The sequence below is a fragment of the Pantherophis guttatus genome, chromosome 1, assembly GCF_059756535.1.
Source record: "Pantherophis guttatus breed Tessera chromosome 1, ASM5975653v1, whole genome shotgun sequence".
Classification (NCBI taxonomy): domain Eukaryota; kingdom Metazoa; phylum Chordata; class Lepidosauria; order Squamata; family Colubridae; genus Pantherophis; species Pantherophis guttatus.
The window spans coordinates 206,630,238-206,702,326 of NC_142063.1; the positions used below are offsets into that span (position 1 = coordinate 206,630,238).

The window sequence follows — 72,089 nt, forward strand, 5'->3', positions numbered from 1 at the left end:
TGGTTAATAGAAAAAATAAAAAATATTTGTTATGCAGTTCCTCTGCTAATACGAACCCAATTCTCTTCTTCATCTGTCTTAGAGGTCAAGTGTATGTTTAGCACACATCCGAAGTTTCCAGGCTGTTTTCCCCCCAAATACCTCCTGTTCAAATAGTTCAGAAAACAGGGCAAGAAAAACCTCTGTATATAAGACTTACTGCTGGACAGAATTCATAGGTGGAACTGTATATGATTCAACAGAAGATAACTTCATATGATTCATTTCGGCATTTGTTAGTTGCAATGGTTTATTACTTGAAAATAAGTTGATAAGAAAACTCAAAGTACAGTTATTTTGTAGGTTAAGAATCTCATTAGGTCAAGTGAAAACATTCAGGATTTTTCCCAAGGAATTTCTTTGGACCAAACTCCCAAGGCAGTAAGAGTATTATATTGTATTATAATTTGAAGTGCAATCAAGTACAGATCTGTTCAGCCTCACTGACTTCAATGGAACTTATTTAAGGAATAAGGGGCTGCATCTTCACATATATTTATTTTATCTGTGAACATATGTAAAACTGAAATCAATTTTCTGCATCAAAATTACACATCTAAACATTTAAATAAAAATGGCTTTCCCATACAAAGTTATAGCAGCTAATACTATGTGGGAAATGAGCTATGACTTCATTGGGGGTTTCTGTATTTTGTGAATTTGGCACTGAAAATAATAATGGAAATATATATTGTGCTGAAAAGATAAAGTAATCTAGAGAGTGAATTGTGAAATGAATATGAACACTAAAGGAGATTGTGGATCGTCCTTGATTTACAATGAACACAATTGAGCCCAGAATTTTGGTTTTAAGTTGTTGCAGTTGTAAGTCAAATAACCATATGCCTGGACTCGATTTTATGATTGCTTTTACAATGAGGTTGTACAATGTTATGATTGCTTTTACAATGTTTAAGCAGGTTACTGTGGTCGTTAAGCAAAACACGTGATTGTTAAGCGAATCCAACACCAGCATGCAAACCTGATAATGTATCCACGGATGCTGCAACTAGTCATGAATGCAAGCCAGTTGCCCAGCCCCCAAAATGCAATCTCATGACCCCGAGTGTGTTGCGGCAGTCATAACTTTGAGGACGAGTCATAATTTTTTGAGTCTGTTGTAACTTCAGACTTTCATTAAGCAACCAGTCATAAGTCAAGGACTGTCTGTAAAGCATTAATCTAACTATATCCCTTTACAAAGGAAAATAATTGGTAGCAAAGGACAAAAAAAGAGTAGAATCTAAGACAAAAGTTTAAATTTTTGAATTTAAAAGCATGAGATTAGAAAAAAAAAAGAAAAAGCTAAAATCATTTAAACCAACACCATGGATTATGCCTCTTCATTTCTTTCTATCAATTATCTTTCTACAACATTCTTGAGAAACATCTATACCTTCATCACATCTACCTACCACTTCCCTCGTTGCCCTTAGTGCTCTGATTTGCACTTCACAGCAAGTATAAGAAGGGACATAACAGGAATGTGCACAGGAAGGCTAATTTTATACAGCCTTCAATCTTAAATTTCAAAAAGGGATTAGGTCAGATTTCTTCAGATTTCAGCCAGCAGAGAAGGAAGCAAAGAGAGGAAGAAAGAATAAACGGAACAGCAAGGGGATGGTAGAAAGCGGGAGGTTGAGGAGAAGACAGGAAAAATAAGGAGAGATAGAGAACAATTTTCTTCTTCACTCTTTATTCTGCCTTTATCTCCTGGGATTCAAGTTTACCCACCATTGCACTCTGATTCCAACACATTCTCCGAAAAGTGTGACTTTAGTAAGAGAGGAATTAGAAAATAATAATTCCCATCATTGCTTTAGATAATGATTGGAATTTGTTACCCACTAGACCAGGGCTATCAAACTCCCAGCCTGCAAATCGGATGTGTAACACGCTGTCCCTGCCCATGTCCGGTTCAGGGAAAGGGGGAAAAGTTCCAATACGTCATGTGACATCACCATAATGAGGTGAGTTTGACACACCCCTTCACTAGACCCTCAAGCCAGGAGAGGTTCACACAAAGCTCTTCTCTCAAATGTTTTCTCTTTTGGAATCAAGGGCAGAAATATGGCTGAAGGCCACTCTTCAAAAAGAGAAACCCCTTGCAGGCAATCTCCAAGAGATCCAAGCACTAGGCAACTGGAGACCTTCTGGATAAGAGGATCTAGGAGTGTTGCCTCCCTTTTATGTTTCAAATTAAGCACTTCTGCTGTCATGAAGAAACGGGGAACAGTGGCTTCTGTCTCCTTCCGAATAGAGAAATGAATGACTTCAGCAACAAGGCTTATGCCCTAAGGCAGGCTTGGCTTCCTAAATCCTCCTCATAATTACCCAGCATGATCAGATTGGGGGAGAGGGAACAGTGCCTCTTCTTTACCCAGGTCTGTGAAGGCCACAATAGCTAGTCGACTGCAATATTGACTCTAGGATTCACACTTTCCTGGTTGGGAATATTTGGTCCCATCAAATCATACATTGCCGAAAATAAAGGATTTTATACATCTAGTGATAACTAAATTATGTTCCTTTCCTTTCTCCTTATCCTAATAATGACTCTGCAATGAGAAAGAATAACTAGCCAAAGGGAATCTTTGTACAAGGAATCCTTCCTTAATGACTGGTTGCTTAGCAGCCATTCAAAGTTATGACAGACTTCCAGAAGTTACCTCCAACACGGTTCTGAAGTTCCAATGGCTATACACACACACAGACACATACCACAGTCACCTGATTGCATTTCATGCATTTGGCAACTAGCTCTCCCTTATGGCCAGTTACAGCATTCTGCCGTCATGGAATTGCAATTTGTGACGAGTTTTTTTTTCAGCCAGTTTCCAGGAAAAAAATGTTCATAGAAATAAATGGATTCACTTCACAACTACAGTGTACACTTAATAATTGCCACATTCACTTAATGACCACTAGATTCAGTTATGGACCTCAGCAAACACATGGGTGCCTCAATTTATGACCACTATGACTTATGAGGGAAATTAGAGGCTCCATTATAGTTGTAAGTCAAGAACTGGGGATGTGAATCTAGGTTCTCCATCCTTTGTTTGGCTCTCTAACCGCTATGCGATAATAGGCTATTAGTTTTCTAAACAATCCTGAACCACTTCATTGTTTCTGGAGATGCATACTGAATAACATTTTCGTCAAAGCGATTTCCTATGAACAGATGTGTAGACATTTTCCTTTCCTTCGCTAAGCTTTCTTTAAAATGAACAGAAAAAAAACCCATTAGCTGTAAAGAAGATGTCCTCCTGTTACTAAATAACACCTGTTCCCTTCACTTCCTAGACACCAGCTACTATCAGCAGATAATCTCTAACCTAAATTTACATTTTAGAGTTCTCTCAAAAGAGTGTTAACACAAACAGTGAAAAGAACTGCTACGGGTTTCTCTAAGCCTGAGGTAGCCTTGGAAACAGGAATTGAAGCTTAAGTCCTACTCAAAGATGCCCTGGTCAAAAGCCCCTTGGCTACTCTTTGTTCCCAGAAAGCTGGAGGTGGACTAGTAGGGATGAGATGAGATAATGAGAAGAAAGAAAGGGTAACTCCATCCCATCGCTTTTGCTCTCACACCAAATTATTCAGCCATGAGAACTTTTTTCCCTACAACAGTGATGGTGAATCTTTTCAACACCAAGTGCCAAAAAGGGAGCACTTTGTGCGCTCGTCTGGGCCATGACCAGGAAGAGGAGCTGCCCAGGGGGCATGTGCGCACACTGGAAAATGAACTTCCGGTTTCCGGCACGCACATACATGCCAGCCAGCAGTCTTCCGGTTACTGCCACGCATGCGCACATGCTGATCACTGGCTTATTCTTATTTATTTTTATCCTGCCTTTATTATTTTTATAAATAATTCAAGGCAGGGAACATATTGAAGAGAACATAATAATAGTAGAATAGGTAGAATTACTGGGACATAATAATAACTTGCTGGTGCTATTTCGCTTCCGTAAGAATTGCTTTGCTAAGAATTAGAATTGCATCTGCCATTTGTTTCTACCAATAATCTAACTCCTATTATCTTGTTTTTGTGTACAAGTCAGCGCCTGGTGTGAATTATGTCATGGTTTGGCAGGGTAACATCAGTCAAATACCTCTGTTGCTAATCACTCAGCCCCCCTGTTCCTTGCTGCAAAGCCAATGCAGGGCTACAAGGAAGGCATGGGCCAGAATTGGGTACTAAGCTGATGTCTCTGGAGGTATAAAAAGGCGCCAGACCTTCCCCAAGGTGTGGCCTTTCACTGCATGCTCTTTGTCTGTATGTTGTGGAATGTCTACCCAGTTCTTCTTTGTACAAATAAAAGCTGATATTTTTTTCCAAGCCTCTTCTTGGGTCTCTGTCTTTGGCATTCTGGTGACTCAAGTACATTTTGGGACTTTATATATAATATATAATACTCCTTCTTGCTCCTATTTTCCCCACAACCAAACCCTGTCAGGTGAGTTAGGCTGAGAGAGAAAGTAACAGGCCCAAAGCCACCCAGCCAGCTTTCATGCCTAAGGCGGGACTAGAACTCACGATCTCCTGGTTTCTAGTCCTAGGCTTTAACCACTAGACCAAATTGAGTCTTCTTTTAGATGTACTATAAGTTTAGATGTACTATAAATTCCCTGTCTAAAAACATAAAGATTGTATCCAACACAGAACCTCCATATTGCCAATGTACTTGTATGGAGAAGTACTGTATATCATATGATCTTCTTCCCTGCTAAGACCACAATCTTCAGCTCACTCAAAGACTAAATGTTATTCTCTTTGGTAGGATCTAAAACGTAGACTGACCAACAATTCTAATGTAGGGCAGAGAAGCTATCCAGCATTTTTCCCCCCTATCAGTTTGTGTTTGATTTGGAAAAAATAAATTTTATTTTCTACATTCTTTCAAAGGAAAAATGATTTTGGAATAAGCCTAAGATGGAATTTGTGTTTCTACATCCATTTAGCTATGGAGGCAATCAAGGAATATATGTGCTGTGTTATTGTTGCACTTTTCATTGTATAGTACCACCATTTCTCCATTTGTATGCACCCTCTCGAGTTTCTTTGCTTTAATTAAATCCCCAAAGAACACATTATAGGGGAACTCTCCCAATTTTCCTGCTTGCAACGTTTTAGAAAGACCTTGGTGCTTAGCAAGAAACCATTCCTTCCTTTTTGTGAATTCTGTGTGCTTAACTTCCAATTTTTGGTAGGAAGGTGGAATATAAATTCTTAGAATAGCGAACCTGTTATGACTGCCATTTATGTCCCTGGTCTGGACTATTGGTGCACATGAACTTTCTTGCCATGCAGTTAAAAGGGTCTTTTAAGAGTGCTCTCATGATCTAATACCCCTGCAGGTAAATCCAGTGCAAGGTTCCCATAGGAAATGGAGGGGAAAGGTGGAGCCAGAGGAGGGGCTAGTAAAGCTGGGACCAAAGCCTCTAAAAACCCAAATAAGATGATAAATAGCTAGACAGAATCTGCTTAACGGTTGGAAAGTCCCAGATGCTTTGGGGTAGTAAGCCAACTTGGCAGATCTTTGGCAAACTGAATTGGTTGGTGGTTATACTTATAGTTGTACTCTAGATCAAAGGATACCCTTTGGGTATTATTTTCTATTCAGTGCTTTTAGCTAGTGCACTGAATATATTTTCTCCCGAGGTGATAGGTTCCTTTGGCTTTATAGCTAGGCATGATTTTTGCAAGCCCTTGTTATGAAATCTCCCCCATCAGTGATAAGATGTGACTGTACAAGTGCTGCAATTTCAAAGGGTTATTCTGTTCCCTGTGCCTTCTAACACCCATTGGCACGGGCTGAACCAGCTCAGAGTAGCTTGCTGGGGCTTTTGCAAAGAGGATGCAGGACTATAACCTTTGGACCTTTTGCAATTTGCTCTGAGCACTCTCAAACCCTTTGGCTCAGCTGCTTTGACAGGGAGTATTTAAAGGCAGGTCCAAGTAGGGACAGTCAAACTGACTTTGTTGTTGGAGTACGAGAAGCAGAAGGGAGCAGAGCAGCCCCAAGGTTGCCTTTCAACATGGGGCACCCACAGCTGTGGCCCCTGTTGCTGCTGCTTCTGCTAAGCAATGAGGCTTTAACACGTAAGTAGAGACCTGTCAGGTGGTTGGGGGAGAGGGTCGGTTCTTTTAACTTGAGAAACAACCTTGATGTGAAAACATACAGTAGTCAGGTGGCTAATAGTAAGAGCGGTTTTGACAAATGATTAGAATTATGGCATGTTGTTGTAAGGAATTTATTAAATTAAGAATGGTTCTGGATCTGGCCCATTGGCATACAAATGATTTGTTTCACATACCTTCCATATTAGCATAAAGTCAAGTGTATGGTCTGGGCTCAGCATACATATGATTTCAACTTTATAGGAAATATCGGGAATCGAACAAATGATCTGATGTGTTGGAATAGTTTATAAGAATGTTCTAGAATTGCTGGTTCTGCTTATTTTTAGGATAGCATTTGCTTATGGGGATCCCTTCTGCCAAAGAGTTTCTTTCTTAGATTTATATCCTACTTTTTTTCTTGTGAATCTCCAGTGTGGTTTTGGCTGTTGTTTAAAAATATATAAACAACAACACAGTTTGCAGCTTGAAAATTAAATCTTTACCTAAGTTATTGCTTAGGAGACTCCCAATAACAGTCAATAGTGGTTGTATCACGAAGACATACCTTAGATCCCACCTTGGGAGTGCATCCATTTTGAGGCAGAGGATAGGATTGAACAATGATGCACTTGCAATCATAAATACAGCTTTCAGGGAGCAAATCTCCAAGGCTATCCTGTTTCCCCCAAAATAAGACATCCCCTGATAATAAGCCCAATCGGGCTTTTGAGCTCATGTCAATAAGGCCAAGCACTTATTTCAGGGTTCAAAAAAATATAAGACAGGGTCTTATTTTGGGGGAAACACAGTATCACTTGAGCCAAATGCAAATGTTAACTGAATTCAACATGGCAGCCTAATGCCCTCTTTATTTTATCATGTATTATTTATTAACACTATTTACAAATCAGCCAGATCTACAAAACTTTGCATTTCAAGTGTTTTTTCTCAGGTGCCCCTTCATGGATAGATCTGATTTTTTTCCAAGCCTGAAGTACTTAAGTTATTTGTCTGGTATTGCGTTCAAGGTTGTATTTGAGTACTTGTACTTATTTCCATAGAGGATTGCCTAATTGATACATTTAAGAAAGGATATGCTTGGATGGAATCGTATTGTTTGGAACAAAATAAGTTTACAGGAGTTTGTGTCTTGTTTCTTTTTGTATCTGAATGGTTGTCATATTCCAGACAATGAAGTTGCTTCTCTGTGCGTTCATTGCCTACTAAAAAAAAACAGCATTCAGCAAGATCATTTCCTCCACTAGATTCTAAATGTTAATGATGGGACTCACTGGCTTCTGATATAAAGCAAGTTGGATTTATCAAGACTTGGATAAACACGCAGGGATACTTATGGGTTACGTCCAATGGGCTCAGTATTATGTGAAGAGACTTAAGAGAATCTTGCTTGCAGAGAGGTTTATTGTTATTCATTATTCTTTTATAAATGATTCAAGGCAACAAACATATCCAACACACTTTCCTCCTCTAATTTTTCCCACAATGATTCTGGGCTGAGAGAGCTGTTGACTTTCATGCCAAAGGTGAGACTAGAACTCATGGTCTGTTAGTTTCTTGCCTGATGCTTTAACCACTAGACCAAACTGGCTCTTGGTTCCACAAAACTCTAGAACAGGTTTAGAATATGCATCAGTTTTGGGAGATACTTATTTAGTCCAAATTGAGTGTCTCTTTCTACTGGTCTTGACCAGAAGCACATAGACAGAAACATAGATAGTAATATAAAACATTTTTTTTAAAAAATAATTCAGTCAGAGCCATGTATGAATTACATGTTTTATCTCACTGAAACAGTCATGTCCAGGTTTTGTAGTAAATGGTGCTGATATTTGCTAGAATGATCTTCACTCGTACATTTGCCAATCAAACATGAACTGCTGTTTTCTGATCATCCAGGCATTTCTGTCTTAACTGTTAATACTACCCAACGCAAAAGATTGACCTCCTGTTAACAAAGATAAAAAATCAACCTAGTTGTACAGTTCAATCAACAAGCTTAAGCTAACGTAGCCTCTGAAATGGACCACCGCCTTAATACTTTAAAATCATATACTGTAAACAGTATAGTTTCATAGAAACTCTACTGCATTTTACTAATATAGTACACAATTGGAGCTGTGAGGTTTGATTTTTTAAAAAATTTTCATTGTTTTTATTATCAAGCCCATAAAAAGGCCTATTCATCTGATACTTGATTTAATACAATAGCAGTCTATAACATTAAAAAAATTAAACTATACCCATTTTGTAAAGAGAGAAATTCCTGGGCCTTTGTTTCCTATTCATAAAAGGTTTTATAGACTACAAAGATGCTTGCACAAGAATCTATCCCAAATGTAAGACCAGACAGTATCACATGATTCTTTATTAGGGTTGTATTTTGCTAGTTATATCGCCTTAATTGTTGCTGGACAAATGAGCTGGAAAGGGCACAATTAATTGCATTTTTTAATTTACTCTACAGAATAAAATTTATTATTCTACAGAAGACTTTCATTCTGCAGAAGATGAAAGGAGTTACTTGAATAAGTATTTTATTCATAATAAAAGCCCTGTTTGTTCAAGTAATTCCTTTTTAATATCTTCCTTTATGTGATTCCTTCTTTTTCCTGGCTGTTATAGAATAATCATTAAGTAAATTTTCAGGTTGGGCTGTCACAGAGTATATGCCAATATGTGCAACAAAATTATACACGGTTATGTGTATAATCTTTATTATGAACCGTTCAAACTTGGGAGAAGAGTGAGCAAGCCACAAAAGTTATTATGCCTGTATAATATTAATTGCCTGGGATCTATAGCTAATAAAGATTAATATGTTGCAGACAATTATTTTGTTTGTGATGCTCTATGGAAGCCAAATCTGGACTTTGAAAAGCAGGACAGAAAAAAAAATGCTGACACTTTACCACTTTGATGTAAGAGAAGGCTTTTGAGAATCCCATAGATAGTCAAGGAAATAAATGGATTATAGGGTAAATCAGACTTCTCATATTTTGGAGGCCTTTGCAAACACCCTGCTTCCTTGTCTATTACCATGGTGGTAGACAAGGAAGGAAAGAGAAGAGAAGAGGCTGATCAACAGTAAGGTGGCTGTATAGGAACACAGCCTGAAGAGTCCAACTGAAGAACAGATACTTTTAGAAAACTTAAATCTATGTGGTCACTAAGAATCAATACTAAATTGTTGGCCCATCATTAGTTAACCAATCACTTGGAAGCTAATACCCTGTTTCCCCCAAAACAGCCTGATAATAAGCCCAATCAGGCTTTTGAGCACATGGCAATAAGGCCAAGCGCTTATTTCAGGATTTAAAAAAAATATAAGACAGGGTCTTATTTTCAGGAAAACACGGTAGTAGAAGAAACTCTTTACACTCTTTGAAACAATATTTCAGTATTTAAAATCTGATTCAGATTTGGGACAGGGTGAGGGGAATAGGGAATGTGACAAAATACATGCAAGTAAGTAAATGTACACGCAATACTTTTTAAAAATTGGCTATGCAATTTTCTAGGAGCTATCCACTTGTGTTTAATGTGCTGGTGATTTTATTTGCCCAGTGGATTGCAAAATATATTTTTTTTCTCCACTACTAAACCCTCTTCCTCTAAAACAATTACAGTAATGATGTATAAATTCTACTCAGGCAATCCAAGTAAATTGCTTTCAGAAAACTGAAAGAATTTTAGCTTCATATACTGTATGGCTGGAAAACAAACTAGTATTGTTGTACTTTTGATATTCCAAGTAGCGTTTACTTTGCTTTTGGCATATTTTTTGATGGTTGTGGAAGAAGGGCAGAATAAAGGAAGAAGCACAATATTTTATTCCCCAGAATTATAATTGGGAACTGTTGACATCTGTTTTTAAGTTTTCACACATAACAGCAATACACACAACATATGAAATGGCAAGGAAAGGACAGAAGGAGAAAATTGACTTGAAAATGAAATATTAGTAGAATTTGCAGATTAAAATCACAAGAGTCAAAGATCAGAAAGTGCTTATGAGCAACTCTGGAAAACTTGTTTATTCTTAAATGCTTGGCTGATTACATGGTGTTCTTCTTGAGGGTCAAAGTATCCGGTGAGTTTGTTTGCTCTCTGTCCCCTGATAAGCTTTGTTTTTCCAAACGTAGCTCTTTGGCGCCATCTACAGACAACATGGCAATCTCACTCTTTCAATCAAACGCAGAAATTGTCCAGATTTTTTTTTCTTTTCATTGTTAAGCTTATTAGCTTTGTAACGGTGGCTTTGCAAAAGAAGGAAAGGAGGAAGAAGTGGGATTTTTGGAGGCTTAGAAGTCAACACTGACATTATATTTAGATGTAGGAAGAAGAATGCTTGGTCAACCTATTTGAGAAAATACTAATAAAGGTATCTAGCGCTTTTCTTTTCAAGACCACTACTATGGGGACTGAAATAGTAATGCTCATCAACTGATTGCTTTCATTTAGTCGTTCCTGTATATCATGAATACCATACATGCAAAAGATCATACTTCCAGATGAGTGGGGTTATACAACTCCCATAATCCTGACCCAACAGGGCAGGGGTGGGTTCTACTTACCTTTACTACCGGTTTGCAATGGGACCGCATGCGCAGATCACCCATGATTATGTCGTGGTGGGTGGGAGGAGCCTCCCGCTGGTTTTATTACCGGTTCTATAGAATCAGACCGAACCAGGAGCAACCCACCACTGCAACAGGAGCATGGTAGCTAGAAAAGCTTATTATATTATAAGGAATAATAATATTTTATATTATAAAATATACAAAAGAATGAAGGCTATTGCTTAACGCATTGTAAGCCGCCCTGAGTCTCCGGAGAAGGGCGGCATATAAATCAAATTAAAAAAAAAAAGATAATATTGTTTTGCAATGCATCTCACTATGCTGTCTACATTTAAATATATGAGGTGGCATAATCATAGAAAGTAACTGCTTTGTGAAACTTGTTTTAAGCTTTGTGCTTTCTCCAAAGAGCTCAAAACATTATATGTACTTCATTTTAACCTCAAGAGAACCTAACAGAAAGATTAAGGAGAAATATGTTTATATTTCCAAATTAATCCAATGACTTGTGTCACAGAATAAGATCTGGTCTTGAATGTATTCCGATGTATCCTGACAAAGTAACCATTTTTATGCAGAATTGTTTATAGTATCTCAAAGTGTCTTGAGAAAATAAATGACACAAAAAGAAAAAAAATACCGGTAAGTTCTATGTAAATAAGTTATTTACCAGAATGGATCGCAAGATGGAGATCTGTACTTATTTTGCAATCATTTAAATCCAAATAATTGTGAAGGGAAATTCATACAAACATACTTATGTCTTCTAGGAGATGCAAACAGATTTAAGCCCTTCAGAAAGTACATCTATGATTATGAAACAGAAATCACAAATGGTGTGGCTGGAACAGCAGATTCCCACAGTGGCTCAAAAATTAAGTGCAAGGTAAGGGAGGAGAAGGATCAAATATTTGCAGATTATCAGGCAATACATCTTTTTAAACATACCAGCACCTTAAAACTATGTTCAAACATTTCTCTAGTAGACGGTGAATTCACATATGGCAAAGAGATCGTAAACCTCAAAAAAAAGCAGCACAGAAAAAAAATCCTAATAGTTGTTATTGTAATTAAGTTTAAATGGCTGATTTTAGCTAATGACTTGAGATCAGGGGTCTCCCTCCTTTCCAGCTCGGTGGATGGGTAGAGGTGGCAGGGCAGTGGGGGAGAAGGGACAGTTTCACACATTCGCTGCTTTCAGAAATGCAGCTTCACGCACATTCTTACCCACCACTTTCGCAGCCCAGATCTGAACGGGCTGCAGCCTGGCACTAGGCCGCAGCCTGGGGGTTAGGGACCCCTCCTCTAGATCTCATATGTGCTAAATACAAAGTACAGATGTTTAAAGTTCATTCCTAGGAAGTCGTTCCTGGCTAAAGCTAGAGAAAAGGTACGGGTTTATTATTATTATTATTATTATTATTATTATTATTATTATTATTATTATTATTATTATTATTATAACAGGCATAAATAACTCCTCTATATAACAGATTTCTCTGACCACAATCCCACCTAATCTGCATAGCATTCTAGTCAAAACTGTGGAAATGAACTAATGTATATCAAACGATAGTAGCACAATGATGAACTGAAGCCCTGAATTCTAATTTTATTTCGTACAGCAATGGCATGGGTGCTCCCCTCCTTCCCTGGGGTTAATTCCACTGCTCTCTTTTAAACATCTTAATTACTGCAGCTAAGTAATTAAGTAGCAAGCTCCCCAGCCATCTGCGCACAGTCACACTGGAAAGTAGCTGTGCTGTTCTGAAAACACCCTGCATGATATGCCCAAGTGATTCTAGACTAATTGGCTTCATAACCAGGGTTTTACACCTTTAAACTTCTCTGTTTTCAGGTTGAGCTGGAAGTTCCACAACTCCATAATTTTGTCCTGAGGATAAACCAGTGTACCCTCGAAGAGGTATATGGTATTGATGTCCAGGGAAGGGCTCTGTTGAAGAAATCGAAGAACTCAGATGAATTTAACGCTGCCATGTCCCAGTAAGAAAAAGTCCTAGCTGATTTTCTATAGGATTCTAATGCTAGCTAAATGTTTTCTGATGTGAGTGACATTGAATACTGAGCAATCCAATCAGAATAGAGTTGGAAGGGGCCTTGGAGGTCTTCTAGTCCAACCCCCTGCTTGTGCAGGAGACCCTATACCATTTCAGACAGGTGGCTGTCCAGTCTCTTCTTAAAGACCTCTAGTGATGAAGCACCCACAACTTCTGAAGGCAAGCTGTTCCACTGGTTAATTGTCCTCACTGTTAGGAAGTTTCTCCTTAAATATTCCAGGTTGCTTCTCTACTTGATTAGTTTCCATCCATTGTTTCTTGTCTTGCCTTCTGGTCCTTTGGAAAATAAGTTGAACCCCTCTTCTTTGTGGCAGCCCCTCAAATAGTGGAATCTGCTATCATGTCAGTTGTGTCCCAAAGGAAGAACCAGAGAATAAACTGTACAGTTCTGTTGCAGACAGCTTTTATACTATGCTCAGACACAGTGTGTCGCTACAGCATTCCATAAGCTTTGAAGCAAGTAGCCTTATCTTATCCCGAAGCCTGTTTTTCTTCAGATCTTTAGTGATCAGCTTTCTAATGTTCTTTATGGAACCAGGGAAGAGTAATGGTGCAACAGTACTCAGACTCTGAGCAGAACATCAATAGTCTGGATTGTCTTTGATGATTGTCGTAAAGCATCCAGCTGGAAATCTCTTTTGCAGGCATGTAAGAAGGAAAGGTTTTAGATTTCCAAACACTCTTTCATTTTTTTCCAAAGCTGTGAAACACAAATTCAGTAAAAAAAAAAAAAACAGCCCATTTTTGCAAGTCACCTATAAAATAAATTTCTGAAAAACACTCCCATGATTTTTTTTTTTTTTTTTGGTCTGCAAACCAATTGTTGGAAGAACGGTAACATTTCAAACAGAAGGTGGTTTGAGAACAGAGCTTTGCTAAGCAGTTCTGGACATACAAAATTGTATATGGACAAGGAAGGATCGTGCTCTTCGCTATTACAACAGTTAAAACCATGTCACCAGCAATCGCCACAATGCATTTTAAACAGAAACACATAAAAAGAGAGAAAGAAGAATCCCAGGTACAAATGTGAAAAAATGTCCTGAGGCATTTCAGAAAAAAAAACCCCTCTTTTTTCAAAAATGTTCCATTGCAAATAAAAAAAGTTTTTCTTTTTTTTTTAAAAAAAAAAGGAACACATTTTCTGAAATGCATTAGGCCAAATAAAACCTTGGGATTTCTCCTTCTCTCTTTTGTTTTCCTTATGCATCGTGACATATATTGTAATATTTTCTTTTTTTAAAAAAAAAAGTAGATATGATCTGGTGGAGATCCTACAATCTGGAGAGGAGATATATCTATATTTTTCAACGATAACAGAGAAGCTTGCAGATGATTGTTTATATATATATGTAATGCAAATCTATATAAAGTTCTATCTTAGAGAATAGCTGGAGAGACAATATGCTAGGCATGGGGCTATTTTACAACATAAAAGAGTTTAGGAAAAATATGACCATCAGCTATTACACGTAAAGGTTTTCAAACCGATGTAGGTTCCTTTATAAGACTGCCTGGTGTCAACAAATTCAGTTCAGAGAATGATATACTGCCAAGCATCATGAGAAGATTGACAGTAACTGAGGTGATTCATGAGGATGGTGCAAGCAATTGGTGCATCGAGAAACATACTTAAAAAGCTCTTGAAGATAGAAACAAGCCATAGCAATCCAAAATGTTTTGGAACCTCCAAGTGGAAATAGATACCGGAGAATAGGTCCAAGAACTAGATGGTTAGAAAAACAAACAGAAGATGCTAGAAGACAGGATTGGCTGGAACATGAAGCAGACCATTCTACACTACAGCAGTTTTCTTAGAGGTCCCCTGTTTTATATTCTAATGTTAAACAATGCTTTTCTTTCTCTAAATATGTAACGGGGTGTGTTTTTTTGACAGATATGAGCTGAAAGTCAAGATTCAGGATGAGAGGAATGTTGAGCTATATCCTGTGGACAGTGAAGCTACCCATATACTCAACATCAAAAGAGGCATCATCTCTGCTCTTCTTGTGCCAACGGAGACAGAAGACAATATCCAAACATTGCCCATGGTAAAGAGCATATCTATCCTGTTTTCTTTCAATTAATATGATTAAATATGGCTCAGTGAGCCAGGCAAACTGTGGCCGCTGTGAGAAGTGGCCTTTGGGTCACCAAGACTTGCTTTGGTTGACTATAGAGAAATGTGGTATTTTTGCCTTTGTAGGATACCGTATATGGAGAATGTGACAGCAGCGTTGAAGTAAAAAAAGGAAAAGGCAACACTGCTAATTTAGCAGACATTGAAATAACAAGAAATCTGAAATCTTGTGAGAACTTCAACCCTGTCAGAGATTATGTCAGCCCAATTGCTTTCATTAAAGGCTTGGTAAGTACATGGAGCATGACAGAAAATAGGCACTATTTGTGTTATATGACTGAGACACACCACATTTTCCATAATCACTATCATTACAAAATTCAGCTATCATTTTATCAATATTTGATGAACTCTCTTTCCTCAGGCATCAAGTAAGAATTTTTTTTTAAAAAATGAGCAACCAAGAATTAAAATTTAAGAAGGGAAATGCAAGTTTCTAGCAGGAGTCATGATCTAAGGTCCTCACTTTGTTTTGTTCTTGGGATTGGCCTTTCTAAACCTATGACATGCATTCACAACATGCAGAAGATCTCAGATTAAATCGGGGCACTCTGCCTAAAAAATAAACCCACCATCTCCACCCACAATTCCAAATCACTTTTATCAACTCTGTGACGATATGTTATTTAAAATTGTTGCTAATATAAATGACTGCTTGCAGAAGATTGAATAGCGATAGGCATGGATTAAACTGGTGTTTTATATGATTTTACCAAAGAAGGAAGAACATCTAACTGTATATTTGTATCCAAATGGAAATGCAGCAAAAGCACCTGAACAAAGCAATTGCTGTCCTCACTGGCTCACCAAAATAGATGACAAGCTAAACAAATCATCACAGAAAGCATATTCTAAGGACAGCAGCCCTAACTGCTATTCTGATCACTGTAAATAAGCAAGGGCTGTTTGAAGATGACCCATCAGCTTAGGTAGAAGAAGGACTGGATGTTCCATTCTTCCTTTGCTCTGCCCACATTTGTACTAGAATGATTTAGCAAGGGAAATAGTCAGGAAGTCCAATACAGTATAAAAATGCACCAGGCTTCTAGAGAAATGGTGAAACTCTCTGTGGATCCCTCCTCTATGGCTCTCAGATCAAAAGTAACTCCTGTGGATTTTTTTTTAAAAAAAATAAGCTTAGAGTGGTTTCAGTTTTGAATCTAATTCACCCCCAATTTTGTTTGTAGAATGCACCTTTATCCACCCTGATAAGCAGCAACCAGCATTGCCACTACACTGTGGATACAAAGAAAAAGCATATATCTGAAGCCATTTGCACTGAGAAACACTTGTTCCTGCCCTCTTCATACAAGTAAGCTGCATCTTCTTTATCACAGTTTACGTCTATGGTTGTAAACAACACCATGTTACTTTATGAAAGCTTTTTTTTTTTATTGAAAAAGTTTTCAAATACAAATTTTTCCCCCTTTTTTCCTTCCCCCCCTCCTCCCTAACCCCCCCTCGCCACCCATCCCCCCGTGACTTCTTCACACCAAAAACCTAATTCATAACAGATTACATAATATTTTAACATCGCCTTACTCCCTCCTCTATTTACTGACCCTTACTTACTAAAAATATTATTAATATTGTTACTTTCCCCTTTTACCATACATTATAGAATACTTTATAGAAAGCTTTGTTGCTTTTTTTCCTTATTGCAATAGAAACCAATATGGCATGATGGCGAAAGTCATTCAAACTCTGAAATATGAAAACATCGCCAACATCAACAACAGGAACATGGATGGTAAGTCTTTAAGCACTGGTTTTCACTTTGATCTAGTTCCTATGAGTCATGTAAGGCAGGGGTCCAAACAGGGGTGAAATGCTACCGGTTCGCTCCGATTCGGGCAAACCGGTAGTAAAAAAAAAAACCTACCGGTTCCTCTGAACCGGTATTTCGGACGATCAGCTGTGCCGCATGGTTTAACTTCGCTAGAAAGCAGGAAATCTTGCCATGGCCTGCCAAAAACCAGGCCTCACAAACAAGCGAAGCCCCATCTGCAGGATGCAGATATATATATATATATATATATATCCCATAGAGGAAAAAAGGAATTGAAATTTTACCTGCCTGGTTTCCTAGAGGAGGCCTTAAAGGAAGCATTTAAGTTCATGAATTCATTGAAGAATTGTCTATTATAAGAAAAAAATGGAAGCAGCCACCGTTGTGGAATGCAGTATCTCATTGACTATTATGCTTCTTTGGAGCTTTAATGAAGATTTTAAAATAATCAGTGCATAGGCCAAACACAACATTTAAGACGACTGTAGAGAAAGAGAAATGGAAGAAAATAATGTTTATTGGATTTTAATAATTACCCCCATGCAATACAGAGAGGGACTGTCACAACCTGTTTTGATTTGTACTTCAAGACTCATGCACAGAAGGTAACAAGGTCTTTGGTTCATCTTCTAAAAAAAAAAAACCAATATTAAGTCCATCAGGATTAGTTAGCCACATCTATTTACCACTGGTGACATGAACAATGCCTTACAAATTGGATTTAACAATCACTTAACAATTGCGGCAAGAAAAGTTGCAAAATGGGACAAAACTCACTTAACAAATGTCTCATTTAGCAACAGAAATTTTGGGCTCAATTGTGGTCGTAAGTTGAGAACTACCTGTACTGCAATAAGTTAATAGCTGTTGTACCTTATGCTGGCTGAGCATTAGTAGAACAAAGTTAGGGATCTAGATTTTGCTTATTCCCTGTATGCACCAGAGGCATCCATATTTCACATCGTTCCAGAGGATCCTTCAACTTTTTGGAGTATCTTTAGGGGAGCATGAGTGGTTACAGTTGGAAGGACCTGCAATTCCATTCAGACAAAGCCAACTGTTGAAATAGCACAAAACAACTACTTATTATTCAACTATCCTTTGAGCTTGGCAGTGATGTAATGGTATCATTTTGAAAGATGCCTTTTTTTTTTATTTCCCCAGTTACTGGCCTGATAAAGAGAGAACTGTCTTTGGAGAATGTGGAGGCCAAAATTCTCAGGCATGGTGATGCCGTTCTGAAAAGTCTTCAAGAATTAAAAAAACTGTCAGTCTCTCAGCAGAACCATAAAAGAGCCAACTTGTTCTACAGATTTGTTACTGGGCTGAGAAGCTTGCATAATAGCACACTTGGCCCAATGGTGCCAAAGTTGATGGAAACTTCCAGGTATTTCATCATCATCTGTTGACATTTTGTAATAGAACCCTGCAGTGGAAATAAATAGGTCACAAAATGGATGTTGAGTCATATGCCTTGGCCGTATGCCTTGGCCATAATCAACTTACACTGAGCTGGCAAATATAAGTCAGGGCTTATATATAAGTCAGAGCTTACAATGCTGGTGAATATAAATCAGGGTAAGGGAGAATAGTGGACAAAGGCTTTACTAGTAGAGCATAGAAGACTCAATATTGCTAGGTGGGTAATCTACTTTTGCGAAAGGATTTTTTACTTCTCCCTATATATTCTCATCTCCAGTTTAGAGAAAGTCCAATATCAAAGGGTATGTGAAAGAGAAAAAAATCATCCACTCCCACTTACTTGGTTATTATTTATTTAAATTGATTGGCTGCCCAATTCCAGTGGTCTGGAATATTGTTGATGTACAAAGTATTTTTGGAACCAGCCCACATCTTGATTCTTTCGAAACATTTATGTTTCATCAAATAACTGGATTTATTCAATTGATTGAATGTTGATTGAATGATTGAATATTGATTGAATTCAATATTGATTGAATGATTGCTCATTCATTTATTGAATGTGTTGGCTAACAGACATAATCCTGTCAACATACATAAAAAATGAATCTTTTTGCATCAAAATTAATCTACATTAACCTACAAAAACCATTTTAAAATAACATTTGCCAAGATAATTTCAAAGCAATTTACATGTATTATCTATCATTAAATTTGGGACCAACCTTATGGATTTTCTTCTATAAGATGAGTTATGCCATTATATTATAGTTATTTATTTTTGTGGATTAGGGAATGGATGAAACATTTATGGACTTCTGAGTTCTCTCAACAATGCTATGCTTTGGCATCAATTTGTAGGGAAACTAGAACATGAAAAACTAAAAGGTTTAGTATAACTATTGGCCAATCATCACTCTAATTGGTTAATTTTTCAGAGATATTGGGAGCCAAGTGTTTTGGTAGCTCATCTATACAGAAAAACAGTTAAATTAACTCTATGGCAGAAGCAGTAAAATATATCACTGACAAATTGGACTGTACATTGGCCAATGCAGCAGTACTGTGAATGTGCCTTTAAATCAACTCTGTAATTCCTCTGCTACTTCTTCTTTTTTTTTTTAATAGAGCCATCACAATCCAGGCCCTGATTCAGTGTGGAACCCCAGAATGCTTCGGAGCTATCCTTCAAATATTGAGGACTAGCGACATTGACCCTCTGGTGGCAGATGCAGTCACATTCAGCTTGGGACTGCTACCTTCTCCGTGCACTAAAACAATACGGGAGATTCTAAATATGGCTGAGTTTCATCCAAGCCGAGCTTCTTTCTATGCCTTGAGCCATTCAGTGAATAGGTATGTGACAACTTAGTATATTTTTGATAGGAAGAGATGTTACTTAGGAATATAATTTAGCTAATGCAGCATTCACTAAAGTTGTCATTAGGAGTGCAACTGTTAAAATAATGAATTGCTTAAATTAAACCGCTATTAACATTTTAATTGACTGAAAATGAGCATCTTATAAAAAAGTCCCCTCCTATTTTCACAGAGAGGAATATTGATTGTGAGAGGGTGATTAATTAGGGTAAACATACTATATGTGATGTCTTTGGGTGTCAATCTTATTAGTTCGACATATACATTTTGTGCAACAAAGAAATTAGATCCAGGCAGTGAGAAAGAGTAACATTAGCAATAGATGAGTTTTATTTACTTGTTTGTTTGTTTATACTTTTTAATTATTCACAATAAGTTTATTTAAGTATATTTTAGAAATAAACAATGTGAAGTTGGGTAGGCTAGCGGTTCATTATTCCCTTTGAGGACACGAGAACTATTACATGAGCTTTCATTGTCATGACTTTCACATTATATATGTTACCAGCAATGTGTGTAAACCTGGCATTGTATAGATTGCCTAGGAAATCTATAGAACGTGTGATGTTTTTAGACAAAGCATGAAATGTCTCGGTTATTTTAATATGCGATTTACTTGCCATAGGCATTCTATATAATAACCCTAACCCTTTATTGAAAAGTTGTATATGGAAGTGAAAGAAGAAATGCAAAATACAGGACGTTCTTACTGAGAAAAAAACAGGAGAAAAAAGACCAATATTGGCCAACGAGGAAGGCTAGAATTGCATTTTACCTGGAGTATTTTATACTTCAACAGTTTGCCTTTTCGCAGTGCATACAATGCCTAGGAAATGTGTGAACCATTAAATGTTTTATACTTTGACACATCACTTTTGGCATTCTTTAGATTTCCTATCCATTCTATAAAATGCCTAATTTCACACATTGATAGTAACATATACATTCTGTCCACGTCCCCCAAAGCACATCCTTTAAAAGACGCTAACATTGAACATCTGCCTTTAATATACTGTTATGGTAAATATTCTAATTGTGACAAACTGACAAGTCAGTTTGTAGCAGCTCATGATTAAAATTTGACAGAGCTATAGTAATGGGACACATGAAGTGGCTTTGCAAAGAAGATGAACGCTCAATCTGCCAATTACCAATTTTACGTATTAAATTATCCTGCAATTTTGAAAGATATTTCAAAGTTTTCTTCCTATCTTCCAGATTCTACTTCCAGAAAAAAATAATTACACCAGAATTAACAGATGTTGCAAACTTTCTAACATCTTTGATCGGCAATGAATGTTCAGGGAACGAGGACCTCACCTACCTGACCTTGAGGGTAATTGTTTGTAAAAGTATCAACTTTTAACATTGCAGATTAATATTCCTTGGTGGGGAGAAAAAAACTCTAAACTTGTATTTTCTGTTGTGGTTCACAGACCATTGGCAATATGGGAAACGTTTTGGAAAACATCAATCCCAATGTGAAACAATCCCTAAAACTATGTATTCGAAGTAATGTTGCATCCCTTGACATCCAGAAAGCAGCTATTCAGGCACTGAGAAAAATGGAACTAAATGATGAGGTAAAGCAGACTATTTTGTAACTTAATATGCTTTTCCAAATATTCTGTTTTTTTATGGGTATCGAAGAAATCTTATATCTAAAGATAAAACAAATTTCACATACGTTGGTTCAATTAGTTTCAAGGTATTGTTTTGGTTAAAAGTGAAACCATATGATTCTATTAATCATATTAATATCAAAAATGGACTTAAACATTTTGATTTTCCATAAGAATGTAGTTTATGATTCCTTTATTTGTGTAATAGACATTTGGAGGATTAAATAATCAATAGCAATAGCACCTAGACTTATATACCGCTCCATAGTGCTGTATAACATTCTCTGAGTGGTTTACAGAATCAGCATATTGGCCCCAACAATCTGGGAAGGGTGAGTCAACCATGAGTTGGTCAGGATCGAACTCCTGGCTATGGGCAGAATTAGCCTGCAATACTGCATTCCAACCCATTGCACCACCACAGCTCTGGTGAGTCTAAATGTGAAGCAATAAATCCTAAATGTTTCCCACCATAGCAATTAAACCAGCATAGTATAGCAAATCTAGCATAATTAAACTAATCACAGCTGCTTAGGAAAATACTACAAATTTTTCTTTTATTTCAGGATCGCGGAATGCTAATTAGAGTCTTCCAGGAGGCCTCTTCCCCAGCTGATAAACGTTTAGCGGCTTATCTCCTGCTGATGAAATACTCTTCCAATGATTTTTCCAAAATCATTAAAATTGCTTTGAGGGACAAGAATGAACAAGTGAAAAATTTTGTAATTTCCCACATTGCCAATGTCTTAGATACTACTGATTTTTACAATGAACCGTAAGTCATTTTCAAATTTGCTGAAATTGTTTCATTGTTTATGTTTTAGTTGAAGTTATGCTTTTAACCTTAATGAATAACTACATAAACTTCATAAACTGTTTCAACTTCTCCACTCATTACATTTCAAAGCAACTAGACCCAAAAATAGTTTCTTCCCCCATACCATCACTCTGCTAAACACCTCCCACAGCACTGTCTTATGCCTAAAGATATCTACCCATGTAGTAGGCTGTATTGCTATTATCCTTGTCCTCTTTTCATTTTCTTATATTTCCCACCTCTCATATTCCCTATTACCTTCTCCTAATGGTATATTATGACTTATCAATTGTTGTTTGTATCTTATGATTTATGATCTATGACTTATCATTTTGTTGTTTGTGTGTACACTGAGAGCTTATGCACTGGAGACAATTCCTTGTGTGTCCAATCACACTTGGCCAATGAAGAATTTTGTTCTGTTCTGTTCTGTTTTGTTCTGTTCTGTTCTGTTCTGTAACTCAAAGCCTGATTCCATAAGTGGATGGAGGCTAAAGAGCACCTCTTACCAATTGAGGCATGTATCAAAGAGAGCTGAACAAATCAAAAGTGGACCTGCCCCTAAATGAAAAGATTTTCCAAAATTCTCTGTGCTGTTGGAACTTTTTCTTGAAAAATGATGAAGGCAGAAGGAAAGGCTTAAGCAAAGTTGCTCCCTTCAGGAAGTAGGCTATTAAGCTGAACTGTGAGGCAAAATTGCCTTCTCCTATATTCACTTATCTAAGGTCTTTTTTAAAAAAACAAAACCTGTCCTAGTTGAAGGTAACAAGGAATTTTAGGAAAAACTTAGGGTTCTAATGTTAAATGAAATATTTTGTTTCTGGGGACTCTTAAAGCTCATGATTTTATTTAGAAAGCTATTTAATTGATAGGGCTGCAATTAAGTAGTAATTCAGAATTTAGTTATAGGGTCTCCCCTTCATATCACTTTTTCTCTCCTCCCATCAGTGAAGATAATACACCAGCAATCCAGTTGCTAAAGAGATCCTTAGAACGATACAGTAAATTTACATTACTGAAAATTACCTCAGCAGTGTTAGGATATTTTTAAACTTTTGTTTGCTTATTTGGTCATTCTGTAATCAGGCTCAGAACAAAAATTCAGGAGGCACTTAAAGGAAACCAGATGCCAACAGTTAAAGACTTCCGAAGATTTTCACGAAATTATCAAGTTTCCAAGATGGTAACTGTCCCGTGGTCTGAGGACCCTTTCACAGCAAAATTGGAAGGAAATCTGCTGTTTGACTCAAGCAGCTATATAGCTAAGGAAACCATGCTGAAAACAACATTAGAATTATTTGGACTGAAACCTCTGGATATATTTGAGGTACATCAGCTTTTAAATGCTTCTTCTTCTTTCTTCCTATTTATTTTTTTTTTCCTATCCCTTACTAATATTGTTATCAAAGTATTGTGTTATTTACCATTTTATTTAAATACTGTGTTGGAATCAAAAGCTCTCAAAACAGAATATAGTTTTAAAAGTCAACCCTATATAAAAATTGCATCCAGCGGGCATAGGGCCAGTACATTTCACATCATCAAAATATACTAATGGTTTCGGTAATCAATTTGAATAAGAATAAATTTGCTAAATCTGCAGCTATTACGAGCATGCTAACAACACCAGGGAGTCATTAATTTTATATTTGAAATTCCAAAAAAGTTGAAGTCATCCTCTTTATTTACATTGCAACCCAATAATTAAACATCTGGAATTAAATCACTTTGAAATCAAGATGCTTAGAATTTTAGTTACCATCACTCACAAACTACAGTAATACAATTAACCTCCTCTTCCCCAAATGCATAATTCATTTGTTTGAAACAACTTAATCTTAAACATTGGAAGTCAATGAAGATTTATAAATAAGGTAAATAAAACAAACCAAAAGAAAGTAACAATTTAAAAAATCTAACAAGTAAACTATTCCAAGCTAGGCAATAGATTTTTGTTGTTATAACAACTTGATTACATGTCTTTCCTGAACAAGAAATGAAAAAATCCTTGCCTGGACTGCATTTAATTTGGGGCTATTAAAGCTCTAAAATTTGTATTTCCCTATGGAAAGAACAATCTATCTTCCACAAGATTTTCTACACTGATATTTTGGCCGAGAAACACCTACAGAACTGCCACTGAGTGTTTAGACAACTTAACCCAGGCATACCAAGTGAAATGACTTTCATTTTCATTTGACCAGATTGGACTGGATGGGAAAAACTTAGAGCCTACTGTTGAAGCAATGTTTGGTCCAGGAGGATTTTTCCCTGACGCTGCTACCAAAGCTTTGTACTGGATTGATGGCAAAGTACCAGAAAAGTTTTCTCAAGCCCTTTTTGATTATTTTGGATATTCCAAAGATGCCACACAGCAGCAGGTATGTGTTTTCTTGGTGTTTTTGCACTGTTAAGTTTTACAAATAAATTAGAACTTCTGTAGAGTATTTGGTCAAGTTTAGTAGAATGCTGAAATAACTGAGCTACTATTAGGCTCAAATGCTAAAGCACTTACTGCAGGTTTCTCAGTATTATCTTTAAGTAGATAAATTTAGGATTAGGTATGGCTTCATATCTAATTCATCTTACTTAATGCTTGAGTTTGTATTTCCAAAGGAGTTTGCAGGTTTTTCTGCAACTCTGAAATAGCACTAATAGGCCACTGGGCATCATTTGGAATTGTCCTGCTGTAAGGTGATTCATTGAATGTCTAACCAAATGAGTCTTTCAATAATATGGACAATTTCTGTATTCTAATATTCTTTTTCCTATGTGTTGTCAAATCAAAAGGTCAGGCATAAAGCAGAATTCGAGTTGATAAGATTTATCTTAGTAGCTGAGGTTCCTTAAAAAATATTAAAGTGTTCAGTTTTTGATCTGTCCCCATAGTCTTTTGCCCTTTTACAGCAAGGATTTACTAGCAAATTTTACAAGCTGTATTTATTTCAAAGTATTTTTTAAAAATAAAACTTTGAGAAATTCTGCAGATTAATAGTTGAAGCCCAAAGCTTTTCCTACATGTAGACTAAGTAAAATTTATTGAAAATGTGGTTTGTAATCAAAGCTGGTTTAAATTCTTTCTTCAAATGAGATCAGAAATTCCATAGTGGGATTTCCCCTTCTTCTTTTTTTTCTTAGGATATTATGAAAGGACTCATGCTTAATTTTGAGAAACTGCTTAAAGAAATCTCCAGCAAGCAGCAAACACCAGATGTCAAAGCTTACTTCAGAGTCTTCCAAGAAGAATTGGGCTACTTGAAACTCAGTGATATTAACTTGCTGGGAAATGTGATTCTGAAAAGCTTTAAAACCTTGCAGAGTATACCTCAGAAAGTAAGTCTTCAAATACTAAACAGTATATTCTAAGTTCCTTTTTTATTTCCTATTCATTAATCAGTCTAATTAATTACTAACCAGTTAAGTTTGCATTCTCTGTGCCCATTTAACCATGAAAAAGACAAATAGAATTCAATGAGAAGTCCTTCTGAGTTGTGTACAAAATTACTAAGAGGCCAAAAATATAAAATAAAAGAGCTTTTATTCTGGAATTATTTCTTTTTTTAATTTTATTTTATCTCTTATAATTTTATATCTTATATTTCCATGGAAGCTGGATAAGAGAAGGCGGTATGCAAGCTTATTAAAAATAAAAGATTTGCTTTGTGGAAATTGGATTGCTCAAGATGAGCAAGCAAGATAGCTTTTGTTTTTTTAAGTCATAGTCTTTCATTGTGTTGAAACCTGACAACCAGACTAGATGAGATGCCACTTTACTGTTCCATTTCTTGGGATGTATTTTTTAAACAGTGAAAAACAGATCTGGGAATATGATTTGGATACTGAACTCTGAAATGAGAAGGGATTTTATGCTTTTTGCTTTCTATTGAGGACTGTGAACTGAACAGGAAGTTTTTATTGGAACCCAAATGATAATTTTTCTTCCAGTACAAATTGAAGGCAGATGGAAAGTGATCTGGATTGGAATTATAACAGGAACAAAAGATTAATGTTCCTTGATCCTCCCTAATCCAGATTAGCACATCCCTTCTATATATTTGATTTTTTTTAAAAAAAGACTTTCATTTTGACCAATTTCATATTCTTCCTGGCTTTCATCATACAATTCAGATTTTAAAAGGCTGGCAAAAAGGGTGCTGTTGTTTTTTTAACATACTCTGTACATTTCTTCTGTATGGTTTTCATTGATGTAATATATCCAGTGGTGGGATTCAAATAATTTAACAACTGGTTCTCTGCCCTAATGATTTCTTCCAACAACCAGTTCACCAAACTGCTCAGAAAGTTAACAACCGGTTCTCCCAGTGGTGGGATTCAGTGGTGCAAACTGGCTGAATCCCACCACTGAATATATCTCTATCCCAACTGAGGTGAAACCACTATCATTACTGGGGTATTGTGGAATTTTTAGGATGTAGTTATACAAACCATTCAAGGGACACGGAGGCTCAGTGGCTAAGATGCTGAGCTTGTTGATCGAAAGGTCGGCAGTTCAGCGGTTCGAATCCCTAGTGCCGCGTAATGGGGTGAGCTTCCGTTACTTGTCCCAGCTTCTGCCAACCTAGCAGTTCGAAAGCACATAAAAATGCAAGTCGAAAAATAGGAACCACCTTTGGTGGGAAGGGAACAGCGTTCCGTGCATCTTTGGCATTGAGTCATGCCAGCCACATGACCACGGAAACGTCTTTGGACAGTGCTGGCTCTTCAGCTTTGAAACAGAGATAAGCACCGCCCCTAGAGTTGGGAATGACTAGCACATATGTGTGAGGGGAACCTTTACCTTTATACAAACGATTCATATCCGGCGATAGTTACTCTGCAAGGGATGGTGTCCATAAAGTTTTTAGCAGTTGCAAGGTCATAGGGACCTTTACTTCCAGCCTCCCAAACTCGGAGCCATGTTATTGGGAGTGTTAATAAACACTATCTGGAACTATTCAGGCTCCCTACTTCTGTGTTACACTTCTTGTTCAATACAGAAACCGATGCATGTTCTCCCTGTCCCCAGTAAACAAATCACACCCAATATTAAGCTACATTTTTTAAACGAAAACCAGCAGAGGGAAGCAAACTTCCTCTAATAACACCTATTTGCTTTTATTTGGACACACATTACAATCCTGAGATATGTTTGAACAAAACTTAATATAACTAACTAGTCCATCAATTATTTTTGTTATTTTCCAGGTAAATCACATACTTCTCAGAATCTTCCTTGAATCTTTATTCAGTTTTCAAAACATGAAGCTAGAAAAATTCCCTAGGAAGGTTGCAAATGTTAACACAATTGTTTTTCTATGTGTTTGCCTGCAGATTGTCCAGGCCATTTCCCAGGGGGCTGAGAATGATCTCATGATTCATTACATCTTCATGGACAATGAATTTGAGCTGCCCACAAGTGCAGGACTGCAGCTACAAGTAGCTTTGTCTGGAATAGCCACCCCTGGAGCAAAGGTTGGAATGAAAATTTCACAGAGGAATGTGAGTTTTATTTTCACGCTAATTTTGAAGTTTCTTCAATAACCTACAATGCAATAGATGAAATGACGCAACTGGTGAACTATGGTAGTGCAAACAAGAGCCACAATTTCAGGGGGAAGGGGGGACTCTCATTACATTTTGCAATGCTTCCCTTAGGGTTATAGGAGTATGCAATCTACCTAAAATCAAGAGGAGCTCTTGGTATAGGATTTCATTAATGGCCTACCTATATTTCCCCTATACTGGAAGTAAGGTTGCATCATGACAAGCAGAATCATGATGGACATGTAGGAAGGTACATAGTTCTTGTTCTTTAGGTGAGTTTAAGTACATTACAAACTATTTTTCTGTGGAGTCCATCTAGGAATTCCATCTTCAGAGAAGCACTTCTATGTGGGGGAGAAAACCTATTCAAATTCATAGATATATAACTTAGGCCCAGGTTATTTCAGAAAACATTTTTCTTGTATGAGCCTCATAATTTATAAGTTTCATCTTTGGATATCACCACTTCATCTGGTGGTGATATGAAACCTGGTCTCCTCAGTTATTATTCTTAGATTTCAGAAAACACACTTTATTAGTGATCTATTTTCTATAGAAGGCTACGAGAGAGCCTTACAGTCCTATGTTTTTGCTTGGATTTTAATCATAGCTAATCTGAGTTTTTTTTAAAAAAAAGGCGTATATAGAAATGAAGTAAATAAATACTTCATTGTATGATAAATAAAGTGCTGAAGACAGCACTGACTTTGAAATGTGCTTATTTCAAGTTTAAATGTTTTTCATGTATGTAAATCAGACTTTTAGATAAATGCAAATACCAATATTTAGTAAATCCACTTCAAGATCTGAAATGTATTGTCTGTCATCCTGGTGGGGATTGCTATCAATAAGTAAACTATGAGAATCAGGAACTAATTCTGGTTTGCAACATCATGACAAATATTTGGGAATGATTAAACAAATATTTGTATCTTGTATGTATCTTCTAGATCCAAGCAGATTTGGTTGTCAAACCATCAATGGCAGTTGAGTTCATAACTCATTTAGGAGTGAATATCCCCGAGTTTTCTAGAAATGGTATACAGATGAACACCAATATATACCATGAATCTGGAATTGAAACTAATGTTGCATTGAAAGCTGGACATCTTAAATTCACCTTTCCTGCACCAAAGGCCCCAATCAAGCTTTTCAGCGTCAGGTATTGTAACAGTTCTGTAAACAACTTTTCTTTTTTGGTTGCTGATTTTTATTCCTGCATAAAACATTAATGTGCAGTACAGGTTTTGTACAGAGATGTTCCGCAATAATTTTTTCAGTCTTCTGTTACAAAAAGTAGTTCCTGGGTGCAATTATGATATGCCAATCTAGTCATTGTCTTTCTCTACATTCTGAAAGGAACTTAATCTGTGAATTGCTATAAAGTTGCAGTTTTCTATCTTCCAAAGAATACTTTTAAGCAGTAGTGTGATTCAGCCAACTCGGGAGAACCGGTTGTTAACTTTCTGAGCAGTTTGGTGAACTGGTTGTTGGAAGAAATCATTAAGGCAGAAAACCGGTTGTTAAATTATTTGAATCCCACCGCTGCTTTTAAGCAGTCTGAAAACCTTGGGCTGGGTCTATCAGTTTAGAGTTTTTGTTTTCTAGTCTTCCCTTGAAAGACATACAAGCCAGACTCAAAGGCAATATTGGAATCAGTGGTGAAATCCATTTTTTTTTTACTACCGGTTCTGTGGGCATGGCTTGGTGGGCATGGTGTGGCTTGGTGGGCATCTCAGGGGAAGTATACTACAAAATCTCCATTCGCACCCCACTTCAGGGGAAGGATACTGCAAAATCCCCATTCCCCCTTCACTCCTGGGAGAAGGATATTGCAAAATCTCCATTCCCACCCCACTCTGGGGCCAGCCAGAGGTGGTATTTGCCAGTTCTCTGAACTACTCAAAATTTTCACTACCGGTTCTCCAAACTACTCAAAATTTCCGCTATCGGTTCTCCAGAACCTGTCACAACCTGGTGGATTTCATCCCTGATTGGAATGTAAATTAACTTTCTGAGAGCAGGATTAAAGATTTGCACAAAATGTTTTAATTTATGATCATCGACTCTTTGTTTTAATTGCTAATTGGTTGAGTGAGTAGAAAGAGAAAAAAACGTTGATTTCCTTTTCCTTTTACAGCAATGTCTTGCATTTGGTCACCCCAACCCGAACTGAAGTGATCCCTCCATTGATTGAGAATAGAGTGACACAAAACTCTTGCTCACCTTTCTTTACTGGCCTTAAATTCTGTACCAGAATAGAATATTCCAATGCTAGCTCTACAAATGCAGCACCTTATTATCCACTGACAGGAGAAACCCGGTAAGATAACCCATTGGTCTTTCTCTGAATGAATCATCCACTCCTCTTTGATTCTTTGTTATTTCAGGCCAAATACAAACCCTTCAGCAAAAATAGAAAGATCGTGGAACTGTATAAAACATGCACACATTCAGATAGTAGTCTGTTTTGCTTACTTTTTCCCCTTCTGGTATTAACGGGAAATGGGTCTTTGGGAGGTGTTGTACTTTCGTTGCACTAGTGTGCTGCTTTATTGGCTCTGAAAATTAAGCCCCTCTTCACCATCCTGAAAGCCAGGAATCTATTTGTAATGAATTCTTTGAGATGTTGAATTATTTGTCCATCATAATTTTTTTTTACATTTCCATGGTACTATAACCTCAGGACAGACTATCCTGACACCCAATATTTTATATTCTATTCTGTATCTTTATATTTTATGGTACCGCTCTTTACTACAAACATCTTTAGAGTTGTTTTAATGTGATAATTTGTATGGATACCTAATAGCAATTGATGCTGTATTCCCTTATCCCAAGAGTGTCAGCATTGTAGAACTTTGCCTTTAATCATTATGTATATATGTTCCACATGCAAAACCATAGGCATGTGAAGCTGAGAGTACATCATTAGAATGGCGACTAAAATACAATGCAGAAAAGGAGAAGATGAGGAGGGAAACAAGAATATACTACATACCATAATTATTGATAGATCAAAGTGAACATAATATTGTTAAATTTTCAAAGTCATAATAGCTTTCACATGATGTCTATTAGATCAGAGGTTCCCAACCTATGGGCCATGAGGGTTTTGCAATGGTAATTCTTTTCTATCTTGGCTGTTATTCCATTTAAATATTCACAATGAGATATTGTCTTCTCACTTTAACATATTTAGGTTTGAAATTGAACTACAACCAACAGGAAAAGTAAAGGAGTACATTGCAAGTGCAAATTATGAACTAAACAAAGAGGGCAAAGACTTGGTAGACACTTTAAAATTCATTGCTCAAGCCAAAGGTAAGAAGCTGTGCAATTTGTTGTACAGTAATGGAACATCTTTCAAAGATTTGCTTAATAATAAATCACTTTTCTGAGGAAAAACTAGTACAAAATCACTAGTTTCCTGCCCACAAATCTTGGAAGGTCAGGATGCAGGAATTTTTATCAAATCAACACAAATCCAACATCTACCAACAATGATATCTGAGGGAAAACTTTCCAAACAAAGATTTTAATAATTTAATATTTGAACTGAAAGACATTTTGAACTGCATTGATGTTGACCATTTACTTTAATGGAACCGCATTTGTAATCATCAGTTACCATTGTATGTTTCAGGTGTAAAAGAAAGTGAAGCCAAAATCATCTTTACATTCAACCGAGGCAGAAAAATCTTTACCAGTGACTTCCAGGTCCCCGGCTTCAACATCGATTTTGGCACCAACCTTAGGATTACCGATTCCTCTAATCAAGAAAAGAAAGCAGTTGCCTTTATCTTAGACATAATCAACAAGAAAAGTCCTGAAATTACCATCACAGGAAGCCTAAGGTAATAATACTTTCCCCCTCCCAAATTCTTATAGATATACCAAGGCTGATAGCATGTAAGTAGGCCTTAATTTCTTAACTCATGTTGTAAAGATACTGTTGACTGATGACAGTGGTGGGGGAAGAATCTCTATGGGCAATTCTACTTGGCATACTCTCCAATAAATTTCAAGTGATTTGGAGTTGGTTGTGCAGTTGTCTTAGCTTGTGTGACTAGGCAGTGCTTCCTCAATTGACTCATAAGAGAATGCCAGTATCATCCATCAGTGTGCCATCTCCCAAACTATGGCAGCAAAAATCCTATCACCCACATTCCACACAGAAAAGGGAAAAATAACTTTGCTCTCACTCCCAATCCTTATTTCCAATACTTTTCTTCTTCATTTTTCTGAACATTTTGAAAGAGTTACAAAATGAGGCTAAAACTGACTAACAATGGGGGATTGGGGCAGTGGTGGGATTCAAAATTTTTTACTACCGGTTCTCTGGGCATGGCTTAGTGGGCATGGTTTGGTGGCCGTGGTAGGGGAAGGATAATGTGAAATCTCCATTCCCTCCCCACTCCAGGGTAAGGTTATTGCAAAATTCCCATTTCCTCCCGATCCGCTGGGACTTGGGAGGCAGAGAATAGATGGGGGCGGGGCCAGTCAGAGGCGGTATTTACCGGTTCTCCGAACTACTCAAAATTTCCACTACTGGTTCTCCAGAACTGATCAGAACCTGCTGAATACCACCTCTGATTTGGGGCATATAAATTCCCACTGAAAACTATGATGATATCATATGAATTAGTAATTTTTACAGCAAGGAGTTTTCCCCAGCGACTGCAACCATGTTTGCAGATAACAGAAACACTGCATGTAAAGCAGTGAGTAGCAGAGAAAAAAGGTTGAGTCCAGAGGAAGGAAGGAGTGCGCAAATTAGAGGATGCTATTTATATAAGGACTGAAAATCAAACAGGGATACCTTTTTTTACAAGGATTGTGAAAATGGCTTGAAACTGAATTCTGAAGAAGGCTTAAAGTAGGGCTTATCATTGAAGTTGCTTATGGAAGCTACTGAGAAGCTCAGACAGGGGAAGCAGAGTATAGCGAATAGGAAGCAAGTGTAAATTGAACTGCTCTGCAGTCAAACTGGGGAAAAATGATTTTATTGCTGAAGAGACACCAACATGAAATATAGCATTGCTTTGCTTGTGTCAAACTAGCATAAATGGGTCATATGAAAGAGCCCTGTCAGACTGTATGTTGGTGGTGTTATAATTTTGCTTTTGTGAAAATAATTTGCAGTGTTGTCCAAATACTTTTACTAATGTACTGCTAGCATTGCCATTCCCAGTATAATTCCAGGCTTCAGAAAACATTGCCTCTGTTGATTTTGGTATGGAAAAGTCTGAGACTCCTACACATTAATCCTGTTCTCCAGTTTTGCATTCTGACATTAACTTTTAACATACAATTGCACTGTTTAAAACCTAGTATAATGATTGTTGTAGCTTATACCCTGACAGAACTGGTAATCATTTACATCAGTAAACTTTGGACTATCCGAGATTACAGTGGATATTTCGTCACCCACTTCCCTAGCCATTTTGAAATTAAAGCATCAATGGTAGCATAAATACTTGCCTATTGTTACCAGGGGGTGAGGGTTATTGTTTTTACTATTATTGTATTGGGTTTTTTTTTTATTTATTTATATTTATTTATTTATATTTATATACCGCCCTTCTCCCGAAGGACTCAGGGCGGTGAACAGCCAAAGGTAAAAAACATAAAATACAGAAATTTAAAAGCAGTTTAAAATATATTAAACAATTTGGCCCAACAATTAAAATACCCCATTTAAAATTCAAATTAAAATTAAACAATTGGAGAGGTTAGGCCAGCCCGGCTTGTTGAAATAAAAAAAGTCTTGAGGGCCCGGCGGAAGGTACATAAATCCGGAATTGTCCGTATCTCTGGGGGGAGCTCATTCCAGAGGGCAGGTGCTCCCACAGAGAAAGCTCTCCCTCTGGGGGCGCCAGTCGACATTGTTTGACTGATGGCACCCCGAGGAGCCCCTCTGTGGGAGCGTACTGGCCGGTGGGAGGCTCTTGGTGGCAGAAGGCGGTCTTGTAGATATCCAGGTCCTAAGCCATGGAGCGCTCTAAAGGTGGTCACCAACACCTTGAATCGCACCCAGACGACCACCGGGAGCCAGTGCAGCTCGCGCAGGAGAGGTGTTACATGGGAGTGCCATGTATTGTGTGTAAGTCGCCTAGAGTCCCTGAAAGTAAGTGGGCAGCCACTTGAGATAGATATAGATAGAGATAGAGATAGACATGTATGTATATACATACATAAATACAGTATGTATAGTTATATATAATGTCTGTATTTCTTTTTTATGATTTGCTTCTACCAGCTCTGCTGCTGGGAGAGAATCATCCTTGGAAGCGGCAATCTCTATTCCCCGCCTACAGACTCAAGCTAAAACAGATATATCCCTCCATCAGTCAAGTCATTCAGTGATATTCCAGATTGACTCCTCTGCTACCTCATATGGCTCATCGGTTTCAGAGAGGATTGTCTTAAAATATGGTAGGTTTCTTTCACGAAATGAAATATATTCATCAACAAACAACAACAGCAACAAAAACCTCAGCCTTCTGATTCTGGGTATGTAGGACAACACTTCTCCAATCACACCCCAATTTTGTCCAGCCCCTTCAGGGGACTGCCTACTGGAGCTCAAATCTTTGTAGTGGCATACATTAACAGATTTGTTAATTTTGTTAATGTATTACAGATTTTGTTAATCTGTAGATTAACAAAGCTGGAAAGGACCTTGTAGGTCATCTAGTCCAACCCCCTGCCCAAGCAGGAGACCCTATACCATTTCTGACAAATGGCGGTCCAATCTCTTCTTGAAAGCCTCCAGTGATGAAGCTCAAACAATTTCTGAAGGCAAGTTGTTCTATTGGTTGATTGTTCTCATTGTCAAAAAATTTCTCCTTACTTCTAGGTTGAATCTCCCCTTGATCAGCTTCCATCCATTATTCCAAGCTATTGGAAAATAGCTTGACCCCCTCCTCTCTATGGCAGCCCCTCAAATATTGGAACACTGCTATCAGTGGTGGGTTCCTCTCAGTTTGACCCAGTTGTGCCAAGCCAGTAGCGGTGACAATATGATGTCACCGAACCGGTTCTGCCCCCCCTGCCCCCCCACCTTATTCTTACCTTTTATTTGGCCCCACCCCCAATCTATTGCTGCCTCCTGGCTCCCAGCTGATGGCTAGAGGGAAAAAAACTGTTTAAACTCTTGCCGTGGGGTTTCAAAGGGCCGCCCTACAGCTGATCAGTGTTAAAAGAAAACAAATGAGTAGACCGATGCCTGCAAAAATAAATGGGTAGACCAGTGCCTGCAAAAATACATGAGTAGATCAGTGCCTGCAAAAATTAATCAGTAGACCAGTGCCTGCAAAAATAAATGGATAGATTGGTACAGCTCTGCAAGCAGTTAAAAGCCTGATAGACCAGTACCTCTGCTAAATCCTAAAGAATTGTCACATGACCATCAAGCCATGCCCACAAAATAAGCCACACCCACAGAACCGGTAGTAAAAAAATTTAGAACCCACCCCTGACTGCTGTCATGTCTCCCCTGGTCCTTCTCTTCACTAGACTAGCCATATTGAGTACTTGAAACCGTTCATCATATGTTTTAGCCTCCAGTCCCCTATAGAGAGAACTAGGGCATTCAGGCCTGAAGGGTACAATTTGTCATTAAATCAGAATATGTATTTCACACAACTCTAGCCCAGGAGTTGAATAGTTTTGACAATGAGGGATGCAATATCCAGTTTGGTTGCCTTGTGTACATAGACTTTTAACTGCTCTGTTAAGACAGAACATTGCCTGCAGTATACCATTGTGGAGGTAGTCTACACTTCATAACTCCAAAGTATGGAACACTTCACAAATGTGCGTGTCATAGGGTTGAGTATGTCCTTTATTTGGAAACAGACCTTTGCATGAAAAAATGTGATCTCTAGCATGGTTCCTCTGTCTTTTCAACATATAAGCTCTCTCTCACCTCATCAAAGTAATTATCTGTATGGAAACTGGTAGGGTTTTTCTTTTCAATTTCATAATCCAGGTTCTCTAGGAAATAATATGGGGTCCTTGGTTCTGGGTTTCAGATGCAGAAAAAGTGGAGATTCAGTGGAACTCAGGCACTAGCGCTGCTTTGAAGAGATTATCTGCCAATCTGCCTGGAGATCTGAAAGGTTATTCAAAGGCTCTGCAGAAAAAGGCAAATGGATTTCTGGATCACAAAGTAGCTAATACTGACATGACACTCCGGCACATCATTTCACATTTTATTGTGGTAAGTAGATGTGTCTGTTGTAGTTGCCATTTGTCAAAATATCTGGTACAGTTGATAATTTCAGATTATTTGAATGTTCTAGCTGTAGGAGGTGTCAGTATCTCCCAGGGAAGGCCAAGGTCCAATTGTAACCAAGCACAATTTTGTTTTTTTAAAATAGTTTTTATTGAATATAAATATTAAAAAAGACATACGTAACATATACACAACAAACATTTATACAACATATACACAAAAAGAGTGTAATTTCTTCTTAAGCATTTTTTCAGAGTGACGTTCTACAATTCTACTTATAATATATTCCTTCACCTTTCTTTAATCTAATAATATTTTTATTACATATATATGTAATAACCAAGCACAATTTTGACAATAGAAATATTAAGGATCAGGAAGCCAGGGACCCTAGAGTGTGAAGATGATGCAGTGGCTTCCTCTCCATGCAAATTGTAACTTGAGTTGTTGCCGTACCTGGGACAAGAGAATCTCGTGTAGGTTCTTCTCTCATATTTCAGCAGTGCAGAAACAAAAGGTGGTGTGCATCAGTTTGCACACAACTAGAGAATGTTACACGAGACCATGTCCTCACTGTTTTTAGCATTTTATCTCTGGTTTCAACGGTTTGAATTGTTCCTAAATGTAAGATGCTTGCATTGTGATCATTTACTATGATTTTTCAGGCAACCAATACCTGGCTGCAAAAGACATCCAAAGATATTCCATATGCCCAGAATTTACAGGACAAATTAACTAAACTTCAAGAACTTGACTTTCAAATCATAGATGTAATCACCATTCCTGAAGAGCTTTTCTTTAAAAGGTAAACAAAATATATTTGTTTGCTTCGTCTGGTGCTGGCAAACCCCATGGGAATTTCCAAGTTAGCTTTCCCCTCCTTCAGGGGTGTCAAACTCACGGCGTCACGGCGGCATCACGTGATATATCATGACTTTTTCCCCCTTCACTAAACTGGGCGTGGGCATGGTTAGTGCGTGATGCATCCGGTCCACGGACTGCGAGTTTGACAGGCCTGCCCTACTTGAAGACAACCAGAACTATGGACTTCAACTCCCCCAATTCTGCAGCCTATATAGACATGAATGAGAAGTCTGGAGACTGAAGTCCACATATTGGGAAAGCATTGAAATTGATGTAAATAAGCAGAGTAGAATACAGTGGAGTGGAGTGGAGTGGAGTGGAGTGGAGTGGAATGGAATGGAATGGAATGGAATGGAATGGAATAGAATAGAATAGAATAGAATAGAATAGAATAGAATAGAATAGAATAGAATAGAATAGAATAGAATTTTTTACTGGCCAAGTGTGATTGGACACACAAGGAATTTGTCTTTGGTGCATATGCTCTCAGGGTACATAAAGAAAAAATAAAATATATTCACAACACTTAGTGATAGTCATAGGATAGATATTAATAAGCAATCAAATCAGGGGTGAAATGTTCCTAGTTTGCACCAGATCACCCGATCCAGTAGTGATGGCGGCGGGTGGTTCGGAGAACCGGTAGCAAAAATCCCTGCGCCCTCCTCCCATGCCCAGATGAGCCGCGAGATCATCAGAAGCTGGTTTTTTTACTTTTAAAAGCATTTTTTCTACAACCTCTTTGGCCGAAAAAAATGCTTTTAAAAGTAAAAAAAAAAAAAAAAAGCTTCTGATGATCGCGTGGCTCAGCTGGGATCGTCAGAGGCTTCTAAAAGCATTTTTTTTCTGCAACCTCTTTGGATGAAGAGATTGTAGAAAAAATGCTTTTAAAAGTAAAAAAAAAAAAGTTGGCCATGCCCACCCAGTCACATTGCCCCACCACCAAGCCACACCCACAGAACCAGTAGTAACAAATTTTAGATTTCACCCCTGAATCAAATCATACTAGGAAACAATAAAACAATTTAATTGGAAAAATACAAGCAACATTATAGCCATAAGTGGAAAGAGATAGGTACTAGGAAGGATGAGAAGAATAATAGTAATACAGTCTTAGTAAATAATTTGACAGGGTTGTGGGAATTAGTTGTTTAGCAGAGTAAAGACATTCGGGGGAAAACATAGATAGATAGATAGATAGATAGATAGATAGATAGATAGATAGATAGATAGATAGATAGATAGATAGATAGATAAATAGATAATGGATGGATCGATGGATCGATGGATCGATCAATCGATGGATCGATGGATCGATGGATGATAGTAAGTAAAAGCAAAAGTTAACCATTTCTTCAGTAGTGGTCTCTTCAACAGATGACTTCATTAGGATTTTTTCCAAGCAAGATTATTAGCAATGCTTTGTAGTTACTGCTTTTGTCTGCTGTCTGTTAAAATGGACATGTTTTGAAGAAGAATAGTGCATTTTTAAACTTACAGTGGGTAATTCTGTGTTTCAGTGATGGCAAGATTAAATACGTTTGGAATAAAGACAGTACTTTCATTACTATCCCGGTGCCATTCGGTGGACGATCATCCCAGGACATAAGCGTACCCAAGACTCTAAGAGCGCCGGCACTGATGGTGGAATCACTGGGATTAAATATTCCATCGCAGGAGTATAAAATTCCACAATTCACCATCCCTGATGATTACACACTTCGGGTACCTTTGCTGGGCACTTTTGAGATCACTTCCAACTTGTACAACAATTACTACAATTGGTCCGGCTCCTATTCTTTAGCTAACACCACAAAAGATGCGTACGGTCTGAAAACAAGATACTTTATAAAAGCTGATTCTGTTTTGGACTTACTTTCATATAATATACAAGGTAAGCATCAATTAGTGTTATAAAAGCAACTAATTAAGCATCTGTTATGTTTTCCTGTGTTTCCTATGTTTTCAAAAGTCACAGACTCTTTGCTCTGAACACACAAAATCAATATGAATGGTTTTAACGTTTTATGTTTACACAGTTTAATTTAATGAGTTTAAGTCTTACTATTTGGTTATTAGACTCTGAAAATGAACTCAACATACTAAGTCCAGACTGTTCATGCAGAGAACTCTAACAGCCTGGTTGGCATATTTGCATAAACACTGATTGCCTTTTTTTAAAAAAAAGCATATTAAGTGTGTGAAACTAAAAAGAAAGCTGTACAATCTTATTTAATTTAATTTAATTTAATTAATTCAATTTATATGCCGCCCCTCTCCGAAGACTCAGGGCGGCTCACAATACATTTTTAAAAAATCATTATAAAAAACATTTAAAAATTAAAAACATTAAAAACATTACAAAGTATTATTACAAAGTATTGCACAATCTTGTGCCTAATTTTGGAGCAAGTTTCTTAATCAGAACTTACTATCATACAAGAGAGATGGAGGCTTTGAGATCTTGTGTCTGCCCAAGATCACTTAGCATTGTGTAGTCTTCCTCATACTGATACCCTCGCTGTCTTTTAAGATAAGGACCTTATCCTTTGATATGTGGATTGGGTCTAGGTAACTTATTTGGGGATTTGAGGAAATTTGAGTAAAAGATTTTCCCGTTTGCTATTTTTACTTGAGTAACGTAGCTTTAGCTTGACTGTCAATTATCTAGTCGAGACGCTGATTCTCAGTCCATGGTGGATTTTGCTAATGTTTTAAGGGAAGATGAAAACAGTATAAAGAATAAAATATTTTATTCTGATATAAAACTTCTCACACAATTTTGGTAGTTGTAATCTAATATATCTAAATCGAGGTGTCAAACTCGCGTCATCACGTCGTCACATGATGTACCGTGACTTTTTCCTAAAATGAGGCTGGGTGTGGCCAGCGCACGACACATCCTGCCGGTGGGCCGTGAGTTTGACACCCCTGATCTAAATGGAAGCAAGTTGAGAATAACCATATAGTTCATGTTACAATATAAACCTCAAGTTTAGGCCTTGTTCCCTCTGTTCTGATACAGCAGGAAGGAGTCAATCAGATCTTTCCACCTCATGTCCTACTAATGATGCCTTTCTTGCTTGAATCCATATTAGTTTTTAACCAATGGTTTAGTAAAACAAAACGGGATCAGAAATCAAGATTTGAAAATGACTTCAAATCTTGGCCAGTTTAGTTAGGATAAACAGCAGTTGGTTGAAAATGAAAGTTTGTGTTCTCCTGCTTGTATCTATGCTGGAATTAGGATGCTTCCTGACTAATGATCATCTATAGCTGCAGTTCAGTCTGTGCAGGAGAATGGAACAATTATCCAGAATGTTACTCAACTAAAGTCCCCATAATTTCTGCCTTTCTTCTCACTTCCAGCTTGTGGCTGGACCGTGAAAGCTGTTTTCAGCAACATCTTTCAGGCCACAGACTGCCTGCCTCTGGTTTCAAATAACACTTGAATTTGATCATGAGGCAAGAACATCATTACATTTGGAGGTTCAAAATTCAAACCTAGCCCATTATTTATTACATAACATTGATTGAACTTTTATTTCCAGAGCCCAGCTATATGCTACCATAGCTCACTTGCTTCTGTATGTTTATAAATATATAAAAGAGGTCATGCAAAAGTATTTCTACCTCAAGATATGAACACCAGGTTTAAACATGTTGCATTTTGCAAGGAAAAAAAATGCCATAGATTTAAAAAGAAGTTGTTGTCATCTGTAGTTTGCTACAGCTAACACCCATGTCAATCCCACATGCTAAAATGTCAAACAAGTTATAACTGTTCTCATACATTGAATTGAATTAACATTATTGTTAAGTTTTCAGTGAAACTTCTAAGCAATCCTTGCATACCTTTTAAAAAAGAATAATGCCCAAATAATCTACTATAAATATAATCTGTTATAAATCCCGCTCAGCAAGCTAGTTTGGGTCTGATGGTTAAGGTGCTGGACTTGGAGCAGGGAAGCCCAAGTTCTAATCCTGCCTTAGAGACAAAGGGCAGCTGGGTAATGTTTGGTCAGTCATTACTTCTGAACAGGAGTGAAATTCAGCAGGTTCTGACAGGTTCTGGAGAACTGGTAGCGGAAATTTGGAGTAGTTCGGAGAACCGGCAAATACCACCTCTGGCTGGCCCCAGAGTGGGGTGGGAATGGAGATTTTGCAATATCCTTCCCCCAGGAGTAGGGAGGGAATGGGGATTTTGCAATATCCTTCCCCTGCCATGCCCACCAAGCCATGCCCACCAAGCCACGCCCACAGAACCGGTAGTAAAAAAATTGAACTCCACCACGGCTTCTGAGTCTTAGAAAGAGGACAATTTGAAACCACTTCTGAAAATTTTGCCAAATAAACTGCATCTCCTTTGACACTATAGGTCAAAGGAAAAAAATAGTCCTATTCAAGTCAGTCCCTGTGCATGGCCCCACTGAATACAGCACAACTTATTTTCAAGTATACAAGCATACTTCTTGCATTTTAAACATCTGGATTATAGAATTCATGAATGATGAATGAGGAGAGCAATCATTTTAAAATCACAATAGCTCAAGTTACTTAGCATCTTAAAGTTACTAATGTTGTTTTTTTCCCCATTTTATTTCAGGTGCGGGAGAAGCAAGTTATGACAGAAACGGACTTACCTATGATTATGAAAACTCACTCCGTCACAGCCTCCTCAATTCCAATTTTAAATTCAGCAAGGTCAACAAATATGGACTCCTTCCCACCGTCAAAAATACCATGACATTGGAGGCTTCCAGCCCCATCGGAGTTATGTTTTCCTTGTCTGTCCATCAGGATTCCACTGACGAAGACAATTCACATGTTGGTGTTACCAATCTAGAAGGGCAATTGAAGGTTGCTACAATGTTTGCCAAAACCACATACTTACAATCTCTCACCTCTGATAAGAATAATCTCAATTTGGTATGGGATTCAACCCTGAAGTTCGATTCTTCCTTGTTCGTGGCCACTAACCAGATGACTCAAAAAATTACTGCGGATGCATGGACACTCTTGTCTACCACAAACATACAGAATTACATTCTGACTAATGAGGTTTCCTTAAAGTATCAAAACAGCCAGCTGAAACTGTCATCACAGGCAGTTGGAACCTACCCAAACTTTGCAGCAATCAATAAGTTTGATTTAACTTTAGACAAGCAACAGGCTATCCTTCATTCCGATTTAAAGGCCACTTACTTTGAAAATGTATATTTCGCCCTGGTATCATGCTCTGTTAATAACCAAGGCCTTGAACTCATCAATGACTTGTCATTCGAAAATGGAAGAAACAAAGCAGAACATAAGTCTGCTCTAAGTATTAAGCAGGATGGATTGGTGAGCAGTGCAACAACAAAATTGCAGCTTCTCTTACTGGTCTTTCAGAATGAAATGAATGCACGAATTGGCGCTTCTGGTGCTTCTGTGAAGATTGATACCAATGGACGATCGGGGATACACAATGCAAGGTTCAGCTTGGATGGGAAACTAGCCCTCACAGAAATAGCACTGTTGAGCACCTACCAAGGGAGCATTTTGGATGTGGACAGCAAAAATATTTTGAACTTCAGAGTAAATAATGGAGAACTTCGATTTTCAAATAGTTTGACAGGATCATACAAAGAAACGAAGTTTGAACACACCCACGAGCTGAACACTGTAGGGTTGTCCTTGACTTATGTTTCAAATTTGGACCACACTATTAACCCAGATATATCCCACAAACATCATGTGGACCTGCAACTACAGCCCTCTTCCCTCACAGCCAACTTGAACAATGATTTGAAATACAGTAGTGCCAATGTAAACAACAAAGCCCGCTTGCAGCTTGAGCTCTTCAAGGTAAATCTGGATGGTAATATTAAAGGCGCTTATAGTGGCAATGAGATAAAGCATACCTATATCTTTACTTATGGAGATCTGACTGCACATATGAAGACAGACACAGCTGCAAACATTCAGGGTGCAGCCCTTACCCATAAAGTTAACTTAAATGTTGCAGGACTCTCTTCTACAATCAACGTCCACACAAACTGTGATTCCAAATTCTTAACCTTTTCTAATGAAATACGGTCTGTGGCTGCCCCCTTTACTGTCACTTTGGATATGCATACTAATGGAGATGGACACTTTGCACTTTTGGGAGAACAGTCTGGTCGGTTGTACAGCAAATTCTTGCTAAAAGCAGAACCTCTTGCATTTGTCTTTTCCCATGATTACCAGGGATCAACCAACCACATCATCAATTCTGGGGAAAGATATAATACTGGATTAGATAGCAAAATCGCCGTTGTTTTAACTCCATCTGAACAAAGCAGTGCTTGGAAAACGAAGAGTCAGCTGAATAACCATGTATATACCCAAGACATTAACGTGTTTAACAATGCTGAAAATATTGGTGTGGAGTTGACTGGACAAACTTTAGCTGATCTTTCTGTACTAGATTTTCCTATGAAGATACCATTCACAAAAAATGAAAGACTTAATCTAATTGATACCCTGGGTTTAAGAGAAAATATAGCCGAGCCTCAAGAATTTGGCCTCTCTCTTTCCCTCAAATATGATAAAAATGAAGATGTGCATGTCATCAATCTACCTTTCTTGGAAAGACTTCCAGCATATTATGAGCAATTCAGACGTTCCATCTTAACTGCAATGAAGTCCATTCAGAAGAATCTAAAGAGCATAAATATAGACCAGCTGATGAGAAAATACAAAACAGCTTTAGATAAATTTCCCCAACAAGTGAATGACTATGTGAACTCTTTCGATTTGGAAAGTAAAGTGAATAAACTGAAAGAGAATCTGGATGCCTTCACAAAAGATTATAGCATAACAATTGAGGACCTTCAAAACACATTGGAAAATGCTAAAGCTAACCTGCTAAATGTTTTGACTCAGCTGCAAGTACTTCTGACTAAAACGGAAAAGTATATGAAGGAGAATTATGACTTAAGACCAGCTATCATGCAACTTATCGAGAAAATTGTTGAAAAAATAAAGGTTCTAGATAAGCAATATGAAATCAGTGTAACAATGATCAACACAATTCAGCAACTCCAGTCTTTTATTTCTCAGTATGACCCTAGCCAAATAGGAAGCAACACTGCTGCTTGGGTTCAAAATGTGGATGCCACGTACAAAATCAGAGCTCAGGTACAAGAAAAACTTGATCAACTGAAGAATCAGATTCAGAATTTTGATGCCCAACATATTGCAGAAACATTGAAGCAGCAGATAGAGACAATTGATGTTGAAATGCTTATAGAAAAGTTAAAAGTACAATTTCCATTTGAAAAAATAGACCAACTCCTTAGACAAATCAAAGACATCCTTCTAAATTTTATGGAAGATTATGAAATATCTGAGAAGATCAACGCATTCAGAGTCCGCATGCATGAATTTATTGTAAAGTATAATATTGACGACCAGGTCAAAGTTCTAATGGATAAGATGATAGAATTATATAAACAGCAGAAAATCTCAGAAACAGTTCAGCAATTAGCCATCAAGTTGAAAAAAATTGACATAAAACCATTCTTCAACCAAATTTTGAAGTTTATCGATGATGCCATTAAGAAGCTCCAAACATATGACTATAAAAAGCTAGTGGATGGTATCAATGACTTCCTTGATTCTGCAATAAAGAAGCTGAAGTCCTTTGATTACAACAAATTTGTAGATGAAACAAACAATAAAATTCGGCAAGCAACTCAAAACATCAATGATGAAATTAAAGCTTTGGAGCTGCCACAAAAATTAGAAGCTGCAAAACAGTACATCAAAGACGTCTCTGCTGTGGTTTCTCAAAATATTGAGAAATGGAAAGATAGCAGACTTGCTGCAACAGTTAACTGGTTCAATGATCTTCTAAGCTCTACAGCAATAGAGGAATTGAAAAGTAAGATCTTTGATTTCCTGGAAGATGCACGCAAAAGAATTTACCAAATAGACATTCCAACAGAATGCCAAAGATTTCTTCAGAAAGCAAGCCAGCTATATAGGACCGTAGTCTCCTATCTAGTTGAGAAATGGGACATTACCTCAAAGAAGATTAGTGTTTTAGCAGAGAAATACAATATAAAAGATATGGCTGAGCGGCTGAACCAGTTTGTTGAAACTGGTTTTATCGTTCCTGCAATCAGGCTAGGCATAATCAACATACCAGCTTTTGAAGTTAGTCTCCGAGCCTTAAAGGATGCAACATTTCAAACTCCAGATTTTATTATTCCACTAACAGACCTTCATGTGCCTTCTTATCAGATAAATTTCAAGAAATTAAATGAAATCAGAATCCCAGTTAGATTTACTACTCCTGCATTTATCATTCTAAACATTATTAAAGTTCCCTCCTATACAATTGATTTTAATGAAATAAAACTGAAGATCGTGAGGATAATAGATCAATTAATGACAAGCGACTTTCAGCTGCCAGCAACTGATACATACTTTCAAGAAATGAAAATCAAAGATCTTTATTTTTCAGACTTTTCTCTACCTGAAATGAATTTGCCCCAGTTGCAAATACCTGAATTATTGATTCCAAAGCTGAACTTGAATGAATTTCAATTTCCAGATATAAAGATTCCGGAATTCCAGTTACCACGTATCCCATACACTGTAACTGTCCCTACATTTGGAAAGCTGTCTGGTTCTTGCAGAATTGCGTCTCCCTTCTTCACGCTGACTACTAATGCTGGTTTTCAGAATGTAACAGCTCATGCCCAGAGCCCAGAATTTGTAGCCTCTCTTTCGGCTATAGCAGTATCCAAAATTGACTACCTTGCTTTCACCATAACTGCAAATACTCACCTTTTGGCGCCTGAGATGAAAAAGTTAATCTTAAAAGAAAACCTGAAGTTCACCCACTTGTACCTTAAAGCCGATCATGGAAGTGAAGTCGTATTTTTGACAGCATCTGTTGAAGGAAATGCTGAAACAACAGCCAGCTTCCAGACTACACGTAATGCTATAGAACTGCATAACAAATTAACAGTCAACCTGAACAAGATTATTTCCATGGACAGCAAGACCCTTTATACACATAGGCTCAACATTCCAAAGGCCCAGTTCACTAGCCAAGCTGAATTAAGCAATGAAATAAAAACAGCATTGGAAGCTGGACACATATCAGTTACTTCCACTGGTAAAGGGAACTGGAAATGGACTGCTCGTGACTACTCTGATGAAGGAACCCACGAATCAAAAGTCAGTTTCACCATAGAGAGATCCATAGCTGCATTTGTAGCAGAAAACAGGATAAATGCCAAGTACCTAAGAGTCAACCAAAGAGCGGTGTATGAATACAACTTGCCAAGTTCTTCAAAGCTTCAGGTGGAGTCTACAATTGAGTCTCCACAAATTGGACAGAGTGTTTTAAATGTGCAAGGCACCGGGAATCTCGTACAGCTGAAAATGGAACTGTCTGGTACACACAATGCTAAGGTGATTGGACGCATCTCCGGGACAATAAATAATGACGTGTCCTTTTCAATACAACCATTTGAAATTAAAGCATCAACTAATAACAATATGAATTTAAAAGTTAGCTTCCCATTCAAAGTAGTTGGAAAAATTGAGTCTGTAAATAACTACGGCTTGGTGCTCAGTCCTTCCACTCAGCAAGTTAGCTGGGTAGCTGAGGGAAGATTTAACCAATATAGATATACTCATAACTTGTCTGCTGGTAATAATGAAGATAGTACTGAAGCTATTATATCCATGAATGGTGATGCTAACTTGGAATTCCTAAATATTCCTATTTCATTTCCTGAACAATCTGTTCCCTACACTGGCATCAAGACACCCCAAGTGCAAGAATACTCTCTGTGGGAAGAGACGGGGCTGAAAAGGTTACTGAAAACTCCAAAACAATCATTTGATTTAAATGTAAAACTTCAGTACAAGAAGAACAAAGATGTACACTCATTTCCAATTCCTTTAGATGGTGTGCACAAAACACTCAATTATTACATAGTGAACTTCAACAAACATTTTGAAAGAAATAGAGATCATACTTTAGCGTTTCTGACAGAATCCTACAACCAAGCCAAGGTCAAGTTTGATAAATACAAAGTGGATACTTCAGTAAACCAAAGTCCGCAAATCTTCAAGATTCCAAGCTACACCATACCTGTGCTTAATATTGAAGTCTCTCCCTTTACAGCAGAACTGCCAACCTTTGGTTATATGCTTCCAAAAGAAATGAGCACCCCAGGTTTCACTGTTCCATTTGTCGGATTTTCAATGCCATCATATACCGTAGTTCTTCCATCACTGGAGCTACCAGTTCTTCATATTCCCCAAGGCCTGAGAACACTGAAGCTTCCCAACTATCGAGTAAGCCCACTGCCAAACCAGATCTATATTCCAGCCTTTGGAAATATTACCTATGATTTCTCATTTAAATCTAGCATGATTACCCTGAATACAAATGCTGGCCTTTTTAACCAAACTGATATTATTGCCCGATTGAGTTCCTCCTCCACTTCTGTGATTGATGCCCTACAATATCAGTTGGCTGGAACAACAAGCATCACAAGGAAGAGAGACCTGAAACTAGCAACTGCATTATCCCTGAAAAACAAATTTATAGAAGGAAATCATGACAGCACTATCAGTTTCACAAAGAAAAACATAGAAGCTTCAGTGGTAACCACAGCAAAGATTACTGTACCAGGCTGGAAAGTAAATTATGGACAGGAGCTTAAAGGAAATGCCAAAACAATACCAATAATATCTTCAAAAATAAATGTAAATTATGATATTGATAACAATTATGTCAATGCTAAAGGAGCAGTTGTCCACCAGGCTAAGCTAGAAAGTATTATATCTTATATTTCAGCTGATACATCAACCAATGGTTTTATCAGTGGTAAATTTTATGAAGGAAAATCATTTTCTGGGAAGTTGGTTCATGAAGCAAATACTTATTTAAATTCTAAAGGTATTCGATCAGGTATGAAGTTGGAGACTAGTTCAAATTCTAGGGACTTCTGGAATTTTGATGCAAAAGAAAATGTGGCCATTGAAGCATCTACCGATCGTATTTATGCTTTATGGGACCATAGTGGAGAAAACTATCTAAATTATTTCCCATTACTTAGAACTAGAGGAAATCAGATCTGCAAAGTAACTCTGGAACTAGCTTCTGGTATTATGTCAGCAGGTCTTCAGGTACAAGTTGCCCAACCAAATAATCTCCTTGATGAGACTTCTATTAATCAAGCATTTTCACTGACTGTTAATAATGGAAATCAAAAAATTAGCTGGAAGAGTGAAGGCCAAATCCTTAATTTTTTCCTTGGACATGACTTGGAGTTAGCAAATGATAATATAGAAGCTCGAGTTGACTTATCAGCATCTTTGGGAGGACACATCAATTTCCTCAGAGAGTTTATATTGCCAGTTTATGAAAGGAGCTTATGGCACATCTTAAAATTAGATCTGACCACTACACCTGAAGAGAAGCAATACCTAAATGCATCTACAAAAATAGTATACACAAAAAATCCAGATGGGTATTTTTTCCCTATAAATGTCAATCAACTGGCAGATGGATTTGCAATCATGATTCCTGAAATTCAAGCAAATGGCCTTGACAATCCATCTTACACCATTGTCCTACGTGAGGTCAAAGTCCCTGAAAAGTTGAAAAGTACCTCATTTGATATCAGCCTTCCTCTGCTACCAAAAATACAGTTTCCCCAAGTTAATGTAATTACCAAATACAATAATCTGGAACAAAATAAAATTCCATACTTTGAGCTGACCGTTCCCAAGTACCTTGTAACAATAGCCCAATTTACTCTTCCGAAGACACTTTCTCTTGGCAACTTAAATGTGAATCTGAATGCTGCAGTCAACAAGATAGCTGATTTTGATTTGCCTACAATTACAATCCCTCAACAGCAGATTGAGATACCAGCTTTCACATTTGCTTTACCTGCTGGAATTTACTTCCCCAAATTTGGAGCTTTGTCTAGTTCTATCAAGGTCACTTCCCCATTGTACAGTGCTACCTGGAAAACAGATCTGAAGAACACCAAGGAGGCCTTTGAACATTCCATTGACTTTACTGCAAATTCACCACTGCAGTTTCTGGAATACGACTTAGATGGTAAGTATATCTGTGGTATATTCTATATCAGTGATGGCTAACCTTTTTGCCATCGCATGCCAAAAGCAAGGGGAGCACAAGGGTGTCGCGCGCATGCGTGCCCACACCCAAAATTCAATGCCCTCCGCCCCCTGTGCATGCATGCACAACCCCCCCACACCCCGTGCGACCCCTGCTTTTGTCACGTGATGGCATGGTGGGCCCAATAGACCTGTTTTTCGCCCTCCCCAGGCTCCAGAGGCTTTCTTGGAGCCTGGTGAGGGCAAAAATGGCCTTCCCCATCCCCCCAGAGACCGGAAATGGCCATTTCTTGACTTCCGGTGAGCCCAGAGGGCCCAAAAATCAGCTGGCCAGCAGTGGAGCTGAGCTAGGGCAACGCTCACGTGCCCACAGATATGGCTCCGCATGCCATCTGTGGCACTCGTGCCATAGGTTTGCCATCATGGTTCCATATTATTTTATTTTTGAATGAGATATAATTGATTGGAATTTAATATAGGTGAATTGAAGGAACTTCTGCTACTTTAAAATGTAACATAGGTAAGATGAGGCAGAGTAATGAGTTTTTTTGGGGGGGGGAGTTTGAAATCCATCTGGATTTTATATATGGGTGAAAAGAGATTAGACCAGGGAAGTAATGATTAACCCTGGATTCATGACACTAGTTTTGCTGTATGCATGTTGTTATAACAGCTACTTTAGAACTAAAAAATTAACAATAAAATTTTTTTCTATTAATTGAAGGTAATTGTTAAGTATCATCCTAAATTTATGAAATGTGATTTCACCCATATGAAACCTTTCCTTTCTAGGTGTATCCACCTACAAATATGAAGGCAACCGTTTCACACTAAATACACAGTATGATTTAGCTCATCCTGACCTAAGTGGAAAATATAAAGCTGTCTACGTTGTAGAAGGTGACAGGTAAATATACTCTCGTCATTGAAGGCAAATATACATGTCCCAGGATAATATTGCAGGATCCAATCTGAGTCAATGAATGTGCCCACCATGCACATTTCTTGAAGAGAAATGATTGGAGCCTGGGAAACAGACCCCTTGTCAGTCAATAGGAGTACTGATTTACCACCAGCCTACCAGGTACTTAGGAGCCATGTGCAGCATAAGGAAACAGTAATTAATGACTTAATGGCCAGCCATCAACATCCTAATTAAGAATAAAAAGCCACAACCAGGCACCATATAAATATAATGCACACACATAACCCAATGGTGAAATCCAATTTTTTTTTACTACCAGTTCCGTGGGCATGGCTTGGTGGGCACGGTGTGGCTTGATGGGCATGGCAGGGGAAGGATATTGCAAAATCTCCATTCCCACCCCACTCTGGGGCCAGCCAGAGGTGGTATTTGCCGGTTCTCCAAACTACTCAAAATTTCCGCTACCGGTTCTCTGAACTGCTCAAAATTTCTGCTACCAGTTCTCCAGAACCTGTCAGAACCTGCTGGATTTCATCTCTGACATAACCAGTGCACACATTCTGGAGAGAAAGAAGTTCTCTGAGAATGGGCTCCAGCACGACCCCAAAAACTTGGAAGAAAAAACCTTTGATCCCGGGGATTGACTCAGATTATATCTTAAATATATTCTCTTTGTTAACAAGTCTATAGGTGAAACTATACGCCATAAACGGGGATCCATTGAGCAGTGTTATATAAGGGAGACTGTACACCTTACTCTGTAAGCATTATCTGGCTTCTCCGCTGATTTTTGTTCGTCAGAAGGTTGCAGTTTTTGCAACCAGAACCCGCAACCACCATAAATATGAACCAATTGCCAACCGTTCCAATTTTGATCGCATGACTACAGGGATGCAGCAATGGTCATAGATGTGAAAAATGGTCATAAGTCACTTTTTTCAGGGCCGTTTTAACTTTGAACAGTCACTAAACAAACTGTTGTAAGTCGGGGACTACCTGTATTAAAGATAGGGTTAAGCTTATGATTGGTAATGAGGATATTTAGCAGGCTTCTTTCCCAGAACTGCATTTGGCCTACTATATTATTTCTTTTATAGCACACCATCAACACTTCCCTTTTAAATGTCTCTGACTGAATAACAGAGCTTCATGTATGGCTCTTTGAAATACTTCCCATGTTAACTTTTAAATTATTCTTTCCATCATATCAATTCAAGGTCTGCATAACATGTCACCTCAGTCATGCCATTGAATAATTCAGTAGAGTAACTCAGCCATTTACAGTTAGTCCACAACTTACGACAATGATTGAGCCCAAAATTTTGGTTGTTAAGTGAGACATTTGTTAAGTGAGTTTTGCCCCATTTTACAACTTTTCTTGCCACAGTTGTTAAGTGAATCACTGAAGTTGATAAGTTAGAAACCCGGTTGTTCAGTGAACCTGACTTCCCCGTTGAGTTTGCTTGTGAGAAAGTCGCAAAAGGGGATTGCAGGATCCCAGGATACAGCAACGGTCGTAAATATGAACCAGTGGCCAAGCATCTGAATTTTGATCACATGATCATAGGGATGCTGCAAAGGTCTTAACTGTGAAAAACGGTCATAAGTCACAGTTTTCAGTGCCATTGTAACTTTGAACTGTCCACTAAACGAACTGTTGTAAATTGAGGACTACCTGTATAATAGGCCATTTTTAAAAAATGCTACTTTGTATTAATGAGCAATTAACTTATCCTGTGATTACTTTGTGTCTCTTTTAGAATTGTTCGGGACACAGCATCCCTGGACATCACCAGTCCAACTTTCACGGATGTCCAAGTACGCTACCAGGGAGATGATTCAAGTGTTTCTACATCGATATCATCTTCTTCAGCTGGTACTCTCCGTGTTCTTATCAACCTGGACTCCAGTATTCTCAACAGCAGGATTGTCTACCAATCTCAGGTAGGCAAGGTTAAAATTAAGACTATGCTCCATAGTTCTAATGACCTTCAATTTTATCCTGACCAAGTCGGACTGACTTCAGTGGGAACTAGTTTTCATTACTGTCATTAAAGCCTCTACTAAGGGCTGGATTTGCCCTTAGCTGCAGCTTTGATTTGTCCTTCCTTACACAAGGGCATTTTTTCAGCATTCTGTTGCAAAATCCAACGTTCAGGTGCTAAAGTAGAAAGATGAAAGGGCATGTTAACTCTATTATTTCCTTTAATTTATTCTTAAATGCTCCTTTAATCAAATGTTCCCTTAATCAACCGCCCTGTCAGAACCTCCACAATTAAAGGCCAGTAAAATGTTAATGTTGTTCCCCATATGTATTCAGTTACTATCATTTAGTTGGCATATAGGGACTGATTAATTCAAAAGGCATACTGAGTAACAATACGTTCATAATATTGTGTTGATGTGCATGTACAGTATATGTGTATGTGTATAAATACACATATAAACATATGTGTAAACTAAATATTCAGATACCTGAATACTGATCCAATTAAGGAATACATAAGTATTCTCAATACTGACTATCAGTATTGATAGTGATAAGAAGTGTAGCCATCAGCGCAACTTTTCCTCCAATTATTAGTTATGCAATGCACTACTCAATCCTACTACAGGTCTATTTCATACAAATGCAAATGCTAATGCTAATGTTAATGCAAATACGGAATAGAATAGAATGGAATGGAATGGAATGGAATGGAATGGAATGGAATGGAATGGAATGGAATGGAATGGAATGGAATAGAATAGAATAGAATAGAATAGAATAGAATAGAATAGAATAGAATAGAATAGAATAACAGAGTTGGAAGACATTGGAGGTCTTCTAGTCCAACCCCCTACTTAGGCAGGGAAACCATATACCATTTCAGACAAATGGTTGTCCAATGTCTTCTTAAAAACTTCCAGTGTTGGAGCATTCACAATTTCTGAATGCAAGTTGTTCCATTGATTAATTGTTCTAACTGTCAGGAAATTTTTCCTTAGTTCTAGGTTGGTTTTCTCCTTGATTAGTTTCCATCCATTGTTTCTTGTCCTGCTCTCAAGTGCTTTGGAAAATAGCTTGACACCTTCTTTATATCCCCACGTATTAGAGATATTGGAATACTATCCTGTCACCCTTAGAAATTTCTTCTTACTTCCAAGTTGTTTCTCTCCTTGATTAATATGAACAAGAGAGATATTGTGGTGCAGTTCAAGAGCTCTTTAAACAGACATCAGTGAATGAGCATGGTAGCCATACCACTTTTTTTCCCCATTTCAGTGCTTTTAATACATCTACAGCAGATGTGTAGTTCAGCTTGTTATTATCATTTCTTTAAAAGACTGAAAAATAGAAACAGAACTAATATCTGTAATTTCTAGTAGAAATGTTTAAGAATTCTTAAAAAAAAAAAAAAAAACACCTAGCACTCATTAATGTCACTCATGCCCTCGTCACTTCCTGCCTCGACTACTGCAACGCTCTCTACATGGGGCTCCCCTTGAGGAGCACTCAGAGGCTCCAACTGGTGCAGAATGCGGCTGCGCAGGTACTTATGGGGGCGACATGGCGCTCCCACATGACACCTCTCCTGCGCGAGCTGCATTGGCTTCCAGTGGTCTTCCGAGTGCGCTTCAAGGTGTTGGTTCTCATCTTCAAAGCGCTCCATGGCTTAGGACCCGGTTACTTACGAGACCACCTTCTGCCTCCGATAACCTCCCACCGGCCAACACGCTCCCACAGAGAGGGCCTCCTCAGGGTGCCGTCTGTCAGGCAATGTCGGCTGGCGACCCCCCGGGGAAGAGCCTTCTCTGTGGGGGTACCCGCCCTCTGGAATGAGCTACCCCCAGGGATACGACTAATCCCGGACCTCCGGACCTTCCGCCGGGCCCTGAAGACTTTTTTATTTCAGCAAGCCGGGCTGGGTTAAAAATTTTTAATTGGGGAATTTTATGGGTAAGGGGTTTTAAATTGGAGAAGCCAAAGATAATTTAATTTCGTTTTAATGTATTTTAATATTTGTATTGTGTGTTTTTAATTTTGGCTGTTCACTGCCCCGAGTCCTTCGGGAGAGGGGGTGGTATAAAAATTTAATAATAAAAAATAAAAATAAAATGTGAAATGAGATACAAGAAGTACCAGCATATGTTAAAGCAACATGGACTGATTAGGCCTGATCCATCCATTCAAAAGATTCTTGGCAGATAAGTGGCAAATAAATTTAACAAATAAATAAATAAAAGATTCTAGGATACTTCTCCCTTCTGTTCTGTTGCAATTCTGCTAATTATCAGTACCATCATATCTGTCATTAGCTATCTGGATTTAAAATCCAATTTTAAATAACATCAAATGCAAAGTGTTGGCCAAGGATTTAAGACAGAAAATGAATCATTTGAGTACTTTTTATGAAATGGTACTTTACAATTTTTAACAACTCTATATCAATTAATAAATTGAATCACCATATTAAGGGTGGATGATTGCTCTGAAAAGAAATACTTGTACAACACGATAGATACCTTACTTATATTTTTATATGCTGTGCTTTTTCTTTTCAAATTCTTTCAAGATACTATAAAATCAGCCAAAATATAATTGATTTCATTTAATGAAACAATGAGTAAATGTCTTGTTCCATAACAAAGTAAAAAAATCCTTCATAAAAATTTTATTTTACATTTACAGTCTAACCCTCGGAATGAAGTGGAAATCTTAAAAAGTGAAATATCCTTCAAAAATCCAGAACTGATTCAAATCAAAACCAACTGGAAAGAGGAGGCTGTCACAGAATTACTTGAAGGTTTAAAAGAGAAGGTGCCTAAAATGGCTGATGCTTTGTACTTTGCTGCTAACAAGTACCACCGTGAATATACAGGCATGGAAATCAGTCCTGCTGTCTCAAAACTGAAGGATACTCTGAGAAATAATATTGACAGAACATACATGAACACAGTAAACAGTATCAGCGAACTAGAACAACAGCTTCATGAAGTAACGAATCAGGTCACAGGAAAATACGAACAGATTAAGACAGAATCCAAAAAACTATACAACAAAGCTGCAGATCAAGCTAGCCAAATAGAGTATGACCAAATTAGAGCCCAATTTTGGGATGCCATAATGGATGCAATAGTAGAATACCATAAACAAATAAAACGTCTCATTGATTCGGCCATTGAATTTTTGAAGGTAACGAGATTCCAGGTACCAGGCCTTCCTGGGAGGCACACTGGTGAAGAACTTTATGTGATAATCACTGAAAAAGTAGCACAAGCTGTAGATCAGTGCATTACAAAAGTGCAGGAATATTTTGATTCTTTGGTTGCCTTTGTCAATGAAGCAGAAATTAAAATCCCAGCTTCCTCTGAGGTAATCAAAGGTAGTGACATACTTGCAGAAATCAAAGTATTTTTAACCCATGTACAAAAGAAAGCTAGTCAGATATTTGTTGGTCTCCGGGAGATTGACTTTGCGCAGCATCTAAGAGACCTAAAAGAAGGAATTGAGCAAGTCTTCCAAAAGATAGAAGAGCTTATCAGAAAGTTACAAGCTCAAAACTACGATGATCTGAAAGAGCAAACAAAACAACTGTTTGTCAAGTTCTTACAATCCCTGAATAGCTTAGCAGGTGAAGTAAAATATTTATCTCCTCGCATTGCAAACATTATCCAGAATATTTTCTCTGAAATTTATAATAAGTTAGAAGATGTTCTACATGGCATAAGAGATTTAAGGAAGGAATATTTTGACCCAAGTGTCGTTGGATGGTCTCTCAAATATTATGAAGTGGAAGAAAAATTGATCAATTGGCTGAAGACTTTTTTTAACACTATTCTAGAGTGGCACACCAAATGGATAAACAATGCTGCTGACCTGATGATAACCCTGACAGAGCAAGCAAAAGAAGTTTTGGAGAACCAAGAAAAACTTGCTGAGCTTTCTAAAACTGCACATGAAAAAATCCAGTATTGGTCTAAAGTAGCAAAACAGAGTGCTGCCAAACAAAATCAACAGATCAAGGCAAAGCTGCAGGAGTCATACAACCACCTTTTCAATTCTTATGGAACGCTCATCAGTGAGACAAAAAGATTGATTGACTTAACAATTGAGAAGTATACTGCATTCTTCCAATATCTCCAAAAGCTACTCGATTGGATTGAGAAAGTGACAGCCGATACTCTGAGGCCCTATATAGCTGTTCGGCAAGGAGAGCTCAGAATAGATATACCAAAACCATTCAATTTGTCAGCAATTTATCAAGGCCCATCAAGCGATGAAGATCTTCAACAGAAACAAACTATTTTGGCAAGTCGCTGATCTAAACGCCACCAAAAAATAAAATAAAATCAGTGAGCAGCAACATTTCATGAATCTGTAGACTTATGCTGGGCAACTGACTGTGGAACAGATCAAGCAGAATGTACAGACGTACTCACAGGGGGGAATAATGGTACAAATTGTTATCACATATTTAAAGGCAGCAATCTGAATTTCTGCACTATCAGTAAACTCTTTGAAGCTGTTGTATATGAAAGCTAAATAATCTGTGAGTCAGTTTGTTCCTCTGCAAAGTCAATAAATGAATTCATTTATTTCCTCTTAGCGTCCTTTATTACAGGTTTACTTGTGGGAGCTAGTTCATCATCCAGTTTGCTAATGAAAGGTTTTACACTGGCTTCATAGCTCATCTGGCCTCTTGTTGTTCAATCTATTTTGCAACTGATCTTAATAAATATTCGTAACTCTACAGAATAAGATAGAGGTCACGCTAAATTAAAGAATGTAAATTATCAATAATTTTCAATTGGGAATATAACAAGTGTGCCTAAAGCAACAACAACAAAAAGAAAAGGAGACTGTAGACAAATATGGGGATGAAATCTATGCATTCTTTATAAGAAAATAAAAATGATTCAGATGAATTATTTTGCATGCAAAACAGCCGTTTTATTTCTGCCCCAAATAGTTCTTTTTCCTATCAAGGTCCAGCACCAGACTTGTAAAAATATTTTTTTCCTTTGTTAACCAAATTAATATTTTTTCACAACATGTGCCATTATTTTTTTATATTTCTATTAATCTTGTGCAATGTTTTCGTTCTTATTCCATTCCAAAGTCAGCCTTGGCAATTCCTGAAATGAATTCTTTGTTCATGCACATGTTATAGCAGTTCATGCTTTATTGCACTAGTGCTACATCTTCAAAAAATGCAGTGTTTTTTCATAAGCAAATTCATAACCTGTTGCTCAGTATTTAAAGATGTAGGACATCCCTAAAGAAAAGCTTACAATCTTCAGCCAACAAGTTTGAAATTTATCATTTCTGATACCAAAATATTTTAGCTTAATTATTTATTTTGTTTCATGTTTTATTAGAACGTTATGTACGAACTAGAGTTCAGGCTAATAGGCTTCCTTCTCCTATCTCTTCTTTCTACTGTCAGAATAAAAACATTATGTAATTTCAGTAAAATATGTGTGTGTGTGTGTATCTTTTAATTGAACTATTTGTTTTGATAGTTTCTACATCTTTCTTCTTCAGTTAAGAGTTCTGTATGGCTGGATTCACCTTTAACATCAAATAATAATTTGATGTTGTATGTACAAGTAGGAATATTAAAAATTGCTCCATTCTTTTTCACATATACAGTCAAGAATAATCAGAATTTAGTTTTACTTTCACTGATTCCTATCTTTCATTATGAATAAACCTGCGGTTGTGGTTTTAAGGAAATACTGATTTGCTATACAATTCCAGGATTGAAAGTTTAGACACGTAACTCTTTCTTTTAAACCATAAGTACTGGCTTGTACATGACTACCAGTGAGGAATCTGTTAAGATGAAAGTTTTCTTCTGTCATATATGTAGGAAAGATGATGTTTCTTTTTTTAATATTCAGTTTTATTAAATATTTTGCAATAAAATCTAACATAAACTAATAAAAAAGTAAAAGCAAAAAAAAGAATAAAAAAGAAAAAGCACAAAAAGAAAGAATAAAAAGAAATAGGAAGAAGCTTCTGATTTCCTTTGCAACACATATAAGTACAATTACAAAATTATCTCTTACCCTATGATTACAAAAAGAACAACTCATTTTTTTCTATTCATTTATTTGCTAATCATCAAAATCACAAATTATAAGCACATTTTTTTCCATTTCATGTAGAAAGTATATACAAGCTGTCCTTAACTTACAACCAAACTAGGATTGGAACTTCTGTCACTAAGCAATGCAGTTATTAAGTGAATTGTGCCCAATTTTACATCTTTTTTTTTTTTGCCATAGTTGTTATGTGAAATCCACAGTCATTATCTGGATTCCCCCATTGACTTTCCCAAGCCAGCTGGGAAGATCACAAATGATGGCATTCTGGGGTCATGTGACCCCAGAATGTTGCAATCATCATAAATACACACTGGTTGCCAAGGGCCTTAATTTTTATCACATGACCATGGGAAAGGGGAGATTTCAATGATCATATGTATGGGCACTGGTTGTAAGTCACTTTTTCATCACCATTGTAACTTCAGACAATCATTAAATAAATGGTCATAAGTCAAGGACCACATATAAAGGGTTTTCAGTCAGTTATAAATGTAGATTTTTTTCCCCTTTGATCAAAGAAGTTATCCTCTTCACAAAAAAATAAAATATGATGTTTCAACCCACATTTTCAGAAGGCACCTTCTTCCTTGCAAAATAATAAGTAAGGTATAATATGGAGGTTGGATTAAACATTTTTCATATTCCACATTGAACTGGAAGCCAGTATTTGGACATAAAGGATACTTAGAAAGCTTTTTTTGAAATAAAGACGCTGTTTACCCCATTGAAGGCTTTGCCTCCATCCCTACTACTGTGCATCATGTTCTCAATAACTTCAAATAAATACAAACATCTCCACCTTTGGGATAAATATACCCTGACACACAGTGATGAATGCAGTGCTGGACTAAAATTTGGGAGACCCAAGTTAAAGCTTCTGCTTGGCCATAATGATTTCTGAATTAGCTCAGGCCATTCAGCTGAATCTACAAAAATGCCCTGAAGTTAAAGTGGTGAAAGAGAATCATGCAACACTTTCAGCTTTTGAAGAAAAACAATATACAATGTAATATCAAAATAATTGTTGACACTACAAGGAGCAATGTAAACTGGATGTTCTCTCTAGCACCATTTTTGCTGATCGCAAAGGGATCCCAAAGCTCAGTTGGGGAAAAATTGATTATATCACCCTTCTTATTGAGGCACAGATGATTCCAAGGAAGTACTAGCAGGCTAAGCAATGCTGGTTGCTTCTCAAGAGGCTCTGGGTGCTAATGCTAGTAACTTCACTAACCTCGGTTTAAAGCATTCTGTGCTTCATGTTTTAACTGGATCATTGTTTAAATATGATTTCATTTATAAATAAAAGGTAAAAGTTTCCCCGTCCATTCATGTCTGACTCTAGGAAGCAGTGTTCATCTCTATGTCTTAGCCAAGGGAGCCAGCATTATCTGGATACCTCCGTGGTCATGTGACCAGCATGACTATACTCAGAGATGCACAGAACACCTTTACCTTCTCACCAAAATGGTACTTATTTATCTACTTGCATTTGCATGCTTTTGAACTGCTAGGCTGGCAAGAGCTCAGGCAAGTAACAGGACCTTGCTCCATCGCACGGTGCTCATGTCCTGAAGCCAGGCTGTCAGCTTTTCAGCTGACAAGCTCAGCATCTTTAACCACTGAACCATCATGTTCCTTTCCATACATAGGTAATAAACTGCAAAGCACCCGGAAAGAGATTTTCTAATGCTACTCCAAAGAACAAAATAAGTTTTTTTAAAATCAAATTTTATTGATTTTTTTTCCCCACATCACCCGTATATTTTATTAACAGAGTATTGGCCATATCATATCTTAAACAACTTATCATATCTAAATACATTTTACTTAGTTTCAATTTCTGCCAGAATCTTCTTTTTCCATGTTTTTGACCATATCTTAATATTTCTATGCTTATTTATATAAACAACAACTTCATTCGCCTTCAAATTCTAATTTAGAACAAAATAAGTATAAAAAGTATTACAAGATCAACCACATGGCTGTTGTAATCTTTTCTGAATTGCATTTTTTCCAAGCACCTCAGAAAAAATTATCAATTAATATACTAAATCTGCATAAGCATGCATGATCCAAAAAGGTCTAAATGGGGATATGGATCCTGTGGCCTGTCTTTTATTCCATCTTCTATTTGTTATTATTTTATATTTTTTTAAAAAAAAAAGTTTTTTATTTATACTACAAATTAAAAACAATGGACATAGCATCCGGTTTAAACATTTTCATCAAATTTTGTCATATAATTGATATACATATTTACACTAATTATCACATTTCAAATACATATATTCTTTCATCCATATAGGTTATTTCGATATCTAATTCAATTGTATCTATCATAAGAAATTAGCATAAAAACTTCCAAGCATTTTACTTGTCAATGGTCCTATATCCTAGCATTTCTCCTCCTTTCCAGCCAATAATAAAATTTGTTCCGGATTTCATAACACTCTGATTCATTCTTATCTTTAAGTTCCAAGGTCAGTCTGTCCATTTTTTCACAAATTAATATTTTAGCTAATACTTCTTCTTCTGTAGGGGTCTCTTTGTTTTTCCATTTTTGTGCAAAAGCTAATCTTGCTGCTGTTAGAATATGTAACATTAGGTAAATTGTGCTCTTGTTGTATTTGCCCTCTATAATACCTAGTAGAAAGAATTCCGGTTTTGCTTCTATATTTTGCATTAGTATCTCCTCTATCCATTGTCTTATCTGGTGCCAAAATTTTGCAGCTTTTGGGCATTCCCACCACATATGATAAAAGGTCCCTGGCACTGCCTCACATTCCAACACATTGACGAATGTTTTTTTGCTTATTTTTGCTAATCTTGTGGGTGGGAAATGCCACATATAAAACATCTTGTATAAATTTTCTTTGTATGTAGTAGCTAAGGTAATTTTTATGTTTCTTTCCCAAAGATCCTGCCACTTGTCTAGATCGATACTATAGCCAAAATATTTGCTCCAAATTAACATAGTTTCTTTTACCTGTTCTTCTAACATATCTTGTTCCAATAAATAATGATATATTTTCCTTATTGCCTTCTCCTCTGTTCTTAATAAAATTTTATCTAATTCTGCTAACTCTGTTTTTATGCCCCAATCTTTTTTATCATTCATATATTTTAATTGTACTTGGAGTTATGCCCACCATTCAAGTACAATTCCTTCCTCTTTTAAATTTTTACTGGGTTTCAACTCTCCCCTCTCATTTAACAAATCTTTATATGTAATAACTCTTCCTGACTTGATGAAGTTTGGATGTGTAAACATCTCCAATGTCGATATCCAGTTCGGAACTTCCATACAAGTACATTGCTTAATTTTGATCCAAACATCCAAGTGTGCTCGTCTGATGAAGTGCTTCTGGAAGTATTTGTGAACTTTGTATTTCTCTTCCCAGAGAATAGCATGCCACCCAATCTGCATATTGTGGCCTTCCAGCGCTAACAACCTCCTATTTTTAAATATATCCAATCCAGGGGTGGGTTCTACTTACCTTTACTACCGTTTTGCAATGGGGCCGCATGCACACTTGCTTCGCTCGCACACGCACTCTTCTGCGCATGCGCAGAAGCATTTTGATGATGTTGGGGTCAGTGGGCGGAGCCTCCCACCGGTTCTACTACCGGTTCTATAGAACCGGTGCAAAGCGGGGGCAACCCACTACTGATCCAATCACTCATCCATACAAGAGTTGCTGCTCGATAATATTTTTCCCAGTCTGGAAGGCCCAATCCCCCTTTTTCCTTAGCATCCTGTAATAATTTTAGTTTAATTCTTGGTTTTTTACCTTGCCAAATGAATTTCGATGTGGTTTATTATTTTATCTTGTGAGCATGATAAACTTCTATCTGAAACTTATTCATAGTTCATTGTAATGCATTAAGTCAAGCTTAATTTAAAAAATGCACTCACTGGCTCTATCTGAGATGCAATATAATTATGTTCTACACGGCATCATTATTTTATCAATGTAGTCTCCTATGAAGAAATATTCCTGAATGAAAACTCTGAGGTAAAATGTTTCTAGCTGATCAAATGGTGGCAATACAGTATACACAAAGTATACAGTATCTGGCCACTTGATTTCACTAAAATGTATGTAATATAAACTATTGTTCTGTTTCATTCCCTGCTCTGATTTCCCCTTGGTTACTTGGTTGGAAACTGTACCCCAAATAATTCATACATACTCACATATAGCCTCAAATAAAACGTTGCTAAGTGAAGGGCTGCCACCTATTAAGAATCTATGTTTCGGAGGTTCATTCAAGTATGCAGTTTTCCCACACTAGCATTTTAAAAGGATCATGTGTGCATAATAGGCAGAACATTAGGTCACTTGTCTCACTTACAACAATAATCCATTTTGATATGGGTCAGATTGACACAAAGAGTCCAACCAGACCAGGCCTATTGATGAAACTGATCGCCTTTCCACCAAACTAATGAAATTTTCAACTAATGGGTACTTAAGTTAATAAAGTGTGCCACACATCTGTTAGGAACCATTTGTAAAAGAAACCCTTGCAAGTTCAGTCCTGAGATCACTAGCACAAAGTTTGAAAGGCATCCCACCAGGACTCAGCAGGGAATCAAATTAAGGGAAGTAGCACAATAAACGTGTGAGAAATAACATTAGGATACAAACAGGGAGCAATAAAAGCCCCTTTTTCTTTTCTTTTCTTTTTTTTTTTAAAAAAACATAACTACTATTGGTTGTCCAAAAAACACTACGTCATAAATGATCAAATCTGCCACAATGTCAGTGGCAGTTTTGGCACTGACCTTAATGAATCCAGGGCACAGCCTTTCCAAATCTTTATCCTGTCATCTACTGCTATTTTATGGCTGGTCACACAGTCAGACAGAAGTTTAGACATGATTTGACTTTTTTGTTCACCTACCTATATTATTATTATTATATGTTCACAACAATGCGAAATCACAGCTACCAGTTCTTTAGCCATTGTTTTCCTTCATACAAGTCTAATTCATCCCAAGAAATTAGGATATTTTAATGGATTGTCGTAGGATATGTGCAGATGTGAGCAATGTGGCCTTTGGCAACTGGAGGATGGAAATGTTGTCAATGTGCAGGTTTTCTAAATGCTATCCAAGATTTTTTGGAATGGCAACGGCGATAATCACTGGGACCACCCCAGTCAGTTTAAGCCATAATCTTTTAATTCCAATTCTCAGATCTTGATACGTTGTGATTTTTTCTAATTATTTGCCTTCTATTCTATTATTTCCTGTTAAAGTCACACCAATTATCCAAATGTTCTTCTTTTCAACCATGTTATTATTATTTACTTTACTCATTGACTGGTGCTAATGGTTGATACGGGTTGCTGCCAGCATCCTAGGTATCAACCAAGTACCTTCTTAAGATGTACAATGTTCCAAGTAGTGCAGTTTTTTGCAGTTCCGCTGGTGTTATTGCAGGAAGCTGCAATTTCTTGATGTATCTTATAAAATTCTTGGACATGGTACCACATGCCGCGATGACAATGGGTATCATTGTTACATGTTTCATCCATAGCCGTGTAGTTTCAATGACCAGGTCGCAATATTTCATGATTTTTTCCAGTTCTTTTTCTTCAATTCTGGCGTCTCCTGGTACAGCAATATCAATAAACTGTACACTTCAGCCCTCGACAACCATGATATCTGGCATGTTATGTTCCAAATGATGATCCATCTGTATTCAAAAGTCCCACAAGATCTTCACTGTCTCATTTGTGGTAACTTTTTCCACTTTGTGCTCCCATGACTTATTATTATTATTATTATTATTATTATTATTATTATTATTATTACTACTACTACTACTACTACTACTACTACTACTACTACTACTGCTGCTGCTGCTGCTACTACTACAACTACTACTATATAATTTCAGTCAATAGCTTAAAAAGGTTTGTATCTTTAAAATTTGTGGAATGGCAACTTCAAAGCCAATGTAGATGCACTGAGCCATGACAAAAATATTAGGACTCATTGTACTCATTGAACTTGACCAGTAGAATTAGAAAAGAACCAAGTATATTTCAGATTTAGCTGCTGTCCTATGACATAAATTCTGAAATATTAAAATAGGCAGTTTTGTACTAATAGAATAACATTTATAAATCACATGTTCTCATTGGCTATACTTCAAAATTATCTAATTGTATAAGTCAGAAAGTCTCTGAACCAAAGCTTTAGAGTAAATTTATTTTTCCCCCAAACAAAAACCTGAATATTATGCTAATGTCTTAATATAGAATATATTTACCTTCAAAGTATCCGTTGCCTTTTCTTTTCTTTTTCCCCCTGCTCCTATATCCAAGGTCCTCCTTGCCAAAAATTCTTTGACACCAGCACCTACAGAGATCTCTTACGCCCTTGAAATAATTCTACATTTAACTTTATTTACTTGAATAATTTCCTATAACTGTTCCTTCTTCCAAATTGACCTTTACTAGATAGCATTTGGCATAGCCTCCTGTGATATCTCAGCCATTAAGGAATTAACGTTTCCCCTATTTCCCTTGTTCAGCTGTCTAGGATAGTAGTTGATGTTCTAAACCAGGAGTTCCCAACCACAAGTGATGCCAGAAACCAGGCCACGCAAACCAGAAAAGCTCCACTCGCTTGTATCAGACCAATTTCAAGATTACAAAATTAGATACAAACTCCTCAATTTTACAAAAACTCTAAATCCAGAAGAAAGAAAAATTCCATAGAACATGTTTTCTATTCAAAACATGTTTAACCAAGTTACAGTATTAATCAAGTGTTGGACGAGATATACTAGTATGTCAATTAAGACCTATTCTGCTGCAGATATGGTATTCAGCTGCACCAAAGGTTTTCAGCTTTGGGAAGAAGTAAGCTAATAATTTTATCCCTACACTTATGAAAAATACATTTAGTTGTTAACAAAAATTACTTCCATCTTTAGGGAGATATACTTAGCTCTTTGCATATAAAATTGAAGAGATCAGTGCAGAACAGTTTATATGAAAAATGTGAAGATTTATTTATTTATTTATTTATTTATTTATTTATTTATTTATTTATTTATTTATTTATTTATTTATTTATTTATTTATTTAATTTTATTTCTATACCGCCCTTCTCCCGAAGGACTCAGGGTGGTGTACAGCCTGATTAAAAGCACAAAGACAGACAAAATTTAAAAATAATTAAAATTATTAAATGATAGGCTCAATTTAAAACCCCAAATTTAAAATCCCATTTTTAAAAACCAATTAAAATCTTTACCTTGATAGCCCAGCCTGGCGGTATAACAAGGTTTTGAGGGCACAGCGAAATACACAGTAAATTTAAGAAATTGTACTAGTTGTCAATGAAAGTAAAATCAGGTAGGATTACCTAGCCATTGGCATCCATCTTCAGAAAACATTTTTTTTCAGAATTTTATAATTCCTCTTGTTTTTATAATGCTGCAGACTTGTTGCAACAACAATCATCTGTGATTTCACTGATCGTCAAATTTGGCTGTGCAAAATCTCTTAAAAGGAGAATAGTGTTGATTCTTTATCTCCATTTTTCTCCCAGCGTTTTCTTATAACTTCTTCACATACTTTAAGCTGGTTTTCTTCACCATTGTTTCTCTGCATACCAGCACAGGATGTAGTCCAGAACAATGTATATGTGACAGAGCAACAAAACAATTCCACGCTCTTGGTATGCTGGGCGTGAATGGGAAGCTTGAAAGAATGTCTGTCTATTGAAAAAAGATAACCACCACCACCCACAAAACAAAGAATTCCTCCCATATCATTCAGTTTGTGTGCTCCTGGTTGTTGGGAATAAGATATGACCTATTTAAATCAGAAGAATTACAAATGTAATCACAAGTGTCTGCCTGCCTGCCTACGTACAAGTTTATTAAAAGTTTTACAAAAAACCGTAAAAATTAACAAACTGAGAAAGTAAGAGAACAAAAAGAAATAGAAAAAAAGATTCTGATTTCTATGCAGCAACTATAAGTGCATTTATAATATAAACGCTTACTTTATGATTACAAAAACGAACTCGCTTTTTAAAATCCATTTTATTCTTTTTTTTTCTAATCGAAACCACAAATCATGAGTGCAATTTTCTTTCTGTTTGAAAAAGTCTATAAAGGGTTTCCAGTCTATATGGAATGAATGAATCAGTTTAGCCATTTCTGCAAGTCCCTTCACCAGCCATTCATCTTCACCAGCCATTCATCCCTTGTGAGTAGTGTCAAGTCTTTCCACTTTTGAGCATATAATAATCTTACTGCATTTGTCATATATAAAAACAGGGTTTCATGACCTTTTTCTACTTGCCTGTTGATTAGTTTCCTGACAGTTAGAACAATTAATCAGTGGAACGACTTGCCTCCAGAAGTTGTAAATGCTCCAACACTGGAAGTTTTTAAAAAGAGATTGGACAACCATTTGTCTGAAATAGTATAGGGTTTCCTGCCTGATCAGAGGGTTGGACTAGAAGACCTCCAAGGTCCCTTCCAACCCTTCGATTCGATTCGATTCGATTCAATTCTGCTCTGCTCTGCTCTGCTCTGCTCTGCTCTGCTCTGCTCTATTCTATTCCCAAAAGAAAAACTTCTGGTTTCAATTGTGTTTTAACTTATAAATAAATAAATAAATAAATAAATAAATAAATAAATAAATAAATAAATAAATAAATAAATAAATAAACCGCTCCAAACTCGATTGTAGAAAATACCACTTCAGCAACAGAGTGGTCAACGCTTGGAATGCTCTACCTGACTCCATTATTACAGCCTCAAACCCTCACAGTTTCAACCTCAAATAGTTTACCGTGGACCTCACTCCAATCTTAAGAGGTCCATAAAGGGGGCGTGCATAAGCGCACCAAGGTGCCTACCATCCCTGTCTTACTGTCCCCATTTATTTGTATTTACTTCCTTTGTTTATGTTTATGTTCATACCTACACTTGTTATCTTGTACACATTTGACAAATAAAATAAAATAAAATAATAAAATAAAATAAAATAAAATAAAATAAAATAAAATAAAATAAAATAAAATAAAATAAAATAAAATAAAATAAAATAAAATAAAATAAAATAAAATAAAATAAAATAGTAAAATAAAAAATAAATTTAACAAATACAATTCCCCAAATGTTTAAACATTCACGATTCAGGGGAAAGTTTAGTTTTTCTACATTTTGCAATAATTAACCTTTGACACAATAACAGAAACTAGGTGAATTCCTCACTGACTTTATAGACAACAAACTAACCCCCTTATTTTCAGTTTCAGTAATATTCACTAGTGCTGAATATAGATGAAGAGTTTTCCCAACAAAAAAAAATCAGGGACAAGAGAGTTCAGTATAGAATTAATATGAAGGCTTGCAAGAAGATCAGATTGGTATGCTTGTCCCCCCAGGTGTTTTATACCATGAAGGTTCACTGAACTTTTCAAATGTTCATCAAAAGTCATTTACTTCCCAGTCCTCATAAATAGCCTGTCTCCTAGGGTGAGTGAAAAAGGATAAAGCCGTATTAGAAAATAGCTACAGTATTACTTTTGTAAAAAGAAGTTTTTGTAATAAACAGGGAATATTAAGAACAAATGAGAAATAAAAAAGAAGAAAAGCCTCCCCTGTGGTGTCACTCCTTAAGTGATTAATGACACTTAAAGGAATTCACCAATGGATTCTCCAAGCAACTGAGCGCTGCTTTGATGGAATGCGTTCAAGATTGCATTGTATTCCAAAATCCCAGCTGTTTGGGAGCACCCATGATTTGTGACTGCCAAACGCTGAGGAAAAATTACACATCGTTTTGTTAAAACAGGTGGGCACACGGGATGGGGGAGAGTGGGTGCGGCCCACTTGGGGATATACTGTAGGTTTTAACAGTGACTCATTTGCACTTCTGAAACATTTAGATAGGATTTGAGAGTGCTCGATTGTTACAATGAATTTATTTTTATTTCTTTTAGAACATTTGTACTGCTGCCTATTTGCCCAAGGCGGCTTACACAAATATAAAAAGATCATATAAAAATAATAAAATAATAAAAAATAATACATTAATAAAATAGTAGCCCCTCCCCCCCCCCACATTCACTCCCATCCCGGCGACAACACATATTCATAGAAGCCATTTAATGGGCTCCATCCCACGCTGGGTTCCCCACGGCCACTGGCAGAACCATGTCTTCAGTGCTTTCCAGAAGAGTTTAGGCCAATCTAATCTCTGGGGGAATGATGTTCCAGAGAGAGGGAGCCACCACGGAGAAGGAATAAGAAAAAGAAAAATAATTTTCTTTTGAAGTCACTTGCTGAATAAGCTACCTCATAAATTCTACTCAGTTACTGTTTACCTTTTTACTGAGTTATAATTGACTAGATTCACGCATTGCAATAAACCATATGTTGCAATGTCTGGCTTAATATAATCTTCTAAGCAAAGATAGAACAAGATTGATCTGTGATCCCAGCCTATGTGTGAAGACTTCAATTCAGATAGGATTGAGGTCTACATACAGGTAGCCCTCATTCAGCAATTGTTATATTTTGCTCCAATCATTATATTGGCTCCAATTGTTGCTCCAATTCTTCCAATCATTGTATTTTAGACAAAGCTGAATGAGGGGACTTACAATTCATTGTTGCAGCTGACAAAGTGCCCCCGCAGTCATATGATTGCAATTCAAGTCATTTGTGACCTTCACTATCAGCTTCCAACAAGCCAAGTCCATGGGGAAGCTGGCAGGAGGTCAAAAATGGCGATCCCATTGTTTGAAATAAGTACAATAATCTTGGTGGACTTGTAAGAAAATCAAAGCATTTTGGATAAAAATTTGGTGGATGATGCAGAACATCCTGAAAAAAAGGTTGAAATTTACTCCGCAATTGTTTTTATTGGGTATATCTACAGATTGTACAGCATTAAAGACTAAATTGATTTTAAATTTAATATCAGCAGCTAGGCTGTTGGTAGCGCAATACTGGAAGAAGGACTTTTTGCCTACTATTGAAGAGTGGACATTGAAAGTAGCAAATCTAGCAGAAATGGCAAAAATTTCAGCGTATTTGAAGGACTATACACAAGAAAGATATATATCGGAATGGAGAAGATGGATTGACTATATTCAAAATAAGTATCAGACAAGAAAATATCAAATAGCTTATGAATGAATCTTAAATTTTAGAAGTATTACGTTATCTATAGTGGAGTTAAGGTTTCAGGGGGGGATTTGGTAGTTCAAGGCTAATTAGGTTAATTTAGCTTATGATTGTTAATTGAAATACCCTGTATTTTGCTCTGGGAAGTCTGGGGGGGAGGGTGGGATGGGGGGAAGAGGTGGGGGGTGGGGGAGGGAAAAAGGGTGGGGGGAATACTGGGGGGAATTTTTTTTTTTTGTAAAACTTTTCAATAAAAAAAAAATGGTGATCCCGTAAAATCATTACTAACGACTATGTGGGATTCACATGATAGCTACCAGGACCCAAGAAAAGTTTCAGTCCTCTTTGCTTATATAACAGTTCTTGCCTATTTCCTCAAAGTCCCCTTCCTGATACTCTACAATAGTTTCTGCCATTTAGGATCTACTATCAACAATAACAGAAATAGCAGTGAAGCAGTATAACATACAGCACGGGTGGGCAATTAATTTTCCCCAGGTGCCACATGAGAAACTGGGACTGTTGAGGAGGACCACCCCACCCCACCCACTATCATCATTGCACTGATACCCCATCCCCTCTGCTGATGCTGCACTGACTCCTCGTGTCTCCCCCCCGCCCCCCCAATTCTTTGCCTCTTCTCGGGAAGGCCGCCAACATCATAGGCCAGATAGGAACTGTCCGCATTCAGATGTCATTTTATTTTATTTTATTTTATTTTATTTTATTTTATTTTATTTTATTTTATTTTATTTTATTTTATTTTATTTTATTATTTTATTTTATTTTATTTTATTTTATTTTATTTTATTTTATTTTATTTTATTTTATTTATTGAACTTCCTGTTCCTGGCAAGAACATGTATTCTATTGGTTGCTGTCAGACTCCCATGGGGCTATGCAGGGGTCATAGCTGAGGTTGTCTGAGCTCCCAGGTTTGGTTGAAGCTTGGAGGGTGATGATGTAATGAAGAGGCTTGTGTTCTGAAAGGGTGTTGGACAATTCCTTTTGTGTCTTAATGGCTTTGTCCTGGTTTGGATCTTGAGTGAGGGCTAATCCCATCACCCTGAGGCTGAAGGTCTTTTGTCTTGTAGATAGGATGACCCAGTCCTGCTGGGGCTATTAAGAAAGGTGGGGGCTGCTTTCCAAGAGCATGTTTCTCCTTTAGGGAAATATAATATTCTGTCTTTTTAATATTTCTCAAAATATTTCATTCTTCTAGGAGAGGGGTGAGTGCTAACTTTCTACACAACCAACCAACTGCTGAGTTCTAACTCAAAGCACAAATTATCACACTCCAGTAGTTATATTTTAGAAACATTAAGCAAAGAGTAGCTTTATGGAAAAGTCTATCACGCTGGGTATGGTGGAAGGAAAAAGAAGAAATGGATGACCAGCAGCAAGGTGAACAGACTGTATTCCAACAACGAATGCACTAATGGAAGATCAGAAGAATCTGGCTGGGGAAGATCCTTCTGGAGAAAGTCTATATTTGGGGTTGCTAATAATTGAGACTGATTTCATGGCATATCAAATCAAGGTCCCTTTCTCAGTGCACATACGGTAGGTACCCACCCAGGAGATCAAAATGGAAGAAAGGTACTTTGAAGGATTGATTTCTATGAAGTGGAGGAGTTCTGCCAGGGTCTCTGTGAGCTGAATAGCCAATCTTCATGGGCCAGAAATTTCTATAGATACAAATGTTTAGTTAAACCTATCATCAATCAATCTTACCTAATTGCATTCCCTGCACAGAACACAGTTCTATCTGCAGTATGAGCATCAATCAGTGATTCACCTACACTCTTTAATAAGAAGGATAATGATCACTCTATATCTGACATCCTCAAAGCAGAAGGGGAAAAAGCAGAATAACAATTCATAACCTAAAGCAGGAGTGACAAACTGTGGTCCAGCCACACTTTTGCAGCACCAGTGTCTCACAATTTTATATAACTATGATTCTAAAACAAATAGTTTTCAACAGAGTCAGAGGTGGTATTCAGCGGGTTCTGACCAGTTCTGGAGAACCGATAGCAGAAATTTTGAGTAGTTTGGAGAACCGGTAAATACCACCTCTGACTGGCCCCACCCCCCTCTATTCTCTGCCTCCCGAGTCCCAACTGATCAGGAGGAAATGGAGATTTTGCAGTATCCTTTCCCTGCCATGCCCACCAAGCCACACTAACCAACCATGTCACGCCCACCAAGCCACGCCCACAGAACCAGTAGTAAAAACAGAGTGTTTTCCTTGGCTTCTCTTTCACTACCAACTGTGGCAAGAAAGGTCATCGAAGAGGCAAAACTCATTTAAGAACCATCTTGCTTAGCAATAGAAATTTTGGACTCAATTGTGGTTGTTTTAAGTTGAGGACTTGTGATATGAGCTATTTTCTTCCTATTAGAAGTTAAGTTTTATTACTATTATATATTTCAGCATTTGAAAATCTGGCTCCTCCCCTAAGTACTGGGCTAGGATAGGATTAAAACAGAAGGATAATAGTACGGGTTTGTTGCTATGACTCCTTCATGAACCGGGTATGATGGATTTTTATGTCGCAGAAGATCATTGTGTAAAATAGGTAGCCATATAAGTTTTATAAATAAATAAATAGGCAGCTTCATACGGAAAATGATCATTAAAAACAATCTAGTTTATCTAGATTTGGGGGGTTTCCAAATCTGGGTTGAAAAAAATCCAGAAACCACTAGATGGTAGCAAAGGACTAGAATTTGCTAAAGGTAAGGTGAAGAAGTATGGACTAACATCAAGTCTTCTTCTGTAATAAACCACATGCTTCGGAATATAGGTTGGTCTTGATTCTCCTCTCATTCAAGAAAGCTTTGAAGATGATTTGATTACAATGGGTGTCTGGCCCATAATGTGGTTATGGGCAAATGTATAATCCAAACCATATAACCAAATATATGATCATAATTCTGATTATGATTTTAATAGGTGTTCTATTCTGCTTCATTTTCTTTGCTGTGCTCCATCCAGAGTCTTACTATTGAAATGGTATATAAAAATTTTAAAATAAATAAATCAAGGGGGCATCCAGATTTTTGTAGCCCAAATCTGGT

At 37.2% G+C, this 72,089-nt stretch overlaps 1 protein-coding gene across 1 annotated transcript; it reads left to right on the top strand.

Moving 5' to 3' along the window:
• The first annotated feature begins 6,039 nt into the window (after positions 1-6,039).
• APOB (apolipoprotein B) lies at positions 6,040-56,313 on the top strand. Its single transcript, XM_034432191.3, has 28 exons — positions 6,040-6,145; positions 11,538-11,653; positions 12,626-12,771; positions 14,743-14,896; positions 15,052-15,213; positions 16,173-16,297; positions 16,653-16,735; positions 17,939-18,161; positions 19,325-19,552; positions 20,795-20,912; positions 21,013-21,159; positions 21,765-21,973; positions 23,102-23,342; positions 24,220-24,396; positions 25,154-25,348; positions 27,347-27,514; positions 28,510-28,721; positions 29,700-29,882; positions 30,762-30,883; positions 31,206-31,416; positions 33,822-33,997; positions 35,599-35,786; positions 36,467-36,606; positions 38,186-38,559; positions 41,272-48,789; positions 49,602-49,716; positions 51,495-51,678; positions 54,407-56,313. Exons 1-28 carry the CDS (start codon positions 6,082-6,084, stop codon positions 56,036-56,038), a joined length of 13,611 nt encoding a protein of 4,536 aa, XP_034288082.2. The 5' UTR covers positions 6,040-6,081; the 3' UTR covers positions 56,039-56,313.
• Positions 56,314-72,089: the final 15,776 nt, after the last annotated feature.

Excerpts from the sequence above, each read along its gene's own strand:
- APOB (XM_034432191.3), top strand. The coding sequence starts at position 6,082 with ATGGGGCACCCACAGCTGTGGCCCCTGTTGCTGCTGCTTCTGCTAAGC. Across the intron at positions 12,772-14,742 it reads TTTAACGCTGCCATGTCCCA|ATATGAGCTGAAAGTCAAGA; the intron begins GTAAGAAAAAGT and ends TTTTTTTGACAG. Across the intron at positions 14,897-15,051 it reads ATATCCAAACATTGCCCATG|GATACCGTATATGGAGAATG; the intron begins GTAAAGAGCATA and ends TTGCCTTTGTAG.